This window comes from Sceloporus occidentalis, unplaced genomic scaffold, assembly GCF_023333645.1.
Source record: "Sceloporus occidentalis isolate IW3139 unplaced genomic scaffold, rSceOcc1.0.p SCAF_373, whole genome shotgun sequence".
NCBI lineage: Eukaryota > Metazoa > Chordata > Lepidosauria > Squamata > Phrynosomatidae > Sceloporus > Sceloporus occidentalis.
Genome location: NW_028317353.1, coordinates 102 through 70,636, shown reverse-complemented (window position 1 = coordinate 70,636; position 70,535 = coordinate 102). Strand labels below are relative to the sequence as shown.

At 52.0% G+C, this 70,535-nt stretch overlaps 5 protein-coding genes and 1 pseudogene across 5 annotated transcripts; 1 reads left to right on the top strand and 5 right to left on the bottom strand.

The window, feature by feature from the left end:
- Positions 1 to 3,726: 3,726 nt before the first annotated feature.
- Positions 3,727 to 4,476, bottom strand: LOC149273473 (SERTA domain-containing protein 1-like). Its single transcript, XM_089506246.1, has one exon. It carries the CDS (start codon positions 4,474 to 4,476, stop codon positions 3,727 to 3,729), a length of 750 nt encoding a protein of 249 aa, XP_089362372.1.
- A 9,576-nt stretch (positions 4,477 to 14,052) lies between these two features.
- LOC149273472 (SERTA domain-containing protein 2-like) lies at positions 14,053 to 15,141 on the bottom strand. The gene has a single exon (XM_089506245.1). The coding sequence runs from the start codon at positions 15,139 to 15,141 to the stop codon at positions 14,053 to 14,055; it is 1,089 nt and encodes a 362-aa protein (XP_089362371.1).
- Positions 15,142 to 26,429: 11,288 nt separating this feature from the next.
- LOC149273471 (flavin reductase (NADPH)-like) lies at positions 26,430 to 31,150 on the bottom strand. The gene is made up of 5 exons (XM_089506272.1): positions 31,072 to 31,150; positions 29,094 to 29,255; positions 27,298 to 27,387; positions 26,978 to 27,109; positions 26,430 to 26,584 (listed from the first exon to the last, which is right to left on the bottom strand). Exons 1-5 carry the CDS (start codon positions 31,148 to 31,150, stop codon positions 26,430 to 26,432), a joined length of 618 nt encoding a protein of 205 aa, XP_089362398.1.
- A 2,547-nt stretch (positions 31,151 to 33,697) lies between these two features.
- On the top strand, positions 33,698 to 63,386 carry LOC149273470 (spectrin beta chain, non-erythrocytic 4-like). Its single transcript, XM_089506244.1, has 38 exons — positions 33,698 to 33,991; positions 34,099 to 34,240; positions 34,572 to 34,723; positions 35,754 to 35,927; positions 36,307 to 36,398; positions 36,490 to 36,570; positions 36,921 to 37,036; positions 37,585 to 37,697; positions 38,200 to 38,387; positions 38,700 to 38,817; positions 39,360 to 39,518; positions 39,641 to 39,943; positions 40,159 to 40,309; positions 40,546 to 40,859; positions 41,087 to 41,646; positions 42,088 to 42,225; positions 43,241 to 43,997; positions 44,120 to 44,322; positions 44,704 to 44,794; positions 47,512 to 47,658; positions 52,158 to 52,424; positions 54,265 to 54,489; positions 54,908 to 54,997; positions 55,220 to 55,498; positions 55,719 to 55,849; positions 56,249 to 56,453; positions 56,569 to 56,946; positions 57,677 to 57,921; positions 58,230 to 58,368; positions 58,738 to 58,822; positions 59,293 to 59,489; positions 59,569 to 60,062; positions 60,123 to 60,206; positions 61,535 to 61,601; positions 62,028 to 62,305; positions 62,420 to 62,593; positions 62,755 to 62,797; positions 63,225 to 63,386. Exons 1-38 carry the CDS (start codon positions 33,698 to 33,700, stop codon positions 63,384 to 63,386), a joined length of 7,836 nt encoding a protein of 2,611 aa, XP_089362370.1.
- Positions 63,387 to 65,423: 2,037 nt separating this feature from the next.
- LOC149273469 (G protein-coupled receptor 4-like) lies at positions 65,424 to 66,467 on the bottom strand. The gene has a single exon (XM_089506219.1). It carries the CDS (start codon positions 66,465 to 66,467, stop codon positions 65,424 to 65,426), a length of 1,044 nt encoding a protein of 347 aa, XP_089362345.1.
- Positions 66,468 to 69,232: 2,765 nt separating this feature from the next.
- On the bottom strand, positions 69,233 to 70,271 carry LOC149273468 (G protein-coupled receptor 4-like; annotated as a pseudogene).
- Between the last annotated feature and the right edge of the window lie 264 nt (positions 70,272 to 70,535).

The window sequence follows — 70,535 nt, the reverse complement described above, 5'->3', positions numbered from 1 at the left end:
ATATAACGGGTTATAAGGACAGGATTAGTTATACGGCCGGAGAGTATATAATATATAATATGAGGAATATACAGGATATAACGGGTTATAAGGACGGGATTAGTTATACGGCCGGAGAGTATATAATATATAATATGAGGAATATACAGGATATAACGGGTTATAAGGACGGGATTAGTTATATGGCCGGAGAGTATATAATATATAATATGAGGAATATACAGGATATAACGGGTGATAAGGACGGGATTAGTTATACGGGGGGAGAGTATATAATATATAATATGAGGAATATACAGGATATAATGGGTTATAAGGACGGGATTAGTTATACGGGGGAGAGTATATAATATATAATATGAGGAATATACAGGATATAACGGGTTATAAGGACGGGATTAGTTATACGGCCGGAGAGTATATAATATATAATATGAGGAAAATACAGGATATACCGGGTTATAAGGACGGGATTAGTTATACGGCCGGAGAGTATATAATATATAATATGAGGAATATACAGGATATAACGGGTTATAAGGACGGGATTAGTTATATGGGCCGGAGAGTATATAATATATAATATGAGGAATATACAGGGATATAACGGGTTATTAGGACGGGATTAGTTATACGGCCGGAGAGTATATAATATATAATATGAGGAATATACAGGGATATAACGAGTTATAAGGACGGGATTAGTTATACGGCCGGAGAGTATATAATATATAATATGAGGAATATACAGGGATATAACGAGTTATAAGGACGGGATTAGTTATACGGCCGGAGAGTATATAATATATAATATGAGGAATATACAGGGATATAACGGGTTATAAGGACAGGATTAGTTATACGGCCGGAGAGTATATAATATATAATATGAGGAAAATACAGGATATACCGGGTTATAAGGACGGGATTAGTTATACGGCCGGAGAGTATATAATATATAATATGAGGAATATACAGGATATACCGGGTTATAAGGACGGGATTAGTTATACGGCCGGAGAGTATATAATATATAATATGAGGAATATACAGGATATAACGGGTTATAAGGACGGGATTAGTTATACGGCCGGAGAGTATATAATATATAATATGAGGAATATACAGGATATAACGGGTTATAAGGACGGGATTAGTTATACGGCCGGAGAGTATATAATATATAATATGAGGAATATACAGGATATAACGGGTTATAAGGACGGGATTAGTTATACGGCCGGAGAGTATATAATATATAATATGTGGAATATACAGGGATATAACGGGTTATAAAGACGGGATTAGTTATATGGGGAGAGTATATAATATATAATATGAGGAATATACAGGGATATAACGGGTTATAAAGACGGGATTAGTTATATGGGGAGAGTATATAATATATAATATGAGGAAAATACAGGATATACCGGGTTATAAGGACGGGATTAGTTATACGGCCGGAGAGTATATAATATATAATATGAGGAATATACAGGATATAACGGGTTATAAGGACGGGATTAGTTATACGGGGGGAGAGTATATAATATATAATATGAGGAATATACAGGGATATACTGTTGATGGGATGCACTGGTCCTAATTTCACCCTCTAAATTGCATCAATCTGGTAAACTTTTTCTTGGTTACATTATTTTTGATTGATTTATGAATCTCCATCATATTCCGCCGTGCTGTATATCAGGACATGGTAGATACAATAAATATAATGTAACATTCTAAACCTAAACTGTGTCCATCCTGGCTGAACAATACAAAATAAATTGTATTAATAAATGACATCTGGGGCCAGCACAGGATACGGGGAGGAATAGGGGGCGTAACGTGTCCCGTGAAATATGCGCGGCATGTCGTCGGTGCGTGTCCTGCCAGCGCCACGCCTGTAGCAGGCTCTGTGAACCCATAAAAGGCGTGGAGTCACATCCTGAGCTGGCCGGGGTGGGGGAGGACGCTCCTACATTTCACAAGCAGCAGGAAGCCTCAGCGATCTCCTTCTTGAGCACGGCCCTTGTTCCCTTTATAATTTAAGATTCAAACTGCCCCTGGCCGGCTCGAGACGTCCCGCCACAAAAAAACAACCCCAAATAATCCCCAGTCTATTATTATTATTGGTTGGATGTGATACAAATGATATTTTCCCGTTACATTGTAGCAGAAAAGCACATTTGCATCAGAGCAGAAACCACGACGCATGGATAATCCAGTCTCTGCAAATGAATTACTTTATGGAGAGCGGTGGAGAAGTGGAACAGCCTCCCAGCAGAGGTGGTAGAGGGTAATACAGTGAGGGTATTAAACATGCATGGGATAGACATACGGCTCCTGACGAGACCAACGAGGTTTGATTCTTTACATCAGGAGAAACGGGTGACTAGACGGGGGCCGATCTACCCTCACTGTATTACCCTGTACCACCTCTGCTGGGAAGCTGTTAAATGATCAGCTTCACTACTGCTGCGGACTCCAATCACGTCAAACCAGTCTGGCTCACATATTGAAAAGTGTTTTATCACCATGGCAACAAGAAACCTTTTTCATGGTTCTCCAGGCTTTGGGAACTCCTGTCATCCTCAGCTGAACAGCGCCGTAGAACAGTAAAACGCAGCCACCCCAAACGGGGCGAGAAACTAGACCCCGAACTGCATCCAGTTAGAAAAATTCATTTTATTCCAACCATAAATATTCACAAAAGGGATAAATAAAAACAAAAAAAAAATTAAGTTACTTAGGAAAATTTGAGAATCACCACACAAGTTAATAAATACAATCCCCAGATTTGGGGAGGAAAAACAAACAAAACAAAGAAAAACAAAAATATATTTGCACCATAGAAAGAAAAAACATAAAAAAACGTTCCGTGTCGCTGATAGAGAAACACCATAAACGACATAATATACCAAAAAAAATCTGATAATAAATAACGCCTCATATAAGGAGAGGGGGCAGCGACTCCGGTGGAAATTCCACAGCAGAATTCCGCTGGTTGCTATGGCGATAGAGCCAACTTTAGTGCGTCGCACCGGAATCGCTCCATTTTTACACCCCTTTACGTTTCCTTCATATTATTTACCCTAAATAAAAAAAAAAAATCTCGGGATCTAATTTAAAAATTAGAAATGCCCATATATGGTTTTAAAAATATGCAGAGTTTGTAAAATTTGTCAGAAAACCACAAAATATCTTGTATTTTTTATGGGTAAGAAAAAAAAATCAGAAAGACGAGTTTTAAGGCAATCTGAAGGATTTAAGGTTAAAATTTGTCATATTTAAAAATATAGAAATTTGCTATATATATTTATATACATTATATACACATTCGGGGCAAACGGCTCCAATGACTTCATTTACTTGTTTGTACAAAAAAAAAACAAAAAAAAAAAATGTATCTCTGAAATGCAGAATTTACAGGAACAAAAAATAAAATTGTAAAATTTTAAAATATTTAAAAATATTTCTTAATACATAGGAAGGGGTTTGAATTGCACCGGTTGTAATATGTAGGAAATTACATATTAAGTTATGACATCATACTTATCAAAGTCCTGTTTGGGTTTTTTTGCTCTGGAATTAACCCTTTGCGTCGATTGTCCTTTTTTTTTTCCACCCCAAAAGGCAACCACTGAGTTCACCCGCTCGAAATAAATAAAAATAAAAAAAATGGCCGTTATTTACAGCAGTGTCTGGTTCCGCGGGGCGCACTCAGCGGTTCTGGGCTCCCACCAAGACGTCCATTAGGTAGTCCAGGTCGCTGAGTTCCAGCACGGCCCCGGGGCCGTCGGCCGGCGGCTTGTCCCCCGGATCGTCCGCGTTGGAGAAGGCTTTGAAGTTTAGAAGGCTTGCGCTGGGCCACGGCTCGCTGTCGTACATGGAAGTGTCTATGTCTTCAAAGATGTCCTCCAGGTTGTCCCCGAGCAGGTAGGTGGAGGACGCCAGGAAGTTCGCCGGGGCCGTCAGCCGCCCCCCCGAGTCGTCCCGACCGCCCTCTCTGATGGAGCAAAGCTGGTCGTCCTCCATCAGCGGAAGGGGGGAGCTGCTGAGACCCTCGAAGTGGTTCAGGTCCTCCAGGATGGTGGAGATGGAGGAGTACAAGGAGGCGTCCATGCTGGAGAGCAGGGGATCTTCCCCGACGCTCTCCGCCTTCTTGCCCTCACTGCCGACCCCCTGGGGGTGGTCCCTCCTCGGGAGGTCGTCCGAGACCCTCCACGCCCCCGACGCCGAGGGCTCCTCCTGAAGGCGGCGGAGGGTATTGGCCACGAGCACGAGATGCCGCAGGTTGGGCTCCACGTGGCGGAGGCTCCGGTGAAGCTTCACCAAAGAGATGTTCATCAAGCAGTGGGACTGCACCGCCGGCAGCGAGCTCGGGCCCCCGCCAGCAGAGACGGCTTGTGGGCTGACGCTCTCCCCATCGTCCACCTCCGAGCGCTTCCTCTTAGTCCCTTTGGCCAACATCGGTCTGGAAGAAGAGATGAGATACGTTACGACTGCACAGCGTCGACGCTACTTCTCAGGTTACAGGAGCTAATAACCGGTAACCGGCAGCGCGACAGACACACAGGATTCCAGTGCAGGAAAGTGAGTGGCTAAGGAGAACAGCCTCCCAGCAGAGGTGGTAGAGGGTAATACAGTGAGGGTATTAAACATGCATGGGATAGACATACGGCTGCTGAATCTAAGACGAGAACAACGACTGATGAAGGTTTGAGTCGTTACAGCAGGAGAAACGGGCGACTAGACGATTTTATGTTATTTTGTAGCAGTTACAGGACCTGCGCGATCTCTTAGGGCAAAAACTCAGATCCCTGATTGGTCAATCGGTAGAATCTGGTGCTTTATGAACGATCGCATTGGAATGAGCTGAGCTCACGGCACACGCATGAACAATCCATGGCAGGGCCATTAGCCCCCTTCCCCCGGTCTGTACCTATAGAGCTCCCTCCATACGTCCTGCGCGGCCCATCTGGCAAAAAGCGTAGGGGAGGAGGTCACCAAAACATCCCCAAATCCCAGCCGTGGACCACGTGATGGCCGCTAGCCGGGTGACCCAGTCTGTATAGGAGGATGTATACAGCCCTGTATAGAGCATGACGGTATAATATATATGTGTATATATGTATATAGACCTCTGCCCTCGGAGAACTGATATCAAGGGGCCCCTGGGGGCTAGCAGGGCATACCTGGCAGATGATCCACTGCCCAGTTAGGGGTGTAAGATATGGCTATGGGGGCGTGATGTCACCCTATGATATGGTAATGAGGGCATCCAAACATCACCCAATCTCAGGCTCCGAGGGGCTGCCCCAGCTCCCACTAACCCAAATGTCACTAATTACCCCTCGTCTCCCCTGTCGCCAGGAGTTATTATAATTTATTGTTTTATATAGCGCCATCAGGCTCCGTAGCGCTGTATATAGAGTTGCATAGAAAGCAAACATCCCCGGGGTAACTCTTTACCCCACGCCAGCCTATTCTACTCCCGTGGGGAGCGCACACACATCGCGTTTTCCTCTATTTGCATCAGGTGCCCCAGCCAGTACTCTGAGTACACTATATAAACAGCACCGTGCCACGGGCCCCCGGGGGCCACACATGAGCTGTACCCCAGCTAATGCGAGTACAATATCCCCCTCCCCCTGGTGGGGCGGGTGCGTGCCCCGAGCTCCAGTTTCGGGGTACAGCTCTCGGGGCCCCGGGCAGAGAAGCTCCTCGGTGCCAACTCAGAGAGACGGACGATGCCTCACAACAAGCATCCGCCATTACCCTCCCTCCGCCTACGCACATACCTGCCCAGCCGCTCAGCAGCCAATCAGGAAACACCTCGCCGCAGCCAGTATCCAATCACAGCGTAGCATCCCACCCACACAGCAAAGCCCTGGCAGCGCAGCCACTTCGGCAGGAAGCCTGTCACAAAATGCTAAGCCGTTCAGTCTGCCGGAGCTTCGCATCGCGCTGGCCACGCCCAAACACGTTCCAATTGGGTAGAGCCAACCTGCACCAGCCAATCCGGCTACCGAGGCGTGGTTCAAATAGATTTTTTTTTTTGCCCTCCTGCCCCTGTGCGTGACTAACCGGGCGTGGGCCGGCAGGGAGTGATTCACGATTGACGTCAGGGCGGGTGCGCGGGCGGGGCCTACTGAGATTGACAGGGCAGGGTCGAAGATACGTTGTCACGGTTACAGCGCAGCAGGGGCCCCGGCTTGGCTCTGAATGTGCGCTAACATTGGTACATAGCGCGGTAAATAGTGAGCGTAGCCGTAGTGCGAGCGCGCAGCGGGCCCTGGGGCAGCGTTACCCCTCCATTCACTAAAAAAAACGAAATTTTCACCACTCTAACAAGAAATTCTACACATTACGTGACCATTTATTTTATATTGATGAAACCGTGTGATGTTTTGCGCCATTTGTGGCCCGGTTCTGATAATATTACCATATATGGCGTTTATTCTGCGGGCTTGCAGAGCTGGCGCAGTAATGGAGGCTCCGCCGCAGGCAGTAGCGCAGCACGGGTGCTCTGCGATGAGGATTAATAATGCGTGTGTTATAAGGAGAGGAAGCAGTGCTGGCTGAGGGTTATGGGAGTCGTAGTTCACAGCAGTGCGTCGGCGGGGCGGTATACATGCGCTGCACGACGCGGTCACCTGACTGTCACCTATATGAGCTTGATGGACGTCCCATTCCAAATGGGCATTAATTCATTAATTCAGGACAGTTGGGAGGTGTGCATTTAGTGAGGAAGACGGGATTGTTCCTCCCCTGTTGTTGAGTTGCTCATTGGTTCAGGCAGTGTTTGTCAGTGCTGGCGGCAGAAAAGCGCCCCCCCGAGCCCACTGGGGGTATATCCCGCGCATGGAGAGGGGCAGATGCACGTGGGGGAGGGGTGCATTTGCAAAGGGGACACCATGACAATTTAAAGGGACCGCGCAGGCATTAAAGTGCTTGGGGTGTCCCTTTAATCTCTGACTCCTCCTCGCGGGCGACATCCAGCTCGTGGATCTAACATTTAACCTTTATCCCCGGGGGTCCGGACTTTGTTGGAGAATCTGAAAGCGTTTGGAAGATGCCGGGGAGACCAGCAGCCTCTGACTACACCAAAAGACCCTGCCGGCAGATCGGCCCCATCCGGCCCCCGTCTAGTCTCCCATTTCTCCTGCTGTAAAGACTCAAACCTTAATCAGTCGTTGGTCTCATCTTAGATTCAGGAGCCGTATGTCTATCCCATGCATGTTTAATCCCCTCACTGTATTACCCTCTACCACTTCTGCTGGGAAGCTGGTCTACTTATCTACCACCCTCTCAGTAAAGTAAAACTTCCTTCCATCCCATCTGATCCCCTAGTGTAGACAGAAGGCATGTTCATTAGGCCACCGATGTCACTATGAGCGATCCTCGCTGCAGAGACAGTCCGTCTATAAAACTCCTCCCCGTTATCTGGAAATGAAACCGAAGGGACAGATATTTGGTTCCTCGTTGTAGCGTGTGCAGCGGGAAGAAGCGTGCGAGTGACACGTGAAAGAACACGCAGAGGAGCCAAAACACGGATGTGAGAGAGAAATAAGCATTTTATTATTATTACTATTTATTTTATGTTTTAGGCACCAACATATTCCATAGCGCTGTACAATTTACATATGGAGCTGTTAACAAATACAAAGATACAGTTACACAGAGACAAAGGGAGTTGGACACTTGGCCCATGAGCTTACAATCTAGCCTTACGGCTCTGCCATACAAAATTCCTGACAGGACTGATGGGCTCCTGAGGGTCCCCCTTGAGAGCTTACAATCTAAGATCTTCCTCTTATTACTTCTTCCCCACGTCATAGCCCCTGTACAGCGCCGTGGAATACGATGGCGCCATATAAAATAAGAAATAATAATTATAATCGTATGAGGTTGTGCTGTGGGCAGCCCTGACAACAGGCATGTGGTAGGAGGGCCAGTCTTCTTCAGGTGATATAAGGGGTTAATCATGTCTGCAAGGAACCACACGGGTCACATTCCTGGGATCTGCAGAACACGGATGAGTCAGGCGCTGCCTGCAGAGGCGGACGGGTAACACGCACACGCAGCCTTCCCACAAGCACCCCCTCGCCATCACAGCAACTGTTACAGGGTCACCGTACCCAAGGCTGGGTACCCCTGTTTGAGGGCTGAGGAATCACCAGTCAGTCCCTCATACGGATCGCACTCAGCTATCCACGGATCATCCAGACCACCATTCGTAGCAAACCAAGAAGAACTCTCTTTATTTACAAACACACAGAACTTATATACAATCTCAATGCAATGAGCACCGAACCCAACCCCCAATCCCATCACTCCCATCCCATCACAAATCCCATCAGTATACAGGGGATGTATCAGGTGAGGGGATTACAGAATACAATGGGTTCCCCCACCTGTGTTATCCCCCCTGTAGTGCGGGTGCCGTCTGGGCAGACAGGGCTGTGTTGGCTGATTAAGAGCCCCAGCCAGATTATAGGATCGTCTCCTTGAAGGCTGGAGCTGAAGCCACATCAGTCTCTGGGCCGGTTACACAATAATACACAATATAATATATTACCGGGTCACGGGATACGGAACCGGACACAAAAGTGCTCCGTGACCCGGCTAAACTTCATATGACACATGAGCCAGCTAGCCTGGCCCTGTCACAGATCTCCCCCTTGACCAACGGTCCGGCAGACCAGGCAGATCCTCACGGGTCTGCTGCAGGCTGTCCGAGTGGACAAAGTTCAAAGGTGCAGGCCTTAGTTCATGGCCCCCTTTGTCAGAAGCATCCATTGAAGGTGGGCCAGGGCCCTGGTTGCCCAAACGGATAGTCAGTAGTCCTCTGTGAATTGGAGGACGGTCCCAGCTCAGCCGGGGGCACATGGCTATCCCCCTCACCGGGGTAACAGGGGCACGTGGAGACTCTTGCTCCCTAGTCTTGGGAACTGAGTCTGGGGCAGCTGCCAGGCCAGGGTGGTTGCATGGAAGGAAAACCCTGCTGATCGGGCCGGGGGCACTCGGGGAACCAGGGAAACACGTAGAGGTAGTAAGCGAGGCCTCTACCGGGACACTGGAGTGACCTAGGGGACACTCTGGGACAGGAACAGGTGCCCTTACAGGGTTATTGGGCGAGCTAAGCAGCTCTGCGGGGTACTCAGGGGACCCAGGGGAATACTCCGGGGCAGGGACAGGTGCCAATACTGGACCACCGGGAGGGTTAAGCAGACCCTCGATCTTCCTCTCTGGGACAGGTGCCTCTGCCTGGGCACGGAGAGAGTCAGAGGAACACTCTGGGACAGTGACCTGGGCTTCTAGGAGGACACTTGGGGAACCAGGGATCACTTCGGAGAACACAGGGATAGGAACCAGGGCCTGCGCCAGGCTACTGAGAGGACCCAGGGAACTCGGCAGCCCCTCTGGCGTCCTCGCTAGGTTAGGGAATGGTGCCTCTACCGGGTCACTGGGGACTTCAGTGGGAACCTCTGGGGCAGTGACCCGGACTTCTCCCAGGACACTCGGGAAATCAGGGGGACAATCTGGGGCCCTGGCTTCTACGAGCATAGATAAGGGTTTGGTGAGGGGGATTGTGCCACTTACTCGGGCGGTGGGGACAGTCATCTCTTCTGCCGGGGTAGAGCAGCCAGGGTTGTTGGTGAGGACTTGGGTCGGAGCTTTTGGCTTCCTCCTCCGCTTCTTCTTGCTGGCGAGGACCTTGGTTCTTCTCGCCAGGGCAGGGGCCGCGGAGTAGGTGAAGAGGACCTCGGTCCCACTCCTGCAAGTTGTAGTACCATGCTCCCAGTCTCCTTGGAACTCCTGGAGCTCCACTCTCCGCAGCAATTCTTTATAGTCCCTCTCGAGCTGCCATTCCTCTTGGACCAGGCAATCCATAACAGCCTCCAGCTCGGGGGGAATAGCATAAACCAGGACTTCTGCACGGTTGTCCCAGATTGTATCCCTGCGGTACTGGCAGGGGCTTCCGAAGGACGAGTCAAATTGGAAGGCATCATATATCAGTCCTGGGTCGATGGGGCAATACAGCATCAGAGGGTCGCTGTGGTCTTCACCTGCTAACTGCTGGGAGAATCCCTGGTAGCGGCTCTGGAGGTCGAGCTCTGCATATATGAGACCCCTCAATTCGTCTTCCCACTCCGGCAACGGGTTCTCCCCCAGGAGTGGAACTCGTATATCCCACATTGTCCAGTACTGTGCCCAGTACGTTTCAAAGTGGGGATGGGAGAAATCATCCCTCCAGTCTGCAGGCGCAGACTCTAACTGCCATTGCTGGTGTTCCAGCTCACACACCTCGGCTGTAACCCGGTCTGTCTCAGCCTCTGGTTCTCGGAAGGGTTGGATATCCTGGTATGATATTTTGGTGGTCTGTTCCCCTAGTCTGGGAGATACAGACCCACTCTGGCTCAGTTCCCGGTGACACATTTTAATCACCCCCGTCACTTGCTCCGATGTAGCCCCTCCTGGGTACAGGGATAGGTGCCATAGAATGTTCTTTTGTAGAGCGCTCAGTCCGAGGCTCTCCTCTGGGGCATCCTGGTGCCGGTCCATCTCTCTGCAGTCCGCAATCAGAGTAGCCTTTCCTTTGCTACAAACCTCCAGGAGCTCTCTTGGTGTCTCTCGTCTGCAATCCCAGTTGGTGGTTTGGATTTCACCCAAGTCGTGGGATTCTTCCCACCGCTGCCAACCAATGTTACAGGGTCACCGTACCCAAGGCTGGGTCCCCCTGTTTGAGGGCTGAGGAATCACCAGTCAGTCCCTCATACGGATAGCACTCAGCTATCCATGGATCATCCAGACCACCATTCGCAGTAAACCAAGAAGAACTCTCTTTATTACAAACACACAGAACTTATATACAATCTCAATGCAATGTGTACCGAACCCAACCCCCAATCCCATCAGCCACATCCCATCACAAATCCCATCAGTATACAGGGCATGTATCAGGTGAGGGGATTACAGAATACAATGGGTTCCCCCACCTGTGTTATCCCCCCTGTAGTGCGGGTGCCGTCTGGGCAGACAGGGCTGTGCTGGCTGATTAAGAGCCCCAGCCAGATTATAGGATCGTCTCTTTGAAGGCTGGAGCTGAAGCCACATCAGTCTCTGGGCCGGTTACACAATAAACACAATATAATATATTACCGGGTCACAGTATACAGAACCGGACACAAAAGTGCTCCGTGACCCGGCTAAACTTCATATGACACATGAGCCAGCTAGCCTGGCCCTGTCACAGCAACGACTTCCCCGCCGTGGACACCTCAGAGATGGAGAATTTCCCATGTCTGCTAAACGCCTTGCAGGCCGGCCGGGAAAACATCCGCAGGGTGAGGATCCGTCCTCCGCCACAAAGCCTCTCGTCATCTAAAGCAACAAACGTTTGAAGGGACGCCGCGGACACCGTGTGACAGCCGAGAGCTCAGGCTCGGGGGAGAAAAAGAGAGACGGGGAAAGAGGAGAGAGAGGGCGGGAGAGAAGAGAGAGAGGGTGGGAGAGAGAGGCACACAGAAATACATAAAAGGGGGTTAATAAAGGACGGGAGGGAATTTATTCCAAAGGAGGAGAAAAATTACAACAAGAGAGCGGAATCCAACACTAGTGGAACGGACTCCCAGCAGAAGTGGTAGAGGGTAATACAGTGAGGGTATTAAACATGCATGGGATAGACATACGGCTCCTGCAGGCAGCCCGATGTTCATAAACGGCGTTTTTTTCCTCAATGCTCCATAGCAATAAACCCGGGTAATTTGACCCAATCCTCAGATTATTGCACCAAGCAGGGCATTCTCCCCACACGCAGCGTAAATAGAGCTCCTTCCAGCTGTCATCCTATAATTAGCACCATGTGCCGTCTGCCACTACAGCTGTAAGGGTTAAAGAGCATTTCTTTAGCTACACACCATGCGCGCAACCATAAAATCCTCCCCGCGGGTGACGTCCGGAGAGGCGGATCGGATGCACTTTTATTCCTAGGATTGATTTTTCTTTTTACCCCAGTTGTAGTTTTTTGCCCCATAATATAAAGTTTTCAGGCAGCTGCATATCAGCCGTTTGTATGATTCTCGCTCCGTTATCTGATCCCCGATCTACTAAACACCGCGACTCCTTATCATACTGCCTGCGGGGAGCGATAGAACGGGTGAATAAGAGCGGACGTCTCGTGTAGCGCTCAGAACACCGGCCTGCCGGGCCACGGCGTCCCTGGGTCACAACTCAGCACAGAAGGTGTAGCGCAGCTCAACTTTTATACTTGTGTAACTTGACCCCCCCACCACCACGAGAGGACCCCCCCCACACCCGAAGTTACCGCGTGTTTCAGCCAATCACAGGGGCCGCTTTGCTTTCACAGTATTTTATTTTCACTTAAATTAGAAAAATAAAAACCACACAAACAATATTCAAACATCTGTACATATTGCGTAGAATGTATCCATAAAACATTAAATACTTTGTATCCGATAGAAAAGTGTGCAAAACCAGGAGCCCCCCGGCAACTACCCCGACGATGGCTTTTAATCACTTAGCACCAGCCGACATCCGACGAGGGCCGGAGGGGCACTTACTGTCAAGGGGTATCCAACACCATGAAGTCATAGAAACCAACTTCCCCAAAGTCTGGATTTTAATGACATCTGAACTTAAAACTGAGTTTTATTTGCTCATAAAAATAAAAATTAGGGATGTAAAATTATTTTACTGCATTTGCAGTACAAAAAAAGAACAATTCAAGAAAATTGTAAAATCTCATAAAGATGACATCATAACGCGCACATTTCATATATTATCCGGAAGGTTCCGCTTTAACATTCCCGTAAACTGCTGAATTTATTACATTTAATGTAAAAAAAAACCAATTATATATTTTTTTTAATCAAGAAAACAGAGGCTTGAATTCCTTTTTTGTTCCTCCCAAAACCTGTTTTGCCCAAAAACACCATTTTCTTTCACATTGTGCGAAAATGTAAAACATTTCGTAGGATCGTAAAGGGTACAATTAACTTAAAGGCTACTTTTTTCTAACAAAAAAATTAAAATAAAAAATAAAAGCTATTTGAGGTCATTCTGTTTCCCGGATCCCACGCGAAGTATTTTAACTAACCGTTCCGGCATGATTTTTAAACAAATACCAAAATAAAAGATTCTATATTATTTTACAGATTAAAAACCTATTTTTGGCGCTCTTATCGATGTCGCTCTATAGGCCAAGTAAACCTATAGATCCACTGATAAGTACATTTTAAATTCCCCATATTCAGTCTAATTTTAAAAATTCTGCTAAAAATAACTAATTTGATTCAGAGGGGGTTGTATTCGGGGGTCCGTCCCATTCGTTCCACCTGCTTATTAATACGTCTCCGAGCGGTTGCCAAACACTTATTACCAAGTTTGTTCTTTACGTCGGGCGTTAGAAGCACCCAAAGAGGCATCATATACTAAACGAGGCGCTCACGGAAGTCCCAGCAAGTCCAGAATAATTCAAGATTTCGGTAAAGAGGGTCCGGCGGATGCTTCTGCGACAGGCAGGGGGCACGGTTAGTGCATAGAGAGGGTCGGAAGACACGAGTGCAGCCCGTCGCCCACAAACAAGACCACATAGCAGCCAAAAATTCAGTTTTTCCCATGAAGGAAAGAAAAAAAAATATTGTAAAATATATCTTTTTAAATACATGTTAAAAAAATAGCTATATAAATATTTAAAAATGACATCTTCATGGAAGATAGAACGGCAGCTCGTCCCACAGCTAGCGTTTTAACCCTCGCCGCCACAGTACAGAATTGTAAGAAAGTTACAAAAGCGAGTAACGGAATCCTCTGATTCTGAACGAGCCGTCTGGGGTCAGATACAAGTCTCTGCGTTACTTCTGTAAACATTGATACCCCCGAGGTGCTGGCAGCGGGGGGCACGGTTGCCGGAAACTTAATGTAGCCAGCGGGGGATTTTTGGCGTGTGTGCAAAACTAGCATTTGAGCGGCGGCCGCTCGTCAGCCGCCGACAGTCTTATTGCGTTGAAGACGGACCGGTCAGGAGCCCACTAGGATCTCCATGATGCTGTCGAGGTCGTTGGACTCCCGATGGCCTTTGCCCATACCGTAAGAGGGAGCGTTGCAGTAGGACTGGATCCAGACGTCTTCCGGCGCGGGTAACCGGGTGGTGGTGGTATTACTCACGAGCAGAGAGTCTCTCTCGAACACAGAGGTGTCAATGTCTGAAAACAGATCGTCGAAGGAGATGTCGTTGAGGTAGGTGGAGTTCATCACTTCGAAGCTGCCAAAGAGCGACTCCGCGGCTTTAAGGCCCTCAGACGGCCCCACCGAGGGGCTTGGAGCTTGTCTGCGGCCAGCGGGTTCTTCAGATGTGTCCATCGGGACCGGAGCATCAGAGCGGGTCTCGGCAGGGGTCTCCAGAGCCGGGGTCTCCGTTGCCACCGGGAGTTCAGGAACGGGCCCCGTACAACTTGCAGCCAGCACCAGTTGACTAAGCAGCTCGATGTCTTTGCCGTCACTAACGGCTGCCGGATTTGAATTGGCAGCCATCGCCTTCGCTGAGTCCGTACAGCCACCCCGAGGCTGCGTCTGGGACAGGGCTGGAGGGCCACCCGTTGGGGTAAACGCTGCTTTGCCGTCCGCATCTTGGCTTCCCAGCACGCGCTGCTGGAACTGCGGGCAGCTCTCGTCCAACACGTTTTCAAGCTCCTTCATGATGGTGGCGATGGCAGAAGACACTGAGAAGTCCTCGTCAACCAGAGGCAGGTTGAGGTTGGCCAAGTCTTCGGGGAGAAACGACAAGCGGTTCTCCATCTCTGCGCCAAGGCTCACGGCGTCTCCAGGAGGGGGGCCCTGCGAGTCCGAGAACGCCGCATCGGTCCACGGGCCGGCGCAGAAGACGTCGCGGCGCATCTCCTCTTGGATGATTCTCAGCGTGTTGGCGATGAGGACGTACCTCCGCAGACTGGGCTCCACCATGGTGCGGCCCTTGTTGAACTTATCCACAGACAGGTTGAACAGGGTCTGCCTGATTATGGCGTAACTTTCAGGGTGAAACGGCTCGTCCCCCTCAAGCCCCATCTCCTCCGAGTCGCAAAGCTTTCGTTTTAAGCCTCTGACTGGCATGGCCGCCTGCCAAGAAAAAAACAGAAAGATATAAAGCCATCAGTTGGCCCCAAACTTTACTAAAGCAGCTATTAACATAAAAATACATTTTCTAAGACAGCCAAGATTAACGTTACTAGTAACACGCGCAACAGAAATAAAGAAAATAAAAATTGAGAGCTTTTTTTTTTTTTTTTATAAACTAAAAAATAAAAATAAAAAAACATTTAGGGTGAAATAGTCGCCGACGTAACCCCAGTAACAGGGCATTGACCGAAAGCAGTGCTGGGAAATTAGGAGGGGATCCTATTTCAGTAGCCAGGTTCACACAAACTGCCCCCATCCCCCTACCCAGTTCAGGCCCCACCCCCTCCCAGCTGGGAGCAACAGAACGACCAGCAGCCTCTTCAATAGAGCAACGGGGGGGGGGGGCGCATCCTGCCATCTTGGAAAAGCCAAACAAGTTTCTAACCTTCATTGCAAGCGGGAAAATAAATAACACGGGGGACAAACCCACGCTGGCAACAATGTAGCAACACACTGGGTGACGTCATAAATATACGGATGGGGGGGGGGCAAAACAAAAGAGCCTAAAGGGGCAAAAAAAAAAAACAGACACCCCTGTCCCCTCTGCTACCTCACATCAAATACCGAATGTAGGCCTCAGACCCGGAGAACGCACCCCAGTGCAACAAGCGCCCCGTAACACCCCAACACAGGAATCCAGACGCCACAGTACCAGCCCCTAACACAGCAACACCCGCCCCTGGCAGAGACTGCAGCTGCCCTGATACACCGGAACACCCCGCTTCCGCGCAGAACGTACCCTGCAATCAGCTCCAGACCTGCCTCCAAACGCCTGTGTGCTGAGGCTCCCCCGCAGTATGTAGGACCCGATCCGCAACGCTCGCTCTCACCGGCAACAAACTCCTCTCCCCTTCCCGCCGCCTGATTCAAGCTAAATACATAGAGTAAAAGCTAACCCCGCCCCCTGCGCATTGCACCACGGGAAACAGAGTGCGCGAGGCGCGGCGGCCAATCAGCAGGAAGGCGGCAGGAACTACAACTCCCGGCAGGCAATACGCGAGCATGCGCAAAGCGCCTTAGCCGACTGAGGAGAACAGCACTGTATAGGACCCTAGTTACCCCCCAAACCCCCGGTCTGGCCTGTACTACCCCTCGACCCGGTGTATATGGGCACTTGCCCTACACCCCGTACCAGGGCAGCTGGGCACCTTCCCCAGTGCAACCCCCCCCCAACCTTTAATTTGCAGAAGGTCACCAAGTGCAAACCCCCCTAAAGCTGCCTGCACCCCTATATACGGGGCGGGCATTATACCGGTAGCACCCCAAACCCGGCCCCGGGGCTGCGAGTGTTAGGAGACCCACAAACAAGTCCTTTAACATGTATCAAAACATACATCATACATACTACATGCATAAAAACATACAAACATGCATCATACATTTACATTCTACACGCACGGTCAGAAACAGGCTGCAGTCTGCAGGGTACTGGGTCCCACTCACCCCAAACAAACATATCAATCACCCATCCCCCACATTAGCCCCGATACATGCTTTCTATATAACCCAAGCAGGCTGATGCATTACAGAACAGACCCAAGGAAACCAGCAGCGGAGGTCTTGGTCAAAGAGCTTGCACTCTACAGCCGCCACGCCACAAGCGGCCCCTGAGTCCCAGGATACGAATAATTATTACCTGCTGCAAACTCTGCACAACTCTTCCCAAAGTGCACCGGTGTACCCCCCCCCCTTACCTTATACGTCTCGGCATGTAGCGTGTGACGGGCTGCACTTTGCAGTGTTCACGACATACTGCCCTGCCGGGGTATGTCCTCACACCCCCTCTCCTGCCCTCTCTGCTCAAAAACATGCCCTGCCCCTCTCATGTTCGGCTGCCGCCATTGGCTGCACCGCGTGGCCCCCGCAGGGATTGGCTGGGGCGCTGCACCCTGCGACTCTACCCCATCGCCTGCAACCGGTGCTGTGCATTCTCTGTAACCCTCGGAGCGCTGCACGCGCTGAAGGGGTTAATTGCTTGCGCTTCGTGTCATACATTATATGTATTAACCTGCCTGTAACATGTATGATGCATGAACCCAGTGCGTGTCGTGTGTTCCTTACGGGCGATGGATCTGCACACCGCAGGTGGTCCCATTGTACAGCGCTACGGAATTTGATGGCGCTATATAAAACAATAAATAATAATAAAAATGTCCCAGCCGGGGATGATGTGATTTGTTGTCAAGCTGGTGAGCGTTATGGTGGACGGGTGAATTGAGACTGCTGAGACCTGCTCCTATGGTCTCATCCAGCTGTATGACACGAGGGGCTCCGCTCTCCCCACTCGCCCCGCGCAGCTCCCACAGCAGCCGGACCCACCAGAGGAATGCTGTCACCTGAGTCAAAGCAGGATGCCAATAGGTCCCTGCGTGGCCACCAATACGCAGCATCGATAACGTCTCGGGGGCGTCACGCATGGACCCCCCCCGAGCTCCGTGTGTTTCACAGTGACAGGAGCGCAGTCTGCAGAACGATACGGAGGCTGACCGGGAGCTTCCCACTGATTTATCTATACATTATACAGGGGGCTGGCTCGCTGGTTTATCTATACATTATACAGGGGCCGGCTCACTGATTTATCTATACATTATACAGGGGCCGGTCACTGATTTATCTATACATTATACAGGGGGCCGGTCACTGATTTATCTATACATTATACAGGGGGCCGGTCACTGATTTAACTATACATTATACAGGGGCCGGTCACTAATTTATCTATACATTATACAGGGGGCCGGTCACTGATTTATCTATACATTATACAGGGGGCCGGTCACTGATTTATCTATACATTATACAGGGGGCCGGCTCGCTGATTATACATTATACAGAATCCTGGTGGGCCATCAGCAATATAATGCAGCCATTAGCTCTTCCCCTCCCCCACCCTCTGATTCCCTTCCCCCCACATTCCCTGCACCTTTCACTCCCCATTCACAACCTCCCTGCAGCTCCAGCTATCTATCACCCCTCCTAATACACAGACACCGGGACCCTCACCCCTCCTAATACACAGACACCGGGACCCTCACCCCTCCTAATACACAGACACCGGGACCCTCACCCCTCCTAATACACAGACACCGGGACCCTCACCCCTCCTAATACACAGACACCGGGACCTCTCACCCCTCCTAATACACAGACACCGGGACCCTCACCCCTCCTAATACACAGACACCAGGACACGGACCCCCTCCTAATACACAGACACTGGGACCCTCACCCCTCCTAATACACAGACACCGGGACACGAACCCCTCACCCCTCCTATTACACAGACACCGGGACCCTCACCCTCCCTAATACACAGACACCGGGACCCTCACCCCTCCTAATACACAGACACCGGGACCCTCACCCCTCCTAATACACAGACACCGGGACCCTCACCCCTCCTAATACACAGACACCGGGACCCTCACCCCTCCTAATACACAGACACCGGGACCTCTCACCCCTCCTAATACACAGACACCGGGACCCTCACCCCTCCTAATACACAGACACCAGGACACGGACCCCCTCCTAATACACAGACACTGGGACCCTCACCCCTCCTAATACACAGACACCGGGACACGGACCCCTCACCCCTCCTATTACACAGACACCGAGACCCTCACCCTCCCTAATACACAGACACCGGGACCCTCACCCCTCCTAATACACAGACACCGGGACCCTCACCCCTCCTAATACACAGACACCGGGACCCTCACCCCTCCTAATACACAGACCTTGGGACCTCACCCCTCCTAATACACAGACACCGGGACATGCACCCCATCCTAATACACAGACCTTGGGACCCTCACCCCTCCTAATACACAGACACCGGGACCCTCACCCCTCCTAATACACAGACCTTGGGACCCTCACCCCTCCTAATACACAGACACCGGGACCCTCACCCCTCCTATTACACAGACACCGGGACCCTCACCCTCCCTAATACACAGACACCAGGACCCTCACCCCTCCTAATACACAGACACCGGGACCCTCACCCCTCCTAATACACAGACACCGGGACCCTCACCCCTCCTAATACACAGACACCGGGACCTCTCACCCCTCCTAATACACAGACACCGGGACCCTCACCCCTCCTAATACACAGACACCGGGACCCTCACCCCTCCTAATACACAGACACCAGGACACGGACCCCCTCCTAATACACAGACACTGGGACCCTCACCCCTCCTAATACACAGACACCGGGACCCTCACCCCTCCTAATACACAGACACCGGGACCCTCACCCTCCTAATACACAGACACCGGGACCTCTCACCCCTCCTAATACACAGACACCGGGACCCTCACCCCTCCTAATACACAGACACCAGGACACGGACCCCCTCCTAATACACAGACACTGGGACCCTCACCCCTCCTAATACACAGACACCGGGACACGGACCCCTCACCCCTCCTATTACACAGACACCGAGACCCTCACCCTCCCTAATACACAGACACCGGGACCCTCACCCCTCCTAATACACAGACACCGGGACCCTCACCCCTCCTAATACACAGACACCGGGACCCTCACCCCTCCTAATACACAGACCTTGGGACCTCACCCCTCCTAATACACAGACACCGGGACATGCACCCCATCCTAATACACAGACCTTGGGACCCTCACCCCTCCTAATACACAGACACCGGGACCCTCACCCCTCCTAATACACAGACCTTGGGACCCTCACCCCTCCTAATACACAGACACCGGGACCCTCACCCCTCCTATTACACAGACACCGGGACCCTCACCCTCCCTAATACACAGACACCAGGACCCTCACCCCTCCTAATACACAGACACCGGGACCCTCACCCCTCCTAATACACAGACACCGGGACCCTCACCCCTCCTAATACACAGACACCGGGACCTCTCACCCCTCCTAATACACAGACACCGGGACCCTCACCCCTCCTAATACACAGACACCGGGACCCTCACCCCTCCTAATACACAGACACCAGGACACGGACCCCCTCCTAATACACAGACACTGGGACCCTCACCCCTCCTAATACACAGACACCGGGACACGGACCCCTCACCCCTCCTATTACACAGACACAGGGACCCTCACCCCTCCTAATACACAGACACCGGGACCCTCACCCCTCCTAATACACAGACACTGGGACTTCTCACCCCTCCTAATACACAGACACCGGGACATAGACCCCTCCTAATACACAGACACCGGGACCCTCACCCCTCCTAATACACAGACACCGGGACCTCACCCCTCCTAATACACAGACACTGGGACTTCTCACCCCTCCTAATACACAGACACCGGGACATAGACCCCTCCTAATACACAGACACCGGGACCCTCACCCCTCCTAATACACAGACACCGGGACACGGACCCCTCACCCCCCCTAATACACAGATACATTGGCGTGTAAGCCCTCGCCCCGCGGCTGCCGTTTATTTGCCGCTCCGCGCGTCTCGCTTCCTGTGGTTTCTGTAGGATGTTTCCTGAAAACTATCAGAAAGATCTGTGAATTCTTCTGTTTTGTGTCATTCAGGGGCCGCTGGCCCTGGACGGTATCCCTAGGGGTCTGGGGCCTGCAGCCAGATAATGGGGATCCTGAAATGGATTTCAGCATGAGAGGGGTTAATTTGATTGTATAGGCATGTGGTGGCAAAAGGTCTTATAAGATGAATTGAAGCTGGGGCTCCGACCCGGCCCTCCGCAACGTGTGAAATGTTACATCGTTATAGTTCATTGGGGGGGGGGGGTATTAAGGGTGGATATTTTTATTTTTATCGCTATTTTTGATTTAGGGCAGACAGACCAAGTGACGCGCACGCTCGGGGTAGGGTGCGCGCGTGACAATAGGGATCCTGAAATGGATCCAGCTCTGCTGGATCTGGCTGCGTCCGTTATATATTCCCCGAATAACGTGTGGCTAATAGGAGAAGGGGTTGCGACTCGCAGGCCGTTGATTGATTCCGATACAATGTATCACGTAACGAATGAGACTTTTACATATCAGAGCCGCGTGGATCACGGGGGCCACGTCAGCGCCGGGGTATTTTCCTTGTGTGTTCTAATGAGCGGTGGGGGGTCCCGGGGAGCGGCGGGGGGGCTGGCTGTAGGTTGTGTGTTTGCGCAGTCGCTCTATTGGTTGCGACATCGTATGAATAGAGAGACGATGGCGACTGATTGGTTTATCGTTACAATGTGCGGAAATGGGGCAGAGACAGGACGGGGCGCGATTGGCTTCAATCCACACCTGCCCCTGACTGCAAGACATCACCGCGTCCCAAAAAGATGGCAGATCGGCCCCGTCCAGTCGCCCGTTCCCCCTGCTGTAACGACTCAAACCTTAATCAGTCGTTGGGCTCGTCTTAGATTCAGGAGCCGTATGTCTGTCCCATGCATGTTTAATACCCTCACTGTATTACCCTCTACCACCTCTGCTGGGAGGCTGTTCTGCAGAGTAAATGGCATCTGTTACGTGTCCAGTGGATACGAGCAGTAGATTTATCATTAGAGCCTCAGGGCCCCCCAGATCTTGGTGGCTCCTAGGCACTCGCCTAATGGATAATCCAACTAACTTCTGCCGGTCACCAACACAAGAAATGTGAGTCCTAGAAAAAAGGGATGATGTCACTAGGGTTGCCATATCAGCATTTTTTCCAGGTCGCTAACTACCACCTATTATAAGGTCCCTCCTGCTTTATGTATCAATTGGTTGTGTTACTGATTCCCCTATTTGAGGTTATACTTTCCACATACTACAGGGCGGCGTTATTGGTGGGGATCAACATGTGATAATCTGATTGTGTAGGAATGTGATGGGAAGATCCTAAAGCTGGGACTCTAAATCTAGCTTCAATGTAAACTGGCTGCGTAATCCACCATGCCTGGATCCACTCATAGATTATTTGATATGCTGCGTGGCCACTAGCATACAGGAGACCATTCCTTCCGGGGTCATATAAAAAACATACATTAATAATAACCCCCAGATTCATTCTGTGCAGCACGATTATTATTTATTGTTTTATATAGCGCCATCATATTCCGCAGCGATGTACAATGGGCATAACAAGTAGTGTATAACAGAACAACAGGTGAGGAGGGTCCTGGTCTCAGGAGCTTACAATCCAGAGAGAGTTGGGATGTGTTACACAAGAGGTTAAAGTGCCGCGCTAGTATAGGTAGTATGAGTGTAGTTAGAGATGAGTGAGTAGAGGCTGAGTATGAGTGTAGTCCTGGCACTCCTGGTGCAGCGCAGGTGGCCGTGTATTTTGTATGTAAGCCTTTTTTTACCCCTAATAGGGCTATTAGTGGCAAATAAAGATTTGGGAGACTAATGTTATGTGAAGTAATAAAAAATAAAGCAGGTCCGTTATTCCTCCCCGTCCTCCGGATCAGTGTTTGTTGTGTAAATATATCTTTACGGCGCTCCGTCAGCCCGCGGGGGGCTATAGAGTCCCCCTTCTGCCTCACAAAAGACATCCTGTGACGCTGGAGGTGTGAAAAAGCGGGGCAGGTTAAAGGTGTGAGGTTATATGCGGGGGGGTGGTGATTTTGGTAACTTTAGGTAACTCCTTCCCAACGTTCTGAGCTCTACCTTCCATTCCATGTCTTCAGATATCGCCGGCAGATTCCGTAGCGCTGTTCCAATAGGGGGAACAGAAGAAGAGAGTCCTGTTCTTCTGAGCTTACAATCTACTGGATTTTTTCTTTGGCGGCGGGGGGGGGTTAATAACGATAATTTCTTTGGGAAGAAGCACATTGCAGGTGGGGGTGTAATAAAAGGCTCCGAGGACGGAAAGTACCCCGGCGGACGGGGGTCTGCAGCCACTACGGGGTTAATGAAAGAATTTCAAACGGTGAACAGCAAAAAAACAAACTGGAAAATCCTGTTTTGCAGCTTTTGCCCTCAATGTCTGTACAGTACAGGCCGATTAACCCTAACCATGCCACGGAGGCAGCTCGGAGTCTACTTTAACCCTCGCCAAGGAAGGATATGGCCGGGAGGCGCGTCTCGTGAGCGGGAGCCACATGTGACCTGAGAAAAGTAACTTAAGACACACACACATAGATATACATACATACATACATACATATACACACACACATACATACATACATACATACATATACGTGCATACGTACACACACACACATACATATACACACATATACATACATACATACACACACACACACACATACATACACATATGCATATACATACACATACATACATATACGTACATACATACACACACACATACATACATATATACACATACATACATCACACGGTACGCAGTGGCGTCTCCTCTGAGTGTTACTCACTTGCTCCCTTCCTTCATTATCTTTATTCTTTAGGCCCCAAACAGTAACAGTAATAGATAGTGTGAGAATACACACATGTACTGTACACTTACACACGCCTGCGCACACACACACATGCCTGCACATACACACACATGTACTGTACACTTACACACGCTTTTGCACATACACACACATGTACTGTACACTTACACACGCCTGCACATACACACACACACACACGCTTTCCCATACACGTAAACACCCTGGCGTACCGTTGTCCTCACATCCACAAAAATACAAATACTTTCAAAACACAAACTCGCTATTTCTCTCCCCTCTCATTATCTCCTCTTCTATTTATCGCGCTCTCTTTCCTCCCCGTCGCTCCGCTTTCTCTTTATGTATCTTCTCTTTATCTTTCCTCTTCTCATTATCCATCTTTCTTTCTCTCTCCCCTTGCTGTATATCCCCCTCGTATTGAGTTCTTCTTTATCTCCCACTTTTCTTTGATCCCCCGCTGTGACAGGGCCAGGCTAGCTGGCTCATGTGTCATATGAAGTTTAGCCGGGTCACGGAGCACTTTTGTGTCCGGTTCTGTATACTGTGACCCGGTAATATATTATATTGTGTTTATTGTGTAACCGGCCCAGAGACTGATGTGGCTTCAGCTCCAGCCTTCAAAGAGACGATCCTATAATCTGGCTGGGGCTCTTAATCAGCCAACACAGCCCTGTCTGCCCAGACGGCCCCCGCACTACAGGGGGGATAACACAGGTGGGGGAACCCATTGTATTCTGTAATCCCCTCACCTGATACATCCCCTGTATACTGATGGGATTTGTGATGGGATGGGAGTGATGGGATTGGGGGTTGGGTTCGGTACACATTGCATTGAGATTGTATATAAGTTCTGTGTGTTTGTAATAAAGAGAGTTCTTCTTGGTTTGCTACGAATGGTGGTCTGGATGATCCGTGGATAGCTGAGTGCGATCCGTATGAGGGACTGACTGGTGATTCCTCAGCCCTCAAACAGGGGTACCCAGCCTTGGGTACGGTGACCCTGTAACACCCCAATTCTCACGACTCCTCTTTTTCTTTATCTCGTTTCTTCCATTTCTCTCCCCTCCTATCTCACTTTATCTCTCCTGTTTCTTCCTCGCTTCTCCCCTGTGCCATCCCGCCAACTATTACGGAGCAAGATAGAGCGCCACACGAACTGGCATTACAGTGTGGCATGATCGTGACTGTGTGTTCTGCCCCTCCCCCCCCCCCCAATGCCCCTCTTTTCTAGGAGGTCAGAATGTTTGCTGGGTATGAGGGGATCGCAGGGTTCTACGGCCCTAAAAGCCCCGATAATGTGTATAGAAACCGCAGGAAACGGCTTTATAAATTAAACGGGGGAAATAAACCCCATTATTCTTCTTCTAAATGCCCCCCTCTGTTACGCAATACATGACCTCATATAACCCTTCTATAACTCCTCCCTATAAACCCCTCCCACTGTTCCATGTTGTTAAAATGCTGTTACAATGTTACCTAATCCGCAGTCTGGTTTAACACGCGTGTTCCCGGCGCCCCTGGGATACACGTGGTATGTGCGACGTATGTATTATTGTCACGATGCTCGGCCTCGTGACAGCGGGGACCGCGTGTGGGCAGCCGGGGGGGGGGGGGGACGCACGACAAGCCCACAGAGATGGGGAAGACAGGGGTGGGGGAGGAGAGGATGGGGGCTGGAGAAGAGAGAGACACACAGCAGGAGAGAGAGGGAGAGTCCGAGACAGCAGGAGAGAGAGACAGCAAGAGAGAGATATAGAGAGGGAGAGACAGCAGGAGAGAGGGAGAGCGAGAGACAGCAGGAGAGAGAGACAGCAAGAGAGAGATATAGAGAGGGAGAGACAGCAGGAGAGAGGGAGAGCGAGAGACAGCAGGAGAGAGACACATAGAGAGCAAGCAAGCGAGAGAGGGAGACAGAAGGAGAGAGGGAGGAGCGAGAGACATCACTCACCCGGCCTCCCTCCCGCTCCAAGGAGGTTAATATGTTACTAACACGGATCCGGCCCGAGGCAGAAGAAGCAGAATACATCCCAGCGTGTGTTACATGCATATAATAAATATATATAATAAATACAGTCAACCAGGTCCAGAGGTTGGGCTCCGCTCTGACATCTCTACTGGGCTGCCGTGCCCTGTGTTGCCCCCCCCCGGGCAGGGCTGGAACAGAAGTCTCTTTATGAGACGCGATCTGAACGAGCTGCAAGTCACGTAAAGCACCGAGACTTCAGAATTTCAGCAGTAAGGGGGGCCGAGGCTGGACAGAAAGTGCCCCTTGCTCTGGCTATTGAGGGGGGGAACGGGGGGGGGGGCGTTGGGGTAGAAAGAGGAGGGCATCTGGCACCGGCGGGTGAAAGGGAAATCACGGCTAACGATAAAAGGTTTTTTTTTTATCCTACAAATAACTTTATTGGAAATGAAATGAAGTCACCGATCCCGGGAGCTTTTAATGGACCCCAAAAGTGGACCCCCCCCCCCAAACAACCCTATTCACTAAACACGAAGGAGGGCAGCCGCTACACCCAGCTGATTTATTTTTTCTATTGGGACTCTACGGAGTCCTGCACCAGTTATTAAACCCCACATATCAACTAATAGAGATCAGGTGCAATAATGTGTCCCCGGGGGCCCCCGCAACCAATCAGGACAGCTAATGGGATCCTGAATTTGCTCTCTAGGCAGTCCTGACTAAATCGGGTTATCGGGCAGCTATGCTAGAATTTTTTTTTTTAAGCCCACTTTTTAAATGTAATTTTTTTGTAATTTGGCGGATTTTGTTGGTTTGAGGGACGCTTTAAACCATCCCCCCCCCCCCCCCCCCCGCTAGGCGTAATCCCGAGACACGGTCACGTTCTTCCCGTCATATTCGTCGGTGGAAAGGCAGCGCAGGAAGAAGTGGCCGAGGTCGTGGACGGAGATCATTTTTCCTCCCCGACTTTCCACGCTCACCGTGTAGTCACCAGTGAAGGGTTTGCCGGCTGCGAAAAACGAGAACAAAACCCGAGAATCTGGTAAAATTTACAAAAATGCCATAAAATAAATATTCCTCTTTTTAAACGGCCAGAAACCAGCCGTGGATCTCTGTCGCCCCCTGAAGGTCAGACCTGGAACTACAGGAAAAATAAATATCTGCTAATGCCCCCAATCTTCTGCCCCCTACCCACCCCCGCCTTTACTAGTATGGCCCCCGTCACTGGTTCCTCAGTGACTTAGTCCACCAAGCCCTTTCTCACGTGGCACTGGCCTTCTTCTCACCCAATGACCACGATAGGGTGATGACATCGGCCATTTTTTTTCCGGGACCTGTATATTTTACATATTGCTGCCCCCTGCAGTATGTGGGTGAGGGGGTATTAACTCATGAGGCTCACCATCAATGTGGGGAGGAAGCACAGCCACGTAGTCCAGGCCGGACTCCTTTAGAACCTGCTGCATCCGTATGTGGTCCTCGGTGACCGGCAGCATCGGGGGAGGGATCTTCGAGACGTCCCAAAACAGGAAGGCTGAGACGGGGAGGAAAAAAATCAAAAACCTATGAATTACAAACACGCAGGGGGGGCATTTCACTGGGGCAGATAATACGCATGTGATGTCATCATTTAAACGATAGTGCCCCTTTATTTATAACGAGCACAGTGCAGCATGGTTATCTGAACCCGCGATAAACACCGGCCGCCCCCCGCGTACTCACACGACATGCAGGCCACCACCTTGCGGATCCCCTGGCCCTTCATGGCCTCCACGATGATCCGCGTTCCTTCTGACATCATAGTCGTCGGCGCTTCAAACAAAAAGAGACCGAAATCGTGTTAATGCAATGCTGAGAGTAGATGGATCCTACAAAGGACCGTTCTGAGTGCCAAGTCCAATAAATACACCTTGTGTTACAGTAATATAACCCCCCAGCACTGTATACAGTAATATAACCCCCCCCCGGCGCTGTATACAGTAATATAACCCCCCAGCGCTGTATACAGTAATATAACCCCCCAGCGCTGTATACAGTAATATAACCCCCAGCTCTGTATACAGTAATATAACCCCCCAGCGCTGTATACAGTAATATAACCCCCAGCTCTGTATACAGTAATATAACCCCAGCGCTGTATACAGTAATATAACCCCAGCGCTGTATACAGTAATATAACCCCCTGCGCTGTATACAGTAATATAACCCCCAGCGCTGTATACAGTAATATAACCCCCCAGCGCTGTATACAGTAATATAACCCCCAGCGCTGTACACAGTAATATAACCCCCCAGCGCTGTATACAGTAATATAACCCCCAGCGCTGTATACAGTAATATAACCCCCAGTGCTGTATACAGTAATATAACCCCAGCGCTGTATACAGTAATATAACCCCAGCGCTGTATACAGTAATATAACCCCCCAGCGCTGTATACAGTAATATAACCCCAGCGCTGTATACAGTAATATAACCCCCAGCGCTGTATACAGTAATATAACCCCCCAGCGCTGTATACAGTAATATAACCCCCAGCTCTGTATACAGTAATATAACCCCCCAGCGCTGTATACAGTAATATAACCCCCCAGCGCTGTATACAGTAATATAACCCCCAGCTCTGTATACAGTAATATAACCCCCCAGCTCTGTATACAGTAATATAACCCCCCAGCGCTGTATACAGTAATATAACCCCCCGCACTGTATACAGTAATATAACCCCCCGCGCTGTATACAGTAATATAACCCCCAGCGCTGTATACAGTAATATAACCCCCAGCGCTGTATACAGTAATATAACCCCCAGCGCTGTATACAGTAATATAACCCCCCAGCGCTGTATACAGTAATATAACCCCCAGCGCTGTATACAGTAATATAACCCCCAGCGCTGTATACAGTAATATAACCCCCCGCACTGTATACCGTCGGTTGCATTGACAAAAACCTGGTTTTAACTTTTTATCTGCAGACCTAGAGGCTGCCATTGCGGTCAGTCATGTGATTAAGTCATGTGACCGAGCCATTCTATTGTTCCCCGCAGGCAGTATGATAAGGAGTCGCGGTGTTTAGTAGATCGGGGATCAGATAACAGAGCGAGAATCATACAAACGGCTGAAGACATTATATTATGGGGGCAAAAACGACAACTGGGGTAAAAAAGCAAACAGCCATATTGTTGAAAAGGTATTTTTAATCTGATATGGGAGGCGAGTTGATGGGGGATCCGTTTTAAGCTCCTTCTCTCAGTCACCTCCGAGTCTGGATGTGGATTGGGTGACGGCGCCACCCTCTGGTAGCAAACTTTTAAAAGTTGTCTTATGACCCTAGCAACCAACAACCATTCCAACGGTTGCTATGGAGATGAAGAAAAGTAGACTATTTGATCTGTACATTGTACTACACAAATAAAGAGGGATCTATACAAATGCGCAGCGCAATATGGGGGGTTATTAGACCGGGGAGGGGGGGTAATAAGAATAGGGAGGGGGCAGGAGCCATGGGTTTAGTCACCAAGATCATTGCGGGTCCCGAGGATGATGAGCGCCGCGTCCTGCCCCTCCACCGCCTTCCCGACGTCCTGCTTGTTCAGCACGTCCCCGACAACCACTCTCGCTGGCTTCCGGTCCGGAGGGAGACGTGACCGGTCTCTGACCAGGACGGTGACGTTATACCCTGCAACAAGAAGCAGACGTTTCGATGCCCACCGCCCAACACCTCCAGCCGGGGCTATGCGCCCCATCGCGGGGTATCAGTGTGACAAGAAGAAGAAGAACAACAGGGTTTATTTATTACCCCGTTTAATTTATAAAGCCGTTTCTATACACATTATCGGGGCTTTTAGGGCCGTAGAACCCTGCGATCCCCTCATACCCAGCAAACATTCTGACCTCCTAGAAAAGAGGGGCATCGGGTAAAGGAGGGCTAGCACCCTCTGATCAAGGGGCAGGTGAAGCCAAGTGGGCCCTTTACCCCCCTTGTACCTAACACACACACACACACGTACACTAAACACATACAAACTCATGCTGCGCACAAACACACAAACACACCAACACATCCATACATACATACATGCTCACTCCATCCATCCCTCACTCACGCTCACGCGCTCCATGCCATCCTCCCTCTCATTTCTTCCTGCCTGGCAATTGAGCCCCCTGTCCCAGAGAGAGAGGGGCATCAGAGGGACTGGGTTAGCTAAACAGGGACACCTGGCAGGTATGGGGCGATGTTGTGTCATGCATGAGGCGGCGTGGAGGGGGTCCGGGGCTGGGGGGTTATCTGCAGCGCCTTTTACTTTCACAGCCGGCCAGCGAGGATAAGAGCGACAGCGATGGCTGCGGAGATAAGATTCGCAAACAGAGCAACTTGGAATGGTTAAAAAAACGCTTACTCCGCAAATACAGGGTTAAGATAAGCAGAAAGAAAGGGACTGTCCAAGAAAATCTGGGATTGTTGGCAACTATGAATGGCCGGGGTGGTTATGGAACTTGCGGTTGCCCCTGCAGGTTCCCAATTTACTAAAAATCCCAGAAATTCGTTGCTTGATACATAAAGGAGAGGTGATGATTATCGGGGGGGGGTTACAGGAAGACCCTTAAACCCCCTCCGGGTGTCTTGATTTGAGTGGTTGGGGTATTAATGTCCAGTGGGGTTAATCATTACCCCGCGGAGGGTGGAGAGGTGAAGCTTTATCTCAGCGCTGCACCCGGGAGGACATGACTCGGCAGACAGATTCTGGCCAGATCTAAGCAGCGGCCGCTTCTTACCCCTCGGGGGGGGGGGGTATTTATCCACAAAAGAGGGGGCTGGCAACAGTCACACACCCCCTCCCCCAAGATACCCCACCTATAGCAGGTGAAGAAAAGCAGGCGTCAGTAACTGAAGAGATTCGCACCTGGTCAGCCCCTGGACGCTCAGTAAAAGTATTGGATCTGCTGCAAGGATCCAGGCAAGGGGGAAAAGACATGGAAAGTAAACCAACACAAAAGGCTTCACATGATGTAATGGAGAGGGTTATAGGGAGGGGTATATGGGGTAATGGGAGGGGTTATACTGCGTAATGGGAGGGGTTATACGGATACAGTTTGCACGAAGGTCTCCGCACCCAGACAGGAGACGCAGCCCCCCGAATCCCCTGCTGTTGGGCAGCGATATCCCGGTTACCGTAATCACGATAAGTTACGTTACCTCTACATTCAGGCCAATGGGGCAGCACCCGCCCCGCACCAATGGGGCAGATAATCCCGCTAGGTGCCCCAGGTCAAGGCTGCCCACTGAGTAGATGACCCCTGTAAGCAGCCCAGTTACCCCGCATGGGGCAGCTGCTGCAGAATGCCTTCCACTTCCACCACTAGATTGCAAGCTCTTCGGGAAACCGTCTCGATTTACCCCACGTTTCCTAATTCTGAGTTACCCAAGATCTACACCGTTAACCCTTTCATAACTTGACTGTACCCCCTCCTGGCCACCGATTCCAACCCAGTACCTGCGTCCAGAGCTTGTGCCAGGGTGGCCTGGCCGGTCATGCCAGTGGCCCCGAAAATAACAATGTTTTTGGGGGACATGGTGCCTGCGCGGAGTGAAGCGCTTTCTGCCCCGAGTGTCTATTTCACGCCAGTTAACACGACTCCTCCCCAAAACTAGGCGGGCCCCGGGAGCACATTAACCCCTGCCTGCCTGTCTCCAGATAATTCAGTCTGCCTGCCCCTGCCTCAGCGTTAACCCTTTCAGTGGCACCTGGGTGCGTCTGGACCTGTGAATCTGCCTCACCGGACTGCTGATTTGGACCGGAGCGGCTGCCCCTCTTGGTCCGGTCGCCCGGTTCCCATAACAAGTACACTCCGGGCTAAAATATCCGGCTCGTTTCATAAAATCCCCGTCCTGCAGCTCTTTAGAGAACGCGCTGGCCGAGGCGTGAATTCATTCTACCTCTAATAGAAACAAAAACCACAACAGGGAGAAAGAGACGTTTAATTAGGGTGCATTTTACTTAATATTAATTATAACGTAAAAGACGGATAGTCCAACTAATTGGGTCTCCGAGCTGGTCGTGGTGGTGGTCACGAAGAGTTACCCTTCAGCACTCAGGAGGGGAAAACCCCCTAGGGGGGGATACCCCGGGGGGAGCGACATGGAACCTTATATCAATGAAATACACGTAAATAGTTAAAATGTTATTAAAAGCACATAAACGTGCTTTACGGATACCCCGCTGTTGCGTGTTTATAAGGCTGGCATTGATGTTGAGATATTTTTTGTTACCAAATTCCTTTATAATTAAGAGCGCTGCACTTAATGGCCTTTTATGCCTGGGGCAGGTGGAATTGGGGCATTTGTGGGTCCAGAAATCAGAAATTTTGCAATAAATAATAATAATAATAATTGTTACTGTGTAAAATTAACTCTAACGTGACCATAATAGAATTAAGGTCTGATTTTTGATAGGATAATCACCCTGATCATTGCCCCTGCCATGGTGCCAATGCGTGCCCTACTGCCAGGACTTCTGCGCTTGCGCATTAGTAGCGGGCCAATGTTCTGAGCTCTAAAAACATAAAATGTAACCCAGCTTCAGAAGTCTATGTTGTTCGCATCAGAGGCCATATTCATGTCTTTCTCTATTGTGTATAAATACATGTTGTTATCCTTGACAATCTTCGCCGATTGCTCCACCTGCTTGGCGAAAAAAAAAATACATTAAAAAGTCACTTTGTATTTTGTCTCTAGTGTTTTGTGCTCACATGCGCCATCTTTTTTGACCTGTAAATTGTGTCGGTCCAGTATTCCGATCGCCCTCTGCTGGCGGGCCCTGGGCGCAGTGCGCATGCGCAGCCGGATGGTCCATGGGATGCAGTGAAGGGGATGCAGCATCCTTCTCCCCGTTAATCGGCTTCATTAATTCTACCGCCAGGATTTCGGGCGCGGAGCCGGGTAAGCGGTCGGTGGGGGAGGGGGGTTCTGGTGTCACACGGTGCGACCTCTCCGTGCAGAGCTGGGGAGTGAGGGGCTGGCAGCGCCCGGCCTAACCTACTGGCGTCCTGCCCCTGTCATGGGGTGCAGTGTGGGGCCTGGGGGGCAGGAGACAATGCAGGGTGGGGGTATCAGTGATAATAATAATACTGGGTGGGGTATTGGTGATATTAATTATACTGGGTTAGGGTATCAGTGGTATTATTAAAGCAGGGTGGGGGTATTAGTGGTATTAATAATACAGGGTGGGGGTATCAGTGTTATTAATAATACAGGGTGGGGGTATCAGTGATAATAATAATGCAGGGTGGGGTATCAGTGTTATTAATAATACAGGGTGGGGGTATCAGTGTAATAAATAATACAGGGTGGGGGTATCAGTGATATTAATAATACAGGGTGGGGGTATCAGTGATAATAATAATGCAGGGTGGGGGTATCAGTGATGATAATAATGCAGGGTGGGGGTATCAGTGGTATTAATAATGCAGGGTGGGGGTATCAGTGGTATTAATAATGCAGGGTGGGTAATTTCTGTAATAATTTGCGTCTCCTGCCCTCACACCGGCCGCCTGAACCAATCAGCATTCAGTAATTTAACAATAGGCACGAGATAACCTACCGGGGAGGAATAATTATGCAGATCCTGAGAACAGGACAGTCAGAAAGTTAACGGGACAGTCTAGAGTCCCACCGGGAGGCCGCCTGTCCCTGGTGGCCGGGGGGGTTATTGAAACCGCACAGCGAGGGTACACTGCCATCTGTATGCCATTATTTATATATCAAAAAACAGATGGAATAAGTATCTTGTGATAATACCTTTTTTATTTGGACTAACAGAATTTTGGAATGACGAGCTCTTCTCCCTTTCTCCTCCCGAAAGCTTTTCATTCCAAAATTCTGTTAGTCCAAATAAAAAAGGTATTATCACAAGATACTTATTCCATCTGTTTTTTGATATTGACTCCACTGGACTAATACGGCTACAACCTCTACTCTATTATTTATATATATATACAGCGCCGTTTTATGCTGCAGCGTATATCTGATTGTACAGCCAGGGTACACTGCCCCGCACCCCGCGTCTCTCACACGCCCCACTGGTTTCGTGTTGTTTCTCTCTGCAGGGAAGACGCGGGACGATGCCGGTCGGCGGATCAAACATTAGTGTCAGGTATACCGACGGCACCCAACGCGTCTCAAGTGTTTACATTAAAGAGTTACCCCGACCCGTACCCCGCTTCGTACACAGATCTGTACCCCGCTCCGTACCCCGCTCCCCGATCCGTACCCCGCTCCCCGATCCGTACCCCGCTTCGTACACAGATCCGTACCCCGCTCCCGATCCGTACCCCGCTCCCCGATCCGTACCCCGCTCCGTACCCCGCTCCCCGCTCCGTACCCCGCTCCCCGCTCCGTACCCCGCTCCCCGATCTGTACCCCGCTCCGTACCCCGATCCCCACTCTGTACCCCGCTCTGTCGGATCTTCCCCTCCCCCGCTGGGTGTTTCTGCTCACTGGCTTCGTTTCTCATTACGTTTAGTTAAAGTTGATTGAATTGGACGTCATGGAGGTGCAGACGCCCCCCAATAACAACAGCCGGTGGGGTCCCGGAGAGCACCCCTGGGATGAGCCGGTGGCCGCGGGGAAGCTGTTCGAATGTTCGAGGATTAAGGCTCTGGCAGGTAAATATTCCTGAGGGGCTCACAGACCCCCAAACCGCGGCGTAACAATCATGGACGCAGAGGTCGCAAGCGCCCCCCCCCCGAGGAGCGACCGTCCCCCCCCACCCCGAGGAGCGACCGTCCCTTTAAATGCCGCCAGCTGCCGGTTAGCGGCACAGAGAGTGCAGAGATCTCCTCTCCCTGATCCAGCTTGCAGGAAGTGACATCACAACCATAAAAATACATCAAATATTTACAAAAAAATATCTAAATAGCTATTATTTATTTCAAATAACTTCATTAAAAGTAAATAAAAATATTGAAAACAAAATACTCTGTGCCCCCCCCGCAGACGAACGCGACGCTGTCCAGAAAAAGACGTTCACCAAATGGATGAATTCTCACCTGTCCAAAGTGCCGTGCCGCGTGAACGACCTTTACACCGACCTCCGCGACGGCTACATCATCACCAAGCTGCTGGAAGCGCTGTCTGGGGAGCAGCTGGTGAGTGCGGGGGCCGTGGGGGCCAAGAGACGAAAAGTTACAACAAGAGACCGGAATCTAACACTAGAGGGTCAGAGACTGAGATGGAACGGAAGGGAGTTTTACTTTACTGAGAGGGTGGTGGATAAGTGGAACAGCCTCCCAGCAGAGGTGGTAGAGGGTAATACAGTGAGGGTATTAAGCATGCATGGGATAGACATACGGCTCCTGAATCTAAGACGAGACCGACGACTGATTAAGGTTTGAGTCGTTACAGCAGGAGAAACGGGCGACTAGACGGGGGCCGGATGGGGCCGGGATATACAGTATGTCTGATGTCCTGGGTTAGTGGCTGCTGTGCTGCTCTCACCCACTAGGTGGCGATATGTTGCCAGTGATGAATTATTTTACTACGTTTAGCACCTTGGACAGAGTCTCCGGCACACGCTGGATTTCCCTTTAACACCAAACTGCCGCCGTGTATCAGTGTGCAGAGTGTGGCGCGGAGTAGCAGTGTATGCGTGTGCCACTGTGTATGAGTGTGCGTGTGCTGTGGAGTAGCCGCGCGGGTGTCGCGGTGTAGCCGCGCGGGCTGTCGGTGTGTAGCGGTGTAGCGGTGTAGCCGCGCGGGGTGTCGCGGTGTAGCCGCGCGGGATGTCGCCGTGTAGCGGTGTAGCCGCGCGGGCTGTCGGTGTGTAGCGGTGTAGCGGTGTAGCCGCGCGGGGTGTCGCGGTGTAGCCGCGCGGGATGTCGCCGTGTAGCGGTGTAGCCGCGCGGGCTGTCGGTGTGTAGCGGTGTAGCGGTGTAGCCGCGCGGGGTGTCGCGGTGTAGCCGCGCGGGCTGTCGGTGTGTAGCGGTGTCGCGGTGTAGCCGCGCGGGCTGTCGGTGTGTAGCGGTGTAGCGGTGTAGCCGCGCGGGGTGTCGCGGTGTAGCCGCGCGGGATGTCGCCGTGTAGCGGTGTAGCCGCGCGGGGTGTCGCGGTGTAGCCACGGTGTAGTAGCGTTTGCGGTGCGCCGCGTGTTTTGGGCGTCACGCTGTTCTCTCCCTCCAGCCCAAGCCGACGCGCGGCCGGATGCGGATTCACTCTCTGGAGAACGTGGATAAAGCGCTGCAGTTCCTGAAGGAGCAGAGAGTCCATCTGGAGAACGTCGGCTCCCACGATATCGTCGACGGGAATCACCGCCTGACGCTCGGCCTCATCTGGACCATCATTCTGCGCTTCCAGGTCAGTCCCTTCCTGGGCTCCCCCCCCCCTGACACCCTCTCTCACTCTCACACTCACTCTCAATGTCTCCACTTCCGCGTCTGTGTCCTTTTCTGCAGCTCCGCTTCTTCCTTTGCCTCTTCCTGTCTTTCTTCTGTGTTCTTTCATCGTCCGCTCCTCCCCGCCATCCGCTCCGTTAACCAGGACTCCCTGAGCACTTCTGCAAAAGGGCGGAGCCTCTGTGCACACCCTCGCCCCTGATTGGTTGGGCGGGAATGTAGGGCGAGATTCAGTGAGTGAATGAGAGTGCGAGAGTGAATGTACTTAGCACAGTTTGACTCAGCTGAGGCAGCTCAGAGCTCTCGTGGCCCTCGGGTGCCAGTAACTCTCGCCTCTCCAGATCCAGGTGATAAAGATAGAAACGGAAGACAATCACGAGACGCGGTCCGCCAAGGATGCCCTCCTCCTGTGGTGCCAGATGAAAACTGCGGGGTGAGTGTCCGGGCTTCGGGGGTAATTCCATCTAACGGGGGGTGTCACCGGGGGGCAACAAGCTGGACTGCTGTTCGTTTCATCTCTCCAGGTACCCCGCGGTGAACATCCAGAACTTTACCACCAGCTGGAGGGACGGGCTGGCGTTCAGCGCTCTCATTCACAGACACAGGTACCGAGCGCCCCCCGCAGGGACGCAAGACTGGGCACAGCCTGACCGGCCCCCCGACAGCCTGACCCCCGAAAAGCCACACGCCGTTTACAGACTTTTTGTATAAATTCTTTGCAGATATTTATTATTCTGTATGATTTGCTGAAGGGCTCAGAGCTCAGTAATCACTCTTATTATTTGCCCCGGTGATTCCCCTTACCTAGATACCCCCATAGGGGTATATATTAACTGTATGTGTATGTGATCTAGGGGAGATCACCGGAGCGATCTCTGGTGGGGGGGTCGCCTCTCCTCTCTGTTGATAAATCAAAGATTTCTTCTTTACTTCTTCGCGTTCTTTATGTCCGCAGACCGGATATCATCGATTTCAACAAACTGACCAAATCTAACGCGGCGTACAACCTCCAGCACGCGTTCAACACGGCGGAGCAGCAGCTCGGCCTCACCAAACTGCTGGATCCGGAAGGTGAGCCCGGCCCCCGCGGACAGACGCCGTCACACACGTGTGGAGCAGCCGCGTGGCTGTCTCTCTCTGTCGCTGGTGGAGACGATCACACATATATATATATATATATACTGTATATGAGGAATTCTGCAGCCCTGCCCCCAACTTTAATATTCAGGGGCAATTGGGGGGGTTCCAGACCACCGGAGAGAGTAATGATTAGTGTCCAGTATCCATGGAAACCACACAGAAACTCATTACCCCAGAAGCTACTGGCAGCAAAGCGGGGGTTAACATGGATCTGTCACCTATAGCGAACAATGCGGATAGATGTCCCCCTACCTGTCATGGAAGCAATCGCGATACCTCCCCTCTGCCGAGTCCTGCGCCAGTTATACAGCAGATAACAGAGCGATACAAAACTGAGCAGCCAATCAGGAGCGAGAGATGACTGCGAAGTATCGCATGTATTCTGTGAAGTCGGATGTATACACACGTGATTTCTCGTTGTGTTACACGGTTCTCTCTCGTTAACCCTGCGGTGACAGGCCCTTCTTGTCCGTTCACAGATGTCAACATGGACAACCCGGACGAAAAATCCATCATCACGTACGTGGTGTCTTTCTACCACTACTTCTCAAAGATGAAAGCCTTGGCCGTGGAGGGCAAGCGCATCGGAAAGGTGATTGTCCGATATTTTACGGGGATTTTTGGGCGCAGCCGCGCATGCACGGGACAGAGATGCGCTGCTGGTGGGACTTGGTACATGCCAGCCCCAGCACGAAAGTTCCAGGGAGTTTAATGAGACGCCCCGACACGCGTTGATTTAAATGGGAGCGCTTCCCTCCTGCTTATTGGCTGCTTCAAGCAGCCAACAGTGCTGTGTAAAACAGCGACATGCAGTGGGTGGGGCGCTACAGCTCTGGAGCTGCAGCTTCCATGAAAAGTAAGTGATTTATTGTAAAGTACAATAAATGGGGGGGCTGCACGGGACCCCGGTGTGTCCCTTTAACGCGGGATTGTGAGGCTCATTCACACAAACTGTATCACTCATACTCCCAGCTGATTGGTGGGGAATCCCCCCCCCTTTCAGGATCAGCCCCCCCCCCCCTAAATTAAATCTGACGATCCCTCCGGTCCCCTGACGTATTTGGTGAAAAGCCTCTAATTATTAATCCATCCAGGTGCTGGACAAGGCCATCGAGATAGAGCGAGACATTAAGCGCTACGAGGCTCTGGCGTCCGACCTCCTCGGCTGGATCGAGAAGACCATAGAGGTCATCACCAACCAGAAGTTTGCCAACTCCCTGCTTGGCGTCCAGCAGCAGCTCCAGGCTTTCACCACATACTGCACCACGGAAAAGCCCTGCAAGTGAGTCGGCCTCGTCGTAACGGGGGGCATCTAGCGTTGGACTATGTGTCGGAGGCGTGGGTGACCGCCAAGCCTTATTGTTCATGGCAACTGCCCCCTGGTGGCAGGGTGCCACAGCCGGGCTTTGGGGTAGGATCAGCGGTGGGACCAGGATGGGTGGGAGACAGATTGACCAAGCAATGGGAAGAAGGGGGCAGATGAGCCCAAAGGGCAATGGAGAGCTATGGCGGTGGTTATGGCCAGAAGGGAGGCTCGTCAGCCATTGGCAACCTCCGTCTGCTGATGAGTTTTGGTTTCTTTTTTTTGCGGTAGATTCCAAGAGAAAGGGAATTTAGAGGTCCTGCTCTTTACCATTCAAAGCAAAATGAGAGAAGAAAAATACAAACTCTACGTGCCAAGCGATGGCAAAACCATATCTGATATCAACAAGGTAGGATTGGGAGGCTGAATGAGAGACCTAGGGAGGGCGAGAGGGGGGGAGTCGTGGGGGGAGAGTTTAGGAGGGGAGAGATAAGGAGAAGAAGAGTGAAAGGATGTTAGGGTGAGAGGTTGGGAGAGGGAGAGCTGCGGAGGATAAGGATGAAAGGCTAGGAGACGTGAAAGTGCAAGGAGAGGCTGGGAGGGTGAGAGCCGGGGAGAGCGAGGCTGGGAGGGTGAGAGCCGGGGAGAGCGAGGCTGGGAGGGTGAGAGCCGGGGAGAGCGAGGCTGGGAGGGTGAGAGCCGGGGAGGGGGGCTGGGAGGGTGAGAGCCGGGGAGAGCGAGGCTGGGAGGGTGAGAGCCGGGGAGGGGGGCTGGGAGGGTGAGAGCCGGGGGGGGCGAGGCTGGGAGGGTGAGAGCCGGGGAGAGCGAGGCTGGGAGGGTGAGAGCCGGGGAGAGCGAGGCTGGGAGGGTGAGAGTCGGGGAGGGGGGCTGGGAGGGGGAGAGCGAGGCGGGGAGGTCAGCGAGCTCAGTGCCCAGGTACGTGTGTTTCAGGCCTGGACGCGGCTGGAGAAGGCAGAACACGAGCGCGAGGTGGCGCTGCGCAATGAGCTCATCCGCCAGGAGAAGCTGGAGCTCCTGTCCCAACGCTTTGACCAGAAGGCTGCCATGAGGGAAGCGTGGCTTAGCGAGAACCAGCGGCTGGTTTCCCAGGTAGTGCCTTATTTACTAAATGCGGTTACAGCGCCGTACTGTGGATTGTATCACTTCCAGAGCTGGTTCCACTAGACCCAGCGATGCTGTCCAATCACTAATGGTTGACCTTCTCCCTAAAGGACAATTTCGGTTACGACCTGCCAGCCGTAGAGGCCGCCATGAAGAAGCACGAAGCCATCGAGGCCGACATATCCTCCTACGAAGAGCGGATCCAGGTGGTCGCCGACCTGGCCCAGGAGATGGAGTCCGAGGGCTACTACGATGTCTGCCGGATTTCAGCCCAGAAGGACAACATCCTACGGCAGTGGGAGCTGCTAAAAGACCTGCTCCGGGGGCGACGAGGGAGGCTGGAGCAGAACCTGGCTCTGCAGAGGATATTTCAAGAGATGGTCTACATGATCAACTGGATGGATGAGATGCAGGTAACGCGGGGCGAGTCAGTGATAGAGGGCAGGGGCCAAACATGGGCCAGGAACCGACCTAACTAAACGTGACCAGTGGGTGTTTTGTTTCTTCGGGGGGTTGGGGCTCCACGTTATTCTTTGTTGGGCGACCTCCCAGGTTTAGCCACGACCCAGGCTGCTGCGCAGGGGCCTATTCTGCCAGTAGTGTAATTGGGGGGGCCCTGTCTCTACAGGTTCCACTGACTTCCAAAGACTTTGGAAAGCACCTGCTCGAGGTGGAGGACCTGCTGCAGAAGCACAGCCTCCTGGAAGCCGACATTGCGGCCCAGACAGAGAGAGTCCATTCCCTGAACCAGGCTGCGCTCAGGTTCACCAACATCGGCGGTACGTGAGTGAGTGGACACGGTGTATCTGGGGGGTGCTTTCTGAGTATATAAGCTCTCCTGGGGTGAGTGCAGGATGCAGAGCGAGTTCCTTTTGCAGTTGAGGGTACACGGAATCGTCACAGAGATACTTCGCTGCTACAATTAATCCGACGGTGTTCTATTTTATTTGATGTTCCTATAAGAGAGGAAACCTTGTAGCCCAGGTCTCACAATCCGATCCCTTCTGCCCCTCAGATTACCAGCCCTGCGACCCCCAGGTCATTTGCAACCGCGTGAACCACGTGAAGAGCTGCCTGGAGGCTCTGCGCCAGCTGGCCGAGACACGTCGGGGAGAGCTGGAGGAGTCCCGCCGCCTGTGGTGCTTCCTGCAGGAGGTGGAGGAGGCCGAGGGCTGGATCCGGGACAAGGAGCAGATCCTGTCCGCCCCGCACAGCTACGGGAAGGACCTCAGCAGCGTCCTGAGACTCCTCAGCAAACACAAGATCCTGGCAGGGGAGCTGAAAGGCAGACGCGCCATGCTTCAGCAGACCCTCCAGCAGGGGGAGCAGGTGAGACTCGCCACGTTCAGCGCGATGGAAAGGGGGTCTTAGGAGGGACCGGCCCTTAAACATGTCGCTGTCATTAGTACCCGGTGGTCCTAGGAGGGGCCGGCCCATAAACAAGTCCCTGTCATTAGTACCCGGTGGTCCTAGGAGGGGCCGGCCCATAAACAAGTCCCTGTCATTAGTACCCGGTGGCCCTAGGTATTGACAGACCAATATGTCTTTCATCCAAGGTTCTAAAAAAGAGACGTAAAGGGACGTCGGGGCTTCGCCAGAGAATGGAAGACATGAAACGCAAGTGGGAAAGCCTGGAGAAGGCCTCGGTTGCTCACCAGCAGAAGCTCCTGGAGGCCTCCAACTTCCACCAGTTCAACGCCGACACGGCCGAGCTCGCAGGCTGGCTGCAGGACACCTACCGCCTGGTCTCCAGCGACGACTTCGGCCACGACGAGTACTCCACGCAAACCCTGGTCAAAAAACACCGGGAAGCCACGGAGGAGATAGAGAAACACCGGCCGGCCGTGCAGGGCCTGAGGAAGCAGCTGTCGGAGCTGGGAGCCGACTACCGGGACCAGGTGGATGCGCAGATCAGCATCGTGGAGGTGGAGCAGCTCTACGGGGAGGTGGCGGAGGTGGCTTCCCTACGGAGCCAGTGGCTTCAGGACGCCTTGGACGTCTACAAAATGTTTGGGGAGGTTAACTCCTGCGAGGTGTGGATCGACGAGAAGGAGCAGTGGTTGGTGAAGATGGAGATCCCACAGAGACTCGAAGACGTGGAGGTGGTCCAGCACAGGTGAGGAGGACCCAAGGCGAGGATTTTCGTGGCAGGGTCCCCTTTGTAGAATGGCCCTAACGTTATACCAACCAGTGCAGCAAGATAAAGCCTTGCCTGGTTTATTTAGCAGAATGTAAAAAGCATGTAACGGCAAAAAAGGAATAAATAAATAGCAGAAATTCCAGTGACCACGGAAACCACAAAATACACATCGCTTAATTACAGAAAATATGAAAAATCCATTATTACAGTTATTAATATAAAATGAATTATTTTTTATCAAGGTCCAGGCTTATTGAGAGGTTTACAGTTTTCCCTCACTTGTCTCATTCCCTTTTAGAGTGTAAGCTCTGTGACCCGGCCCCTATATATATATATATATTTTATGACTTTATGAATATGAATGGCATTAATTCTTATTAAATATGAATAATACCTTTTTTTGTGGTATTTTTGTAGGTTCGAGAGCTTAGACCAGGAAATGAACAGCCTGATGGGCCGCGTTCTGGACGTCAACCAAATAGTGCAGCAGCTATTGGAAAGCGGACACCCCAGCTCGTCCGAGGTTCAAGCCTGCCAGGATCACCTGAACAGCCGGTACGTGCGCGCAGAGGGGCCGGCGGGTTTAGTAGACGTGTCGAAGAATTCGGGAGCCTGCACTGATTCTGTCTGTTGGGCCTCAAGCGATACCCTTGGGGGAATCTGGGGGGAGTCCTGGTGCGTCTTGGTGGGCCGATGATTATTAATGGAGAGGAAGAGCCGGTTACACATCGAAGACCTTAGAGGGTCCTACTTTTGATGTATTCAATTATTTAAAGGATAATAATAATAATAATAATACATTGATGGTACCCTTGGCCAAAAGGCTGTGTCTCTTCCAATAGTATTAACCCTTCCTTAACACAGTAATTTAGCTTAAAATAAAAACCCTCAAATCCCCCCCCTTTTACCGATCTTTCCTGCTTTTGATCCAAATGAATGGAAAAAAACCCAATTAAGCTATTATTGGATTTTGACACTTTGGGTTTAAAAAATTCCTTCTAGACTCTAAAAGGCGATCAGATTCCTCCTCTATTCCGTCGTTTATACCCCTGTATGTTCTGCTTTTACCCCCTTTGGAGGCATCCGGTGTATCTGATAGACCCCCTCTCTCGGCAGTGGATTCCGTACCTTTACTGCCCTCTCTGTAAAGAATCTCTTCCTGTGTCGTGGACGAAATCTCCGCTCGGAGGACGGCCTCTCGTTCTTTGCACATTTCTGTTAATGAACGGTTCATCGGAGAGCTATTTATATCGGCCCCGCACATATTTATACGTTATAATACCCCCACTAACATGACGTTTTTGTAGCGTATTTAGATGCAACTTCCGATCCCTTTATTCATTTTCTTGCCCTCCTTTGCCCCTTTTCTTGTTCCATAATATACTTTTTAAGGACCGGTGCCCAGAATATATATTCAAGGTGAGGTCTCACCATTAATTTGTAATGAGGCAGATGATCCCCCCCCCCTGGGAATTAATACCCCTTTTTATACAGGACGATATTTTATTGGCCTTTGCGGCTGCTGACTGGCATTGGGCACATTGTTGTATTAAAAAGATGTGATCTTCAGGTGGAACCGGATCGTGGAACTGGTGGAGCAGAGAAAGGAGCAGCTGAGCGCCATCCTCCGTCTGCAGAACTACTTCCTCGAGTGCAACGAGGTGAAATCCCAAATCCGAGAGAAGAGGAAATCTATGGAGACCACCCAGTCGGGGACGGGGGAGCTGGGCGGCGTGTTGGCTCTACAGAGAAAGCTCTCCAGCATGGAGGCCGCTCTGCTGGCCCTCGAACCCAAGCTGGTCCAGCTTCAACAAGACGCCGAAACTCTCGCCATGTGCCACCCGACCCAGGCCATGGAGGTGCTGGTGCACTTCGAGGAGATCAGCGGAGAGTGGGAAGCTCTGAAGAGGACTCTTCAGGGCTGCGAGGATTCCCTGACCGTCGCCAGCAAACTGCAGCAGTTTATCCAAGACCTGGACAATTTTCTCACCTGGTTGGTCAAGGCGCAGACGGCGGTGGCCGTGGAAGAGCTGCCGTCCAACCTGGCCGAGGCCGAGAGACTGCTGGGCGTCCATGCGGCCCTCAAAGAAGAGATCAGCCGCTACGAAGAGGACTACAACAAGATTCAGGCCGTCAGCGACCTCCTGAGCCTGGAGGAAGCCGACCTCCCCTACCTGTCGCTCCAGCAGTGGTTGCAGAAGCTGGAGGTGGGGTGGAACAAACTTCTGCAGATGTGGGAGAGTCGCAGAGAGGTCCTCGTGCAGTCCCATATTTTCCACCTGTTTCTGAGGGACGTCAAGCAAGCCGAGGCCTGTCTGAACAACCAGGTGAGTCCAACGTTCTTCTTGGCTTGTGAAAGGCGGGGGGTACGTTTCGGCGTCCACGTGGCTTTTATAACCCCGGTGGGTTTGCCCCGGAGATCACGATATTGTCCATGTCCCGACTGTAGGAGTCCACGTTGGCCCACGTCGAGTTGCCCAACACCGTGGAAGGCGTGGAGCTGGCCATAAAGAAACACCGGGATTTCCTCACCACCATGGAGCTGACGTCTCAGAAGATCGTGACGGCCATAGAAGCCGGAGAAAGCTTAATACGACTCGGGAACGTGTTTGCCGACCGCGTCCAGGAACGGATCGGCTCCATACAGAAGAGGTGAGAGTGACGGAGAGATAATCTATCTGCCCCAGCATCCCAACCACCCCCTGTCACTGTCCTCACCCCATGAATCCACACTCCCCCTTCAGGTAGGTTTTAGGAAAATCCGGCCCCCGTCTATCCCATGCATGTTTATTACCCTGTACCACCTCTGCTGGGAAGCTGTTTCATTTATCTACTACCCCCAGTAAAGACCCCCCAAACCTTCTGTAACAGTCGGGTCTGTAGTTTGTGCTGTAGGGGTAATTAATAGAGCTTAATGATGATATAGATGTCTTATTGGCGCATACGAAGGGTAAAGTGACCCGGCGGGTGGGAGTTTATCGCATGGTTGTAGGTTAGACGGTGAATAAGTCCCTCTGTTGTCCGTCCTGTCAGGAGCCAGCGGAACGCGGCGTTGGCACAGAAGTGGCAGCAGCGCCTGAGAGATCATCTGCAGCTGCAACACCTACTGCAGGACTGCAACGAGGTGAGACCACCAGCCACCCCCCCCGGCACGCATTTCCCTGCCGCCAATCAGAATCTCTCTTATTAGGGGGGCTCCGGGGCGCCCCGTTAACACTGGATCTTGGAGGACGGCGGCTGCGGGTTTCGGGGGTTTTTCCTCCCCCGCGAGCAGATTTTGGATGGCGCCGAGCCTTCTGAGGTTTGGGGGGCTGCGGGTTCCGCTCCCTGTAACAGCTGAGAACCCAATCTGTTCGTCGTCTCCGCGTCGGTCTGATGTACGCTTCGTGACAAGGAGACAGAAGGGGCTAATAAACCACAGAACCCCGCCGATCCGCCACTCAGCCCCTTCCCACGTCACCGGGAATGCTTCAGTCCCCATTATTTATACACGTTCCACCTCGGCTGGGAGGCCAATCCCCATATCTCTGCAGATATGCGCTGCCCCTGACCTGGCAATAGGGAAACCCCATCCTTGGATAGGAAAAAAATGGAGTCCTCGACACAAATATCAAGATCCCCCTGCCGGTTGGGGAGGTGGGTGTCATGAGTACCCCGGCAGGTCACATCTACCCCTCTCTTCACCCATTGGCAGATGGAAGGATGCTATTGAGTGGACCCCACCAAGGATCCAGTCTAGGCTCGAATGCTTGTTCCTGGCAGTGGCTCTGTTAAAAGAGATGCAGCATGGGAAGGGTTACTGCTGCGCATGTATGAATGGAAAGCATGCCGTGGGAGTATAAATACCCGGATTAGCGCTGCGGGGGCCCAATCCGCGCCTCCGTCTATAAACGCCGAACCTCCGCAGATTGTTACTTTGTCAGGTTTTTTTTTTTACATTTTAATAGTTTTTTTGTATTTTTGTGTTTTTTAGTAACGGTTTAAACGATTTCTGGGGGCGAAAAAGTGTCAGATGGGTCCATTAAGGGCCCCGGTGCAACCAGATCCCAATCGTCTTTTCATCAGGGGCGCCCACGCTCCCCGAGGGGGATATGCGGCTCCTTCCTTCCCTCCCCATCCAAAGATCCTGCGGGAGGGCCGGATACGGTGTGGGGGGGCTCCCGTGCGACCATAAGGGCTACCTGACTCCCCCCGCGTCACAATCTGTCCGCGTCGATGCACGTGTAGAGTATATTGTGCTAAAGGAATTTACTGAGTCCTGCACCAGTGATTCTGATGCAATGTTTGAATGCTGTAGGCTGGACCATGGGGAGCCTCGTGTGGCTACTTGGTGCTTTAGGATATACATGTTACCCGAGGGGTTTACAAGATGGAGAGGGAGAAGCAGAGATACTGTGAGAGGGAAGACGTAATGAGCGGGGGGAAGAGAAATATAACAAGAGTGGGATAGGGATGGGAAAGGAGGACAGAGTTAGAGAGGATAGAGAGATATGGTGAGAGAGGGGATGGAGAGATATGGTGAGAGAGGGGATGGAGAGATATGGTGAGAGAGGGGATGGAGAGATATGGTGAGAGAGGGGATGGAGAGATATGGTGAGAGAGGGGATGGAGAGATATGGTGAGAGAGGGGATGGAGAGATATGGTGAGAGAGGGGATGGAGAGATATGGTGAGAGAGGGGATGGAGAGATATGGTGAGAGAGGGATGGAGAGATATGGTGAGAGAGGGGATGGAGAGATATGGTGAGAGAGGGGATGGAGAGATATGGTGAGAGAGGGGATGGAGAGATATGGTGAGAGAGGGGATGGAGAGATATGGTGAGAGAGGGATGGAGAGATATGGTGAGAGAGGGGATGGAGAGATATGGTGAGAGAGGGGATGGAGAGATATGGTGAGAGAGGGGATGGAGAGATATGGTGAGAGAGGGGATGGAGAGATATGGTGAGAGAGGGGATGGAGAGATATGGTGAGAGAGGGATGGAGAGATATGGTGAGAGATGGGATGGAGAGATATGGTGAGAGAGGGATGGAGAGATATGGTGAGAGAGGGGATGGAGAGATATGGTGAGAGATGGGATGGAGAGATGTGTTCAGAGAGGGATGGAGAGATATGGTGAGAGAGGGATAGAGCGATATAATGAGAGGGAGGATACAGAGAAATAATGAGAGAGGAGAAGGGAGGGAGGGGAGGTGACGCAGAGCTCCACTCCCCCCTCTCACCATTCACTGCAGTGGGATAATTCCTCCTCGCTGTGCAGCGGTGGGGAAAGTGCCTGCAGACAGTCAGCGTTGCCGGCCCCCCGGCCTCGTTACCCGGGCCGGCTGAGGGGTCCGCGTGGAAGGATCAGGCAGCCCTTCTCTCCCGAGGGGATTCGCTATCTCACTGCACCAAACATGCAGCAGTGACGGGGAGGAGAGGCAGCCACGCGCCATCCGCCTGCACCGCGCTGCCCTCCCTGCTGCATCCGTCCTTCCCCACTCCCCAGCCTCACGCTCCTCTCCTGCACCCTTTATCTCCTTCCATCTCTCTCTCCCTCTCTCCTCTCCTTCTCTCCTCTCCTTCTCTCTCATTCCTTCTCTCTCTCCCCATCTCTGTACATCTCTCTTTAGATTCACCGTCCCGAGCCACGCTCCGTCTGTCCGTCCCTCTCTCCCTGTCTGTCCGTCTGTCACTCGTCGTCCCCGGGTATAGTTTGCTTTCGTGATGCCTCTCTGACATCAGGTGAATTAAGGACGCCTCTCCGCCTCGTACCCCCCCCCCACCGCGGACTCAGTCCAAGTTTCCCCGGCCCCCTTAACGATGGGCATCCCGCGTCTCACTTTGGTCTGTGCCCCCCGCAGCTGGATGTTTGGATCCACGAGAAGACGCTGATGGCGCGGGATAACTCCCGGGACCTGGCCCAGCGAACGCACAAAAAATGGCTGAAGCATCAGGAGTTTATGGCTGAACTTTCCCAGAACAAGAGCTGGCTGGAGAAGATCGAGAAGGTGAGACAGACGCGTCACGTTATTATATACCAACGGGGCAGGGCCTCGCCCGCTAAGCTGGCACTCTAGATAGAAAGGGGGGGAACAGATGGAAGTGAGAAGGTTGCACGCCCTTGATGCTCTGCTGGGGCTGACATGAAAGTAGGGAGATCCCCGCTCCCCGCAGCGCTTCCATCCCCGCTCCCCGCAGCGCTTCCATCCCCGCTCCCCGCAGCGCTTCCATCCCCGCTCCCCGCAGAGCTTCCATCCCCGCTCCCCGCAGCGCTACCATCCCCGCTCCCCGCATCGCTTCCATCCCCGCTCCCCGCATCGCTTCCATCCCCGCTCCCCGCAGCGCTTCCATCCCCGCTCCCCGCAGCGCTTCCATCCCCGCTCCCCGCAGCGTTTCGATCCCCGCTCCCCGCAGAGCTTCCATCATCCCCGCTCCCCGCAGAGCTTCCATCATCCCCGCTCCGCGCAGCGCTTCCATCCCCGCTCCCCGCAGCGCTTCCATCCCCGCTCCCCGCAGAGCTTCCATCATCCCCGCTCCGCGCAGCGCTTCCATCCCCGCTCCCCGCAGCGCTTCCATCCCCGCTCCCCGCAGAGTTTCCATCCCCGCTCCCCGCAGAGCTTCCATCCCCGCTCCCCGCAGCGTTTCGATCCCCGCTCCCCGCATCGTTTCGATCCCCGCCGCGTTTCGATCCCCGCTCCCCGCAGCGTTTCGATCCCCGCTCCCCGCAGCGTTTCGATCCCCGCTCCCCGCAGCGTTTCGATCCCCGCTCCCCGCAGCGTTTCGATCCCCGCTCCCCGCAGAGCTTCCATCATCCCCGCTCCGCGCAGCGCTTCCATCCCCGCTCCCCGCAGCGCTTCCATCCCCGCTCCCCGCAGAGTTTCGATCCCCGCTCCCCGCAGCGTTTCGATCCCCGCTCCCCGCAGCGTTTCGATTCCCGCTCCCCGAATCGTTTCGATCCCCGCTCCCCGCAGCGTTTCGATCCCCGCATCGTTTCGATCCCCGCAGCGTTTCGATCCCCGCTCCCCGCAGCGTTTCGATCCCCGCTCCCCGCAGCGCTTCGATCCCCGCTCCCCGCATCGTTTCGATCCCCGCCGCGTTTTGATCCCCGCTCTCGGTTTGCAACGTCAGCCGGAAGGAGCCGCAGAGATCGTTATTGCAAATTGAAGTGTCAGCTTTTCAGGAGAGTTACCGGTCGCTGCTGACCCCCCCCCCCCCCCGGGTCAGAACATTTACATTTTACCTTCGGAAACATCGCTGTTAACCCTGTGAGTGCTGGAGTGCACTTCTAGCGTGCAGCGAGGTGGAGGGTTAATAAAACGGGAAAGCGACCCCGTGCCCTCGCGGTGTTGGCCGGGGAGACAGCCTTGTCATTATTTCCTGGAGACGGGGAGAGGAGCACAAAATGGAACCAGTAATGGATTAAGGCAGGGGCAAGTGATGATTACATTCCAGGGCAGGAATGGGAGCCTGTCATTATCGGGGTACACTGGGAGTCTCCATCATTGGGATAAACTGGGAGCCCTCTATCACTGGGTTAGACTTTGGAGCCTCCCATCATTGGGGTAGTCTGAGATCCTGACGTTATTCCAGTAGTGGGACGGACTGGAGGCCTCCCATTACTGTGTTAGACTGGGAGCCTCTGGGACAAACTGGGAGCCTCCTGTAACTGGCATAGACTGGGAGCCTCCTGTCACTGGGATAGACTGGGAGCCTCCTGTCACTGGCATAGACTGGGAGCCTCCTGTCACTGGGATAGACTGGGAGCCTCCTGTCACTGGGATAGACTGGGAGCCTCCTGTCACTGGGATAGACTGGGAGCCTCCTGTCACTGGGATAGACTGGGAGCCTCCTGTAACTGGCATAGACTGGGAGCCTCCTGTCACTGGGATAGACTGGGAGCCTCCTGTCACTGGGATAGACTGGGAGCCTCCTGTCACTGGGATAGACTGGGAGCCTCCTGTCACTGGGATAGACTGGGAGCCTCCTGTCACTGGTATAGACTGGGAGCCTCCTGTCACTGGCATAGACTGGGAGCCTCCTGTCACTGGTATAGACTGGGAGCCTCCTGTCACTGGGATAGACTGGGAGCCTCCTGTCACTGGGATAGACTGGGAGCCTCCTGTAACTGGCATAGACTGGGAGCCTCCTGTCACTGGGATAGACTGGGAGCCTCCTGTCACTGGGATAGACTGGGAGCCTCCTGTCACTGGGATAGACTGGGAGCCTCCTGTCACTGGGATAGACTGGGAGCCTCCTGTCACTGGGATAGACTGGGAGCCTCCTGTCACTGGCATAGACTGGGAGCCTCCTGTCACTGGCATAGACTGGGAGCCTCCTGTCACTGGGATAGACTGGGAGCCTCCTGTCACTGGCATAGACTGGGAGCCTCCTGTCACTGGGATAGACTGGGAGCCTCCTGTCACTGGCATAGACTGGGAGCCTCCTGTCACTGGGATAGACTGGGAGCCTCCTGTAACTGGCATAGACTGGGAGCCTCCTGTCACTGGGATAGACTGGGAGCCTCCTGTCACTGGGATAGACTGGGAGCCTCCTGTCACTGGGATAGACTGGGAGCCTCCTGTAACTGGCATAGACTGGGAGCCTCCTGTCACTGGGATAGACTGGGAGCCTCCTGTCACTGGGATAGACTGGGAGCCTCCTGTCACTGGGATAGACTGGGAGCCTCCTGTCACTGGGATAGACTGGGAGCCTCCTGTCACTGGTATAGACTGGGAGCCTCCTGTCACTGGCATAGACTGGGAGCCTCCTGTCACTGGTATAGACTGGGAGCCTCCTGTCACTGGGATAGACTGGGAGCCTCCTGTCACTGGGATAGACTGGGAGCCTCCTGTAACTGGCATAGACTGGGAGCCTCCTGTCACTGGGATAGACTGGGAGCCTCCTGTCACTGGGATAGACTGGGAGCCTCCTGTCACTGGGATAGACTGGGAGCCTCCTGTCACTGGGATAGACTGGGAGCCTCCTGTCACTGGGATTGACTGGGAGCCTCCTGTCACTGGGATAGACTGGGAGCCTCCTGTAACTGGCATAGACTGGGAGCCTCCTGTCACTGGGATAGACTGGGAGCCTCCTGTCACTGGGATAGACTGGGAGCCTCCTGTCACTGGGATAGACTGGGAGCCTCCTGTAACTGGCATAGACTGGGAGCCTCCTGTCACTGGGATAGACTGGGAGCCTCCTGTCACTGGGATAGACTGGGAGCCTCCTGTCACTGGGATAGACTGGGAGCCTCCTGTCACTGGGATAGACTGGGAGCCTCCTGTCACTGGTATAGACTGGGAGCCTCCTGTCACTGGCATAGACTGGGAGCCTCCTGTCACTGGTATAGACTGGGAGCCTCCTGTCACTGGGATAGACTGGGAGCCTCCTGTCACTGGGATAGACTGGGAGCCTCCTGTAACTGGCATAGACTGGGAGCCTCCTGTCACTGGGATAGACTGGGAGCCTCCTGTCACTGGGATAGACTGGGAGCCTCCTGTCACTGGGATAGACTGGGAGCCTCCTGTCACTGGGATAGACTGGGAGCCTCCTGTCACTGGGATAGACTGGGAGCCTCCTGTCACTGGCATAGACTGGGAGCCTGGCTGCGGCCCGTAGTTTGGGCCCGCAGGCATAGAGTGAACCGGCTTATCTCAGCTTCCAGCGGCCAGCGCTGTAATTTGCATGAAATCCTATTAATTCATCCATTTTCTCGTCAGAAAAAATAACGGTCAAAGATGGCTGCGGGAGACTCACCAGAATGAGGTCTCTTTTAAATCGAGCTGCAGGCGATTAACCGTGTTAGGTGGGAACGTCGTGCAGGGAATCACTGAGTGGGAGACGTGGGGTGTCAGTGAGGACCCAGATAATGGGGGGGGGGGGTCCAGTAATGTGTAGAAAACACAAAAAAAGAATAATAAAAAGGTAAAGCAGTTATGTTGAAGATGTCCCTCTTGGATACAATGTATCCAGTGAGTGACCCAGAGTTAGGAACGGACTCTACAGCAAAACCCAGCGAGTTCCTGGAGGCCATCTTGATCTCCAAATACTTTATTACTTCCAAGAGTTCCCCAGTGACCATCCCACCGAGGAATAATACTCCAGAGGACAGGAGAGGACACTAAACACGCTCTTCCCAACGGTCCACCTTCACCAGACGTTGATGTAATATTTGAGGAATGAAGGGCTTGATACGTTGTAGCAACAAACGTTCGTAGAGTAAGATGTAGAGCGACCTGCGCTCTCACCACCTCAGGTGTCCCCTCTTCAGATTTAAACGCCACTGAGGTCCAAAAAAAGCTTTGGTTCCTCTACATCTCCTACGAAGACCGGCCATTAGAAAGAATCACAAACGTCATCAGAGACCTTCTCTGGGACCATCAGGGTCATATCCATTCCACTCGCTGGGTAATTCGTGGATGGGTCTCCTTGTGCCGAGCAGTGGGCAGCGTTCCAGTGACACGCGGACTTCGGTGGCACGCTTCTAGGTGTTTGCTTTTTTTTCCAGGAAGGCCACCAGCTGATCCAGGAGAAACCCGAGCTGGCAGGAGTGGTCACGAAGAAGCTGGAGGAGATCCGCCACGTGTGGATGGAACTGGAGTCCAGCACGCAAGCCAAGGCCCAGCAGCTCTTCCAGGCTAACAAAGCGGACCAGGTGGTTCAGAACTACTCCGAGCTGGGCAAGAGGCTCTTCAAACTAGAGGAGCAGCTACAGCCGGTGGAACAGCCGGTCCCCAGCGTCTCCACCGTCAACACGCAGCTGAAAAAGCTTGAGGTGGGTCCCGCTGGTCCTTGCTTTCCTTATCGTTGTCTTGGTTGGGTCTTGTCATCGTTAAGCTGTTGACCTCCTGCTCCATTGGGCTCTCGTATCAATGTACTTCGCAGAAGCTGTCTCTGTAAGTGACATTGTCATCTCTCCTGTCTCGGTGTGTCTCCCACCGGCCGATGTTTAAAGTGGACCTCTCTTGAGAAAAAATGCCGTTAATCAATACTGTTATATACCCACCCGATATGTATACAACTGGAGCAGCCAGCTTAACTCCCTGTTCTCTGTATCTGCAGGATTATTCCTCCCCATTAGAGTTATCTCCCCTATTGTTACTGAATGCTGCTGATTGATTCTTCTAAATGATTTAATAACTGGCGTCTGCCATGGGAATTCCGGCACTCTGTGTTCTTACATGGCTGCCCGTTAATCCGCACTGTCTTAGGTGGCAGGTTCTAGATACATCTGGTGACCGTGGTGCGCATGTGCAGCCATTGTCGTGTAGACGTCCCCCGTGGGGTAACTTTATCTTCAGCCGTTAACGGTGGGGTTCATCATTACCTGTTATTATTGGTTAAAATCACTGTCCAGGTGCTGGCTGAGGGTACTCGGGACAGCCCCGGGGGTCCACGTTAGATATCGACGGTTCGGGGGGGGACTCCCTTTCCATTCATTACCTGCACCTTGTTCACCCGGGGAAAGGAGGGGGGAGAGCCGTGCAGGGGGTACTCGGTACAGCTGTATGACTCCTCTGTGCTTCGTCACCCGACAATGATCCATTCTCCCCTTTTAACAGCATGACGCAGCTAGCGCCCGAACATCCATCCCAACATCACACAGCAGTTTGTATCACAGCCCAAACTGCTTGCCTGCGTACGGGTACAGTAGTTTCTCTCTGTGTGTCTGTGTCCGGCCATCTTTCATTTCCACGTTCCTCCCTCACGGCGTTCTGTCGCTCGTCTCCTCGGCTGTGCGTCTCATTCCGTCTCTCGGGGGGGGGGGGATTTAAACCTTGTTTACGTCAATATATATTATATATCTCACCCAATTACTTATCCCCCACCACTAAAGTCATTTTGGGGAAAAAAAATCATTGAATGTCAGGAGCTTTTTGCTTGTGGGGGGTCTTTTATTGGCCACGGTATGCAGGATGGGGTCTTATCTTGGTCTTAAAATTCTATGATGTCATTATCTATGGCATTACCTGCATTAACGCGCTCGAGGCCTAAAGCTTCACCCCCCCTAACCATAGAAGTGCATTCAAAGCTGCTAATGACTTGGGGGGGGGGCTTCTTAAGAGTAAATGAAGCCTCGGTGATGAGTGGCCCCTCTGTTTACCCCGTCCAGTCCTTCTTCAGAACCGTACGGAGAGCTGGTGGTCTAAACTTCCACAAGTCTTTGCCGACACAGCTGGTTTAAATAAGTGGGGCACGATCACCTTAACATGTCACTGGCGAGCGCCATCTTCCCACCGCTCGCCGGCCCCACGTACCCCGTCGCAGACGTAAACAAATTTAAATGAATTCTTCGCGTCTCGTACTCCTCGATGTTTGGAAAGGCCGTCAGAGAAACAGACTCGTTCCCGTCAAACCGGGCAAAATATTTCCACAAAGTCCTCAAAATGTTGTCCTTCCGTATTGTGCCCACCAGCAGCTCCAGAAAAACAAACCCCACCACCCTTACCAAGAGACCGCTGGCTGAGAGTGATTTGGGGAGAGATTATGGGTTTTAGGTCATTACCCTTTGGATATTTGGTGTCCCGACCTGTAGCTTCAGTATATTAGGCCTGGAACGGCCCAGGGCCAGTCACCGTAATGGCTTAGATCTGGGTTTGTTCCCCTCGGTGCAGACGATGGAATCCCAAATGGAGGAATGGTACAAAGAGGTGGGGATGCTAGAAGCCCAGATAGCCTCGTTCCCCCTGGACCCGGCCAGTAAGGAGGCCGTGGAAGAGAAGCAGAACGAGGTCGGCACCAGGATCGTGCGGCTCATCGAGCCTCTGAAGGAGAGGAGACGGATTCTCCTGGCTTCCAAGGAGGTCCATCAAGTGAGCCGGGAACTAGAGGACGAAATTGTGAGTACGGAACAAATGTCGTGGAAGTAAAAACAAACGTGTAGATGGCGTCCCACCCAACGCCAGGTAGACCCAACCTTTATTGTAGAAAAGACCCCTCCAAACTCAACAGGGCCAAGCATTTATTGTAGAGGAGCCCCCTCCAAACTCAACAGGGCCAAGCATTTATTGTAGAGGAGACCCCTCCAAACTCAACAGGGCCAAGCATTTATTGTAGAGGAGACCCCTCCAAACTCAACAGGGCCAAGCATTTATTGTAGAGGAGCCCCCTCCAAACTCAACAGGGCCACAAAAGCAATGTCATGGGGGCTAAACCATTACTGAGAGGACCCGCTGGATTACATTGTGATCGTTTGACGGCTGTCGTTTGGTGCTCAGGGGCTGTCTAATTGGTCTGATTTTCTGTGATTTGTGACAGTCCTGGGTACAGGAGCGGCTCCCTCTCGCCACCTCTAAGGAGCATGGAAGCAACTTGCAGACGGTTCAGCAGCTTATCAAGAAGAACCAGGTGAAGATTCTGGCATGAAGTCCCTCGGCCAGCTGGCCATAGATGTAAATCTAGACAGGGCCGAAAATCTGTCATCTTGGGTGGCTTTAGGTTAATATATATTGTTTAGGGGAGCGTAATGAAGAGTTAAATGGTTTGTGCCGGCTGTCTGGTTGGGTACGGCTCAGCGAGGGGTTTCTCCAGGTTCGTAGCGTTCTGTTTATTGGCTTTTTTTCCCATCAGAACCTGCGTCGGGAAATCCAGGTCCATTCTCCTCGAGTGGATGACATTCTGGAACGGTCCGGGGCCATCGCCAGCATCAGGAGTCCCGAGGCAGAGGGCGTTCGGATGGGGCATGAGAACCTGCGGGAGGTGTGGGACGCGCTGCGCGAGGAGACGGATCGGAGGCAGCAGCTGCTGGATATCAGCTACCAGGTCCATCAGTACTACTTCGACGTAGGAGCGGTGGAGACGTGGCTGAGCGAACAGGAGCTTCTGATGATGAACGACGAAAAGGGAAAGGTGAGAAGCCGAAATCCAGACGCCGGCACCTCGCCACTCGCCCTTCTTTCCCCCTCAAACCTGCGGGATTACGGGAGAAACCCCATCTTGTACTGCTTTAATAATTAAGGAGAGCTTCACCCATGACAACCACCAAATTCATTACAAGGACCACGTTAGGTTTAGATGAGATCGGGCAAGCGGCTCGTTTGTCATCAAATTTTGTCCCCCGTTATACCAGGACGAGCAAAGCACCCTCCAGCACCTAAAGAAGCACCTGATGTTAGAACAGACCATCGAGAACTACGAGGAGACCATCGGCCAGCTGTCCAGGCAGTGCCGCACGCTACTAGACCTGGGCCACCCAGACAGGTGAGAAGGAGAAATCCCACATCGGTACTAAACCTGCATCCCCTACGCGGACCGACGCGTTTCACGCCTTTTTTTTATTGCTGGATTTAATTCCAAACGGCCCCGTTACGGTAAAACACTGGGGCGTATATTCCCTAAACAGCCAGATGTGATATCCGCCGAGCCTACACTCAAATGCGCCTGGTCACGGCAGCTGTAGGTAGCGTAACCCGAAGTGTCCGGGGACTCTGAGCTGTCCTGGGGGGGGGGGGGGGGGCACGGCGACCCAACTGAATAACGGCCTTCAGAGGCTTCGATAATAATGTTGCGCGGCGTTGCTAGCTTGCATCGAGGTTGCTGTTTGCGCGTCTCCCATGCACCGAGCGCCTGACTAATGCACTGACTACTGTCCTTGCATAGCGAGCAGATAAGTAGGCGTCAGTCTCAGATTGATCGGCTCTACGTGTCTCTGAAGGACCTGGTGGAGGAGCGGAAGGCGCGTCTGGAGCAGCAGTATTGGCTCTTCCAGCTAAGCCGAGAGGTAGATGAGCTGGAGCAGTGGATCGCAGAGAAGGAGGTGGTGGCCGGATCTCCGGAGCTTGGCCAAGACTATGAACACGTCACGGTGAGTCGGGCAACGGGTCATGGCGGGCTATGGCGGTAGGCGACTGCCGGACCCTGGAAGGAACGGCGTCTATGGAGAAGGACGAGGACGTTTATCCGTTTCTCCCCTCTTGCAGCTTCTCCAGGAGAAGTTCACGGAGTTCGCCAGCGAGACGGGCAGCATCGGCCATGAACGAATTTCCGCCGTCAACCAGATGGTGGACGAACTCATCGACTACGGCCACGCGGACGCCGCCACCATCGCAGAGTGGAAGGACGGGGTCAACGAGGCTTGGGCCGACCTGTTGGAGCTGATGGAGACTCGATCGCAGCTGCTTTCCGCCTCCCACGAGCTCCACAAATTCTTTAACGACTGCAAAGACGTCCTGTCCCAGGTGGAGGAGAAGAAGCAGAGGCTGCCCGAGTTGAAGGCCCAAGAGGGCAAACTGTCGGCTGGATCCCTACAACGGATATTAAGCTCTTTTGAACACGACATACAGGTCCTCGTTACTCAGGTGAGCTGCTGTAAATAATTAAATGAGATATATATATATAATAAATAATATATAAATGAATAAATAATATATATAGCTAAATTAATAATATATATATGTATAAATAAATTAATAAATATATATATATATATATATATATATATGAATTAATGAATAATATATATATTAATAAATAATATATAAATTAATTAAATAATATATCTATATATATTAATAAATAATATATAAATTAATAAATTATATCTATATATATAAATATATATTAATAAAAAATATATAAATTAATAAATAATATATATATCTAAATTAATAATATATATATATGTATAAAAAAATTAATAAATATATATATAAGTATAGATATATATATATATGAATTAACGAATAATATATATATTAATAAATAATATATAAATTAATTAAATAATATATCTATATATATAAATATATATTAATAAATAATATATAAATTAATAAATTATATCTATATATATAAATATATATTAATAAAAAATATATAAATTAATAAATAATATATATAGCTAAATTAATTATATATATATATATATGTATAAATAAATTAATAAATATATAAATTAATAAATAATATATATAATATTAAATTTAAAAGAAAAAGTCAGTGATAGATTTCTGTGTTCTCATAGATGACATTTCCTTATTTAAGTGAAAATTCCGTTGTGGTTTTTGACCCATTTTTCCCGTCGGACAGGTACGCCAGCTCCAGGAGAACGCCGCCCAGCTGCGCACCGTCTACGCCGGCGAAAATGCGGCTGCCATAGTGACGAGCGAGCAGGAAGTGATGCGCTCGTGGAAGGAGCTGCTGACCTCTTGTGAAGACTGCCGTCTGCAGATCACCACCACCACCGACCGCATGAAGTTCCTCGGTCTGGTGAGGGACCTCATGTCGTGGATGGAGAGCATTATCTGCCAGATCAGTACCGATGAGAAGCCAAGGTATGGGGGCCGTGGGGGCCGCAAAACATTGGCATGAAAATCGGGTCTCAAAACCCAAACAAATGAGCATCTGAAAGGGTCGTCCCACAGACCCCGCCGCTCCGCCGCCGCCGCTTTCTCTGCCGCCACGAGCGTCATTCCTGATAGAGAAGATACTGCAAGTAGCCAATGGGGCCGCTGGAATCCCTGCACCGCTCGGCTGCTATTGGCTAGCAAAAGTTCTTAGAATAAGAGTTTTAAAAATGTATAGTTTCGGCCCCTTTCCGGGGGTCTCTCGTTTCACGGGGTATTTGCTGTTTCTCCGTCAGAGACGTGTCTTCGGTGGAAGGTCTGATGAGTTACCATCAGGGGTTAAAGAGCGAAGTTGAGACGCGGAATAAAAGGATCGTGGACTGCGTGGAATTGGGCAAGTCTCTGGTGCTCTCCCAACGGCCGGCTTCGGAGGAGGTAATTCCACAGGACCGTCCAGCGACGCGCCGTCTGTCCGTCTGTCCGTCCGTCCGTCCGTCTGTCTCTCCGTCTGTCTGTCCGTCTCTCCTCCGCCGCTTACTGCTAACTTTACCTCCGAAGGTCCATCTTCTCCTACGAGGAACCTGTATATTTTAAGCTGGTAGTGGACTACAAATCCCAGCGTCCTTTGCCAGCATCTGGCTGATGGGCTTTCTAGTCTGTCACCTTGGAAGGGTCCCGTCACGCATACCCCCCCGGCCCCCACAGCCCCGGGCCCCGACCCCACGGCCCCGACCCCACGGCCCTGACCCCACGGCCCCGACCCCAGGGCCCTGACCCCTGCGTTTCATTTGTATTTTTTACCAGATCAAGCAGAGTTTGGAGCGGCTGACGGCCAAGAAGAAGGAAATGTTGGAGAAGTGGGAGCGGCGCTGGGAATGGCTGCAGCAGAGTGAGTGAGGGGGAACAAGAGAGCGCAGACCCCAAGAGAGCCAAAGAAAGGCAGAGGAGGTGCGGGCAGCCCCCCCCCCGACATCTAATTAGGGGCTAATTAGGGTCGCCATGGAAACCTAAATAGCGCCCACACAAACTGCTGCCGGGCGCCCCCCTGATGAATGCGGGGGAGAAATCTGTACCAAAAACAGAACCGCAGCGGGGGCTCCTTAACCCCGTCCTGGCCAAGAGCTGGTACCGGCCCAGGGTCTTCTAACAGGTTAAAGGGGGGCATCCCGGCGTTACAGGCGTCACAAATCCCCCAACGAACCCCAATTGGATTAAAATGCTGGTATTATGCGTGTTGCGGACCCAACTCCCATTATCCCCAGCCCCTTAAACGAGGAATACGGGGCAGTTTAACAGGCGGTGAGGCTTCGGGGGGCTGCCATTTGTCCCTGGTGATTGACGCCATCTCTGCCCGCGCAGTGCTGGAGGTTCACCAGTTTGCCCAGGAGGCCGGCGTGGCAGACGCCTGGTTAACGGCCCAGGAGCCCATCGTGAAGAGCCCCGAGCTGGGTAACAGCGTGGACGAGGTGGAGCAGCTCATCCGCCGCCACGAGGCCTTCCGGAAAACGGCCGCCGCCTGGGAAGAAAGGTTCAGCTCGCTGCGCCGCCTGACCACGGTAAGAACTGTCCGTGTACCGATTCACGTGTCCGAAACGCACACGCGTGCCGAGCGTCACGTCTCTTCTCCGTTCCCAGCTGGAGAAGCTCAAAGCCGAGCAGAACAAACAGCCGCCGACCCCGCTTCTCGGTCGGAAGGTCTTCCCCGACTCAGCCGACTTCTCCAGCCGCCCGCCGGCGGCAGCGCGTCCCGCCGGCCACGAGAAGCCCGAGCCGGAGCCAAAAGAGACGCTCTCCGTGCCCGACGGGACACGGCCAGAGGGCCACAGAACCCGCGCCGGGGAGCCCAGGGTGGGGTACGTGCGGCAGGAGACGAAACCCGAACGCTTGCAGCCGAAGATAGACCACGTAGACCCCAAAATGTCCGAGCGCCCGCCGTCCGCTCAGGAGGGGCACAGGACGGAGCGGTCAGACGTCAAAGCCGCGCAGGGGATGGCCACGCTGACGGTGGAGAGAGCGGAGGGCAGGGGCAGCCGGCACCCCGAGAGGAGGAGGGAGCGGCACGAGAGGCGGCTGGAGCGCCAGGAGTCCAGCGAGCAGGAGACCCCCAAACAAGAGCAGCCGGAACGCAGGCGAGACCGCCACGAAAGGAGGCTGGACAGGCAGGGATCGAGCGAGCAGGAGGAGAGGAGGAGAGAAAGGCAGGAGAGGAGGGCGGAGAGACAGGAATCCAGCGACCACGAGACCCCCAGAACTGAGCCCGAGAAACACACAGGGTAAGAAGGGCAGCCGGATGTGTACAGGGGCCACGTGTCCGGGGTCTGTGTATTAGGAAGGGTGAGAGGTGCATGGGAGGGCAGTTGTGTATTAGGTGGGAGAGGGTTGTGTATTGGGGGGAGAGGGTTGTGTAGTAGGAGGGTAGGTTGTGTATTAGGGGGGGAGAGGGTTGTGTATTAGGAGGGCAGGGTGTGTATTAGGGGGGAGAGGGTTGTGTATTGTGGGGAGAGGGTTGTGTATTAGGAGGGCAGGTTGTGTATTAGGGGGGAGAGGGTTGTGTATTGGGGGAGAGGGTTGTGTATTAGGAGGGCAGGTTGTGTATTAGGGGGGAGAGGGTTGTGTATTGGGGGAGAGGGTTGTGTATTAGGAGGGCAGGTTGTGTATTAGGGGGGAGAGGGTTGTGTATTAGGGGGAGGACAGGCTGTGTATTAGGGGGAGAGGGTTGTGTATTAGGAGGGCAGGTTGTGTATTGTGGGGAGAGGGTTGTGTATTAGGAGGGCAGGTTGTGTATTAGGGGGGAGAGGGTTGTGTATTGGGGGAGAGGGTTGTGTATTAGGAGGGCAGGTTGTGTATTAGGGGGGAGAGGGTTGTGTATTAGGGGGAGGACAGGTTGTGTATTAGGGGGCGAGGGTTGTGTATTAGGGGGGAGAGGGTTGTGTATTAGGGGGGAGGACAGGTTGTGTATTAGGGGGGAGAGGGTTGTGTATTGGGGGAGAGGGTTGTGTATTAGGAGGGCAGGTTGTGTATTAGGGGGGAGAGGGTTGTGTATTAGGGGGAGGACAGGTTGTGTATTAGGGGGAGAGGGTTGTGTATTAGGGGGGAGAGGGTTGTGTATTAGGGGGGAGGACAGGTTGTGTATTAGGGGGAGAGGGTTGTGTATTAGGGGGGAGAGGGTTGTGTATTAGGGGGGAGGACAGGTTGTGTATTAGGGGGGAGAGGGTTGTGTATTAGGGGGGCAGGTTGTGTATTAGGGGGGAGGACAGGTTGTGTATTAGGGGGAGGACAGGTTGTGTATTAGGGGGAGAGGGTTGTGTATTAGGGGGGAGAGGGTTGTGTATTAGGGGGGAGGACAGGTTGTGTATTAGGGGGGAGAGGGTTGTGTATTAGGGGGGCAGGTTGTGTATTAGGGGGGAGAGGGTTGTGTATTAGGGGGAGGACAGGTTGTGTATTAGGGGGAGAGGGTTGTGTATTAGGGGGGAGAGGGTTGTGTATTAGGGGGGAGGACAGGTTGTGTATTAGGGGGGAGAGGGTTGTGTATTAGGGGGGCAGGTTGTGTATTAGGGGGGAGAGGGTTGTATTGCGTAACGTTTGGCTCCTCTGTTTGTAGGAAGACGACTCTGGCGGACATCGTGGAGCAGCTGCAGGAGAAGGAGGCCTCACAGAACAGCCCCAGGGTGGGTATCAGACGCGGTGCGGCCCCCCGGCGCTCACACAGTGACCCCGCAGAGTGACCCCGCAGAGTGACCCCCGCAGAGCGACCCCCGCAGAGTGACCCCCGCAGAGAGACCCCGCAGAGTGATAAACACATCGCCGGCCCGCAGCTCACACGGGGTTAAATCGGGGTGACATTATCGGCTGCTTTGAGACGCATTATATTTTATTTAAAGTGACGGCGCCGTGTAACCTGTGAGAGACTCGGGGGTGGACGGTAATGGAAGCAGGCAGCTAGAACTCAGCTTATTACTGTTTCCATCTGAAGAAGAGACCTCAGGGGCGCTAAAAGATCATGTGACTTTTACAATGTTGGCGCTAAAGAGCCCTACGCAACAGAGCGAGCTCGGCGCGCAGAGGGTGTGTTTATGTCTCTTTCGTATTTGAAGGGTAAGGATTCTGTGGCGCGGTTGTCCAACGGGTTGGAGAAGCTTCCGGAACGGACTCCAAGGCCCGACCGCCCCAGAGCCCGAGACAGGCCGAAGCCCCGGAGGAGACCTCGTCCGCGGGACCCCAACCAGCCCCCCGGGGAGGCGCGGAGGTCAAGATCTGCCCCGGCACAGAGCAGCGCCCCTCCCCCGCTGCCCCCCACCCACTCGGTTCAGCAGGAGGGGCACCTCTTCCGGAAACACGAACTGGACGGGCCCAGCAAGAAAGCCTCCAACAGGTGTGTGGCCCCCGGGGGCCAAACCAGGCCTTCCTCCGGGGCAGACGGGGAGAGTGATTGCACCCTAACCCCTCGTGTGTCCCTCTGCTCACCAATCTCTCTCCCCCCCGCCAGATCCTGGGTGAACCTGTACTGCGTGCTGAATAAAGGGGACCTGGGGGTCTACAAAGACGCGAAGAGCCAGGGCTCGGGGGCCACGCACGGCGGGGAGCCCCTGCTCAACCTGCACGGGGCGTCCTGCGAGGTGGCCAGCGACTACAAGAAGAAGAAGTTTGTGTTTAAGCTCAGGTGAGTGACCCACGGGGGGGGGGGGGATGTGGCAGAAATCCACAGGAGGGTGTCGGGGGGCAAGTGGATGTCGGTGGGTGAGAGGATGTGGGGGGGGCGAGAGGGTATTGGGGGGCGAGGGAAGCTGGATATCGATACCAAGCGTCTCTCTCCTCTCTCAGGTCGGCGGATGGACGGGAATTTCTCTTCCAAGCCAAAGATGAGGTAATTCCGCGATTACATCATAACGTCAGTCGCCACGGCGTCGGCCGGAACGCGCGTCTCGTGAGGCCTGGCCCCCGGGAGCCTGCAGGAGCTGCTCTACCTTGTTATATTTGGGGCTCCTGTGGCGCAGGGGGGGACACACATTATTAAAGAGCAACTAAGGAGCGGGGACTACAACTCCCACAATCCCCTGCCAATACCCCCGGCGTAGTTGGTGGAGGGCAGTTATTATTTATTGTTTTATATAGTGCCATCAAACGCCGTAGCGCTGTACAATGGGCAGCTGATAGGTCCCCCCGACCCCACTACCCCAGAGCAGGAAGGAAGCCCCCCGAGAGGTCGGCGCATGTCCCACCACGCGGACACCGGGGAGGAAGAACGCCGCCGTGTCTCGGGTCGGGTAACGGTTCTGTGGCTCTGTTCGCAGGAAGAGATGAAGAACTGGATGGCGGCGATAACCACGGCGGTCTCCGAACACAACGAGATCGCACGCTGGAGCCAGAGCCTCCTCACCACCTCGTCCACCGACGAAGGGACCGCCAAGCGGGAGAGCGAGCGCAGATCCAGCGCCGGCGGCAGGAAGAAGTAAATCCGGCCGTCCGTCCTACCGGTCCGTCCTCCGGCCGCGGCCCCCACCGGCAGACCGAGGAACCAGAGGACTCTGCCTCCTGCCATGTTATGGTCTATGCATTACCCGGGACGCGGCCCTTCATCCCCCGACGGGATCGGCCGCTCCTTGTTCATCCTGAATCTTCCGTCCTGATTGCCCCGGATCGGCTTCCCGGCGGGGGCGAGATCTCTCAATCTAACCCCAGGGGTCGGATAAAGACGTTATAACGGGAGCCGGCGGGGATCTCCCGGCAGCCGGCGGGCCCCATTGTCAGCTTTCAGCGCTGGGGGTCGGGAGAGCGTCTCAGGTCCCGGGGGCCCGAAATGTATTTATTTAAATAAAAAATAACTTTAGGAAGCCGCGACGCGATAGCGCAGTCTGAGCGCGGAGAGGAAACCCAGTGGGGACCTCTCTCCCGGGGAGGAAAAAGCCGGCAAAATAAAAGACGTACCAAAATATATAGAAAAAGCATTTCTTGGTGTGTCCAGCGGGAGGTTTGGGGTTACAGAGACACTCGGGGCGCGTCGGGTTAACGCCGGTTCCCTGTAAGACCCGGACAGACTGCGGCCTGCTTGCGTCGGAGCCGTTCACAGCAGTGATTCAGCCGTCGGCCCCGGGGGGGGGGGTTTAATCAGCCAGAGGCGCACTGATTTCTTTAATCCTTTGGGTCCAAGAAAACGTTCCAAAAAGCCCATCCCCCACCCCCTCCATTTATCATATATGCAAAAAAAAAAAAAAATCACCCAAACACGCTATGCACGGATCCCAAAGCTCGCAGTGATCAGAGCCGCTGGCGTCACGCTGCATTCCGTCCTTTCCACCGGTACCGGATCCCTGTTTTCTGAACATTCGTTGGTTATAAAGTTATTAGTTGGGGCTGCAGGGGTTAAGCGCATTACGCGCCCCAGCGATCCTCGTCCCAAGAACTTTTCACCATAAAGCCCACATTTAATAAAAAGAAATTTTACGCCCCAAAATCCAGCATCTCTGACAAACTAAGGGTCTTGAATGGAAAAACGTTACAAAAAACATAATAATAGTGAAGGGGGGGAAGGAATCGGGGGTACTCGATCCTAACGGAAACGATCCTCTCCTTCCTTAGACAATAAGACCCCATCAGCTTCCCTCCCAGAATATCGAAGCAACTCGCGCTTTCTAATACAATAGATTATGCCCCATTTTCGTGTCGGTGGGAAGTTAAGTCTCGTTTAGCGAATGTTGCAGAACTCGAGGCGCCGCGGTCTCTTCCTGCGGTCGTTATCTCCGAGCAGCCGTCTCGTAATCTCTTCCTGCTAAGTCTATGAGGAACCGGCGAGAAGCCAATAAACCCCCTATTACATCATAAGCGCCTCACGCGAGAAGGAGGCTGCGGACGGTAATAATGTTACGGGAGGGGGGGATTCTCTAAGGACCCGGCCAACGGGGGTCTTTAAATAGACAGAAGTCTAAATATGGGGTCCACCGGCGGGACCCGACGCTCATTACTTCCCCTAGAGGCCTTAACTCCATGTACTAAAAAAAAAGCAGGTGACATTGCATGTAATACGTCAAAACACGGGAAAATAATAATAATAAAAAAAGGTACGTTCGCGCATGACTAGGTGCCCCCTCCCCCGCCGGGTAACGATCCCCCACCGTCAGAAGTTTTCTACGCAGATACAAATGTCATTTTATTGTAAAGAAAATTAAGAGATGAAGAAGCTAAATATAATAAAATATATCGAACGTGCATTTGGATAAAAAAAACACAAAAAAAAGTTATAATAAAATAAAAAATATAAAAAAATTAAAAGTAAAAAAAAAAAACATGAAGACCACGGGGTCTACATGAAATGTCTAACTTTATAGAGAATAAAGGCAGACGTTGTACAGTCTCTCTCTCTCTCTCTCTTCTTGATACATTTGTAGCCCAGCGCCAAGTATCTTCGCGGCTTCAATAAAAAAGCCCGGAAAGTTCAATAAAATACAAAAAAAGTCAGTGAGTAAAATTTATCGAATGCAAACTCCGGCCTTCGGTCACAACGCGGTCTCTTCTTTCTTCTGGTCCACCAAGAGACGGTCGTTCTCCACGGGATGGGACGCCGTGTCGTAAACCGCCGTCTTCACGGAGCGTCTGAAGGAATCCCGCGGGTGCCGCAAGATCCGGAAACCGGCCCACACGGCCCGGAGCTCCTTCAGCAAATCCTTCTTGATGCTTTCGCTGACGAAGATGTTGATGAAGGGGTCCAAGGCGCTGCTGAGGCTGGTCAAGGAAAAGCAGATCCGGTAGGCGGGTCGGACCGCGTCCTCGATGGCGCAGGTGCACAGATCCCGGTCGCTGATGTAGGAGCGGATGAAGAGGACGATGTGGTAGGGCAGGAAGCACACGACAAAGATGGCGGTCATCGTCATGAGAAGACCGATGATCTTGCGTTTCTGATCCTTCTCCAAGCCGGGGCTCCGGTGGACGACGCGTACGATGGAGCAGTAGGAGACCACGAGAAGCACCAACGGTATTAAGAAGACCACGAAGATGCGGAAGTAGTTGACCCGGGCCACCCACTGGTCCATTGGGTACTTCTCATAGCAAAGCTTCACGTTCTGGCTCGAGTTGAACAATTCATCCCGACTGAGGAAGATGGAGTGATATCCAAGGATGACGAGCCAAACCACGGCACAGACGCACATGGCGCCTTTCATAGTCCTCAAGGACACGGCCCGGAAGGGGTAGACGGTGGCTACGAAGCGGTCGGCGGCGATGCAGCTCAGGAACGCTATGGTGGTGTAGAGGTTGGCGTTGAAGAAGAAGCCCACGATCTTGCAGGTCAGGGCACCGAACAGCCAGTCCTCCTTGGCCGTGTAGGCGATCCAGACGGGGAGGGTGAAGATGTACATGAGGTCGGAGGCGCACAGGTTGGCCAGGTAGACGCCGAGCACATTGCCTCGCTTCACGTGCTGGACGATCACACCGATGGCGGCCAAGTTGCCGAAGAGGCCGACGATAAAAACCACCGAGTAGGTAATCGGGAAGAGCGTAGCCTCGAAGCGGCCGGTGTAATTGCAGGTCTGTTCACAAGCCATGGCAGAAGGGGGCGCTCTCGCTTCAACGGGCGCCTGAAAACAGAGCGGAAAGCCACAATACATTAATAAAAAACACAAAACAAATAAAAATATATATATTTAAACAGTTCTTTACAAAATCTACGCAATAAAAAAAAGTAACTTCTACAGACAACGCATTTAAGGAGCTGAATTCTCCGACGTACCAGACAGTCAATCGTCACTCCCCTCCCCCCCCACGGGTGAGAGGAAGGTTTCGGGTACGGACATCAAAAGATAGAACGTGCCAGCAGATCGGCCCCTATTCAGCCCATCCAGCCTGCCTGTCTATTCCCACACTGTATTAGCATCTACTACTTCTACTGGGAGGCTGTTCCACTTATCTACTACCCACTCAGCAAAGTGAAAATTTCAGAGCGGCTCAGATATTGAATTCTGTTTCCATTGTAGAGACTTCCTTCTCACACTAGGGGGCGCCAAAGTGTTTTTAGGTTTTTTTTTTGTGTTTTTTTTTTGTTTTTTTTTGCTATGCATCATAGAAAGGTTTAAGTTTTTAGTAAAAAAGTATTACATTTATCCAGCATTAAAGCAGCAGGTTCCACTCCCAACACATGACAGAAAATATTTTGGATTCTAATATCCTCTGTGGTCAAAAAAACCTCCATGATTTACCGCTAGAACAGATTATATTAAAAATAATATATAAGAGAATTAACTCTTAAACTCTGGGTAATAAATAATAATGTAGCAGAGAATTTTTTTTTTGAAATCTTACAGGAAAGCGCAGGGGATGGGCCCCCAGGAGCCGACCCCCGATAACGTTAGGGTTACGGCCGGGAACGTCGCAGATGTTTGGGGTACAATCGTTACCCCCTTTCGGGCGTCAGTTCCGATCCTTCCGCGTTTAATCCCCCTTTGAGACGCGGCAGACATTCCGAGGCTTTACACGCCATAACTCGTCCTGCCGCGTCTGGGATTTCACAGGAAACGCCACAAAAAAGGAGACAGAGACGGAGACCCTTTAACCGCCGCGGCGGAAAATAATAAAAGGAGATCAAAGCCAAGAGCGTCCCGGGGTGACGGAGCGGATACAAAGTATCCAGGCGGTTTGTTAAAGCAGGTTTTTGGTTGTTTTTTTTTTAAATAGAACTTTGACAGAAAAGTACAAAAATACTGCCAAATAGTTTTTAAGTTATAATTCAGACATTTTTCTCAACATTAATAAGCCTTTTCCGGAATGTTTCTCGGGCTTTTTAGGATTTATTTCTTTTTTTGAAGAGGTCGGTGGTTTTAGAGAGATCCTCCGGAGCGACCCTCTCTACAGAAACCACGGAACGTTCCCAAAACTTCCGGAATGAATAGAGACCGTCCGTCCTGATGACGAGAAACCCCCCCCGCGCTCCGCCGGACCAAGTTCCAGCGATAATGGAGGACAGAAGAGCCGATCGAGAACACGACGATTACCTGTCCTGTAAGAAAGCCAGGTGGCTAGTGACGGCCTTCAATGAAAGGGAGGGGAAAAAAACAAAACCCCCCCTAAAAAAACATAAAAAATAGATACGATTAAACATAAAAAATGGATGCTATTAAACTACATGGAATGTTTTAGATCCCTAATTTTCCATGAAGAAGAAGATTTGAAATATATTTTTGTTTTATCGATTTTTTTTCTTTAATACATAAGTAGCACCATGAGAAAAAGGTTTTTTTTGGCAACACTCCTCGGCGTCTCTTTAACAACCTTCCGTGACCCTGAAAGTCACACAACGAGTCTTTTTCGGAGCTTAATTATAAGATAACGCAAGACATTGTACAGAATCCCACCCGTGCAACTAAAGGGTTAATGCTAAAAAAAAATGTAAAAAAAATTACTAAAAATAGAAAAAAATTAATAAATTGCAGTGCAAAAAAATAAATAAAATTGGTTACTGAAATTAAAATTCATGGGTTTTTTTTAATCAGAAAGATCTGGTATGGGGGGGTGGGGGGTGTGAAAGAGCAAAGATCTGCCCCGACACGAACGGGAATGTAAAATACGTAACAATGGCGTTTCTGCGGATTCAATGAATATCGCGCCAGAGACAATAAATTGTAAATCTTATAATCACTTTTTGGTTAATATTTAGTCTTTTTAAGACAACTTTAAAAATGTACAATCATTTACATAACACTGTATCGTTTCGTCTGGTGGAGACAGGACTGTCGGGTAACTCTCTACGGGCGGTCCGAGCCAAGCTGGCGGTGTCCCTTGGGCCTTGGACGGGCCGTCTCTCCTATTTGAGAAGGAATATGGAGGTCCCTCAAAGACCCAACGCAGTTGAAGTTGCATGCTGGACGTTTCATCGAGAAGACTCCAGCTTGGCCATTGACCTTCAGGTGGCATTAGGTGATCCAGGCCAATCTTTCGGTGTCCATTCAGCCTTGAATGGACCGTTTCTCCTAGTTGAGTAGAAATATGAAGGTCCCCTCAAAAGATCCTGAGAAGAGTTTACATGCTGGACTTTTAGAAGCATCAAGGAGGTCTCCAGAGTCATGGAGACGACCGGCTTGACCACTATCCTTTGGGTGGCATTGGATGATCCATGCCAGACTTTCAGCGTCCATTTGGCCTTAAATAGATGGTTCATCAAAGATCCTGAGATGAGATCCCGTCCTAGACTTCTAGAAGCAGTGAGGAGCTTTCAAAAATCATTGCGATGACAGAGTTGACCGTTATCCTTCAGGTGGGATTACAAGGCCCCATTGTTCATTGTTTATTGAACCACTCGGCGGTTGTCTTGCGTTGACTAAAGCCTTGTTTGCGCTCCGTTCTCATGTGTGCACAGAAGCCCGTTGTCTCTCTGCGTCACCCCACTACACACGGCATTGACACGGCTCAACACATTCTTTTTACTTCTCCCCCCGAAACCTTAGATAAAGGCCGATGGCTTTGAGCTCCACCAGGAGGTCCTGGATCACCCCGTCGCTGACGAAGATGTTGAGGAAAGGGTCCAGGGCGCTGCTGAGGCTGGTGAGAGCGAAAGTGACTCGATAGGCCGGACGGACCTTCTTCTCGATATCGCAGCTGCAGTAACCGCTGTCGCTCACGTACGAGCGGATGAAGAGGACCACGTGGTAGGGAAGGTAGCAAAGCACAAAGATGGCGGTCATGGAAATCAGAAGGCCGGTGATCCTCCTTTTCTGCTCCGTGTCCAGTCCAAACGTCCGATGGATGACTCTGATGATGGAACAATAAGAAAACACCAGAAGAACCAGCGGGATCAGGAAGACCACGAATATTCGGAAATAATTGAGGTGGGCCATCCACCTCTCCATGGGGTACCTCTCATAGCAGAGCTCCACGTTCTGACTGGAGGTAAACAGGTCATCCCGGCTCAGGAAGTAGGAATGGGAACCCAAGATGGCCAACCAGACGGCACCGCAAACCACGCCAGCGCCCTTCATGCTCCTGATCCCTCTGGAGCGCAAAGGGAAGGCCGTGGCTACGAAGCGGTCGGCGGCGATGCAGCTCAGGAACGCTATGGTGGTGTAGAGGTTGGCGTTGAAGAAGAAGCCCACGATCTTGCAGGTCAGGGCACCGAACAGCCAGTCCTCCTTGGCCGTGTAGGCGATCCAGACGGGGAGGGTGAAGATGTACATGAGGTCGGAGGCGCACAGGTTGGCCAGGTAGACGCCGAGCACATTGCCTCGCTTCACGTGCTGGACGATCACACCGATGGCGGCCAAGTTGCCGAAGAGGCCGACGATAAAAACCACCGAGTAGGTAATCGGGAAGAGCGTAGCCTCGAAGCGGCCGGTGTAATTGCAGGTCTGTTCACAAGCCATGGCAGAAGGGGGCGCTCTCGCTTCAACGGGCGCCTGAAAACAGAGCGGAAAGCCACAAGACATTAATAAAAAACACACAAAATATATATATTGTGTTGACAGTATATAATGTATAATGTATAGATAAATCAGTGACCGGCCCCTGTATAATGTATAGATAAATCAACGAGCCGGCCCCTGTATAATGTATAGATAAATCAGTGACCGCCCCTGTATAATGTACAGATAAATCAGTGACCGGCCCCTGTGTAATGTATAGATAAA

Coding starts and splice junctions, on each gene's coding strand:
- LOC149273473 (XM_089506246.1), bottom strand. CDS start 4,476: ATGTTGGCCAAAGGGACTAAGAGGAAGCGCTCGGAGGTGGACGATGGG.
- LOC149273472 (XM_089506245.1), bottom strand. CDS start 15,141: ATGCCAGTCAGAGGCTTAAAACGAAAGCTTTGCGACTCGGAGGAGATG.
- LOC149273471 (XM_089506272.1), bottom strand. CDS start 31,150: ATGTCCCCCAAAAACATTGTTATTTTCGGGGCCACTGGCATGACCGGC. Junction 27,388..29,093: donor CGGGACCCGCAATGATCTTG/GTGACTAAACCC, acceptor TTTTGTTTGAAG/CGCCGACGACTATGATGTCA. Junction 27,110..27,297: donor GGTGGTGGCCTGCATGTCGT/GTGAGTACGCGG, acceptor TCCCCGTCTCAG/CCTTCCTGTTTTGGGACGTC.
- LOC149273470 (XM_089506244.1), top strand. CDS start 33,698: ATGCCGGTCGGCGGATCAAACATTAGTGTCAGGTATACCGACGGCACC. Junction 37,698..38,199: donor AGGGCAAGCGCATCGGAAAG/GTGATTGTCCGA, acceptor TAATCCATCCAG/GTGCTGGACAAGGCCATCGA. Junction 62,594..62,754: donor AAGTTTGTGTTTAAGCTCAG/GTGAGTGACCCA, acceptor CTCCTCTCTCAG/GTCGGCGGATGGACGGGAAT.
- LOC149273469 (XM_089506219.1), bottom strand. CDS start 66,467: ATGGCTTGTGAACAGACCTGCAATTACACCGGCCGCTTCGAGGCTACG.